The 71,516-nt window shown below is 38.1% G+C and overlaps 6 protein-coding genes and 1 long non-coding RNA gene across 22 annotated transcripts; 3 read left to right on the top strand and 4 right to left on the bottom strand.

Annotated features, from left to right (window-relative positions):
* Positions 1-24,181: 24,181 nt before the first annotated feature.
* LOC103988503 (IAA-amino acid hydrolase ILR1-like 3) lies at positions 24,182-27,779 on the top strand. The gene is made up of 5 exons (XM_009407037.3): positions 24,182-24,582; positions 25,888-26,013; positions 26,087-26,401; positions 26,913-27,041; positions 27,202-27,779. The coding sequence occupies exons 1-5, from the start codon at positions 24,208-24,210 to the stop codon at positions 27,577-27,579; spliced, it is 1,323 nt and encodes a 440-aa protein (XP_009405312.3). The 5' UTR covers positions 24,182-24,207; the 3' UTR covers positions 27,580-27,779.
* Positions 27,780-28,958: 1,179 nt separating this feature from the next.
* On the top strand, positions 28,959-32,590 carry LOC135639805 (uncharacterized). Its single transcript, XM_065153722.1, has 2 exons — positions 28,959-29,163; positions 31,598-32,590. Exons 1-2 carry the CDS (start codon positions 29,010-29,012, stop codon positions 32,302-32,304), a joined length of 861 nt encoding a protein of 286 aa, XP_065009794.1. The 5' UTR covers positions 28,959-29,009; the 3' UTR covers positions 32,305-32,590.
* Positions 32,591-33,569: 979 nt separating this feature from the next.
* LOC135639806 (transcription factor DIVARICATA-like) lies at positions 33,570-34,489 on the bottom strand. The gene is made up of 2 exons (XM_065153723.1): positions 34,036-34,489; positions 33,570-33,825 (listed from the first exon to the last, which is right to left on the bottom strand). Exons 1-2 carry the CDS (start codon positions 34,425-34,427, stop codon positions 33,630-33,632), a joined length of 588 nt encoding a protein of 195 aa, XP_065009795.1. The 5' UTR covers positions 34,428-34,489; the 3' UTR covers positions 33,570-33,629.
* A 2,536-nt stretch (positions 34,490-37,025) lies between these two features.
* On the bottom strand, positions 37,026-38,201 carry LOC103988601 (NAC domain-containing protein 90-like). The gene is made up of 3 exons (XM_009407185.3): positions 37,916-38,201; positions 37,498-37,793; positions 37,026-37,434 (listed from the first exon to the last, which is right to left on the bottom strand). Exons 1-3 carry the CDS (start codon positions 38,067-38,069, stop codon positions 37,147-37,149), a joined length of 738 nt encoding a protein of 245 aa, XP_009405460.2. The 5' UTR covers positions 38,070-38,201; the 3' UTR covers positions 37,026-37,146.
* An 855-nt stretch (positions 38,202-39,056) lies between these two features.
* On the top strand, positions 39,057-39,980 carry LOC135639569 (uncharacterized). Its single transcript, XR_010496985.1, has 2 exons — positions 39,057-39,457; positions 39,529-39,980. It is a non-coding gene; the product is annotated as an uncharacterized LOC135639569 (long non-coding RNA).
* Positions 39,981-41,811: 1,831 nt separating this feature from the next.
* Positions 41,812-45,350, bottom strand: LOC103988499 (N-carbamoylputrescine amidase). The gene is made up of 9 exons (XM_009407033.3): positions 45,199-45,350; positions 44,307-44,355; positions 43,417-43,508; positions 43,180-43,331; positions 42,994-43,040; positions 42,829-42,862; positions 42,504-42,670; positions 42,294-42,390; positions 41,812-42,189 (listed from the first exon to the last, which is right to left on the bottom strand). The coding sequence occupies exons 1-9, from the start codon at positions 45,267-45,269 to the stop codon at positions 42,023-42,025; spliced, it is 876 nt and encodes a 291-aa protein (XP_009405308.3). The 5' UTR covers positions 45,270-45,350; the 3' UTR covers positions 41,812-42,022.
* Positions 45,351-56,034: 10,684 nt separating this feature from the next.
* On the bottom strand, positions 56,035-66,104 carry LOC103988497 (uncharacterized). Of its 16 annotated transcripts, XM_065155130.1 has the most exons (9): positions 65,618-66,101; positions 62,843-63,554; positions 61,683-62,052; positions 60,417-60,960; positions 60,092-60,161; positions 59,831-59,940; positions 57,359-57,478; positions 56,436-56,705; positions 56,035-56,361 (listed from the first exon to the last, which is right to left on the bottom strand). In XM_065155130.1, the coding sequence occupies exons 1-4, from the start codon at positions 65,901-65,903 to the stop codon at positions 60,910-60,912; spliced, it is 1,419 nt and encodes a 472-aa protein (XP_065011202.1). In that variant the 5' UTR covers positions 65,904-66,101; the 3' UTR covers positions 56,035-56,361; positions 56,436-56,705; positions 57,359-57,478; positions 59,831-59,940; positions 60,092-60,161; positions 60,417-60,909. The 16 variants fall into 16 exon arrangements, with proteins under 16 accessions (XP_065011202.1, XP_065011192.1, XP_065011196.1 ...); XM_065155120.1 differs by having other exon boundaries at positions 56,436-57,478; positions 65,597-66,104; XM_065155124.1 differs by lacking the exon at positions 57,359-57,478 and having other exon boundaries at positions 65,597-66,104.
* Between the last annotated feature and the right edge of the window lie 5,412 nt (positions 66,105-71,516).

Here is a 71,516-nt window from a genome sequence, read left to right as displayed (position 1 = left end):
TCTGAATTTCTCAAAGGCCTCGGACTTGTACTTCATTAAGTACACATATCCATACCTTGAGAAATCATCAGTAAATGTAATGAAGTAGGAGTAACCTCCAATGGCATGAGTTGACATGGGTCCACATACATCACTATGTATGAGTTCCAACAACTTAGTGGCTCTCTCTCCAGTTCTACTAAATGGAGATTTGGTCAGTTTTCCACGAATGCAAGGCTCACAAGTTGCATATGACACATAGTCGAATGGATCTAGATATCCATCATTTAGCAACTTTTGAATCCTTCTTTCATGGATGTGACCTAGCCTACAATGCCACAGGTATGCACTGTTCAACTCATCTCGTTTCCTTTTGGACACATTTACATTCATGATATGTGGAGTGGTGTCTAACATAAATAAACCATTATGCAATGTTCCTTTCGTGATGATCTTATCATCTAATAATATCGAACAACCATTGTTCTCAAAAATAAATTTATATCCACTAACTGTTAAACATGAAATGGAGATAATGTTTTTGATAATAGAAGGAACAAAATAACATGCATTTAATGCAATAAAAGCTCCACTAGGCAGATGTAGGGCGACCTCGCCAACAGCTAATACAGCAACTTTTGCTCCATTACCCATCTTGAGGTCCATCTCGCCTCTCTCTAGTCTCCTAGGCCTTGCTAGAACCTGCAACGAATTGCATATATGATAAGCACTACCGGTATCCAATACCCATGTGTTATCATAAGAGTCTGACAAAAATAGAGACTGATCATGAATGTACCTGAAGCTTCATCAAGCTTTTGTTTCGCCCTTTCTGCAAGGTACTCTTTGCAGTTTCTCTTCCAGTGCCCATCTTTACCACAGTGGAAGCACTAGCCTTTGTCCTTTGTTGGGTCTTTCTTAGCAACATTTGCTTTACCTTGTTTGCCCTTGCCCTTTCCCTTCTTAAGGGACCTTTTTGCTTACCTTTTCTTTCTGGTCTCACCAGTGTAGAGAAATGGCTTCTCTTTCTTAATAGTACTCTCTGCCTCCCTCAACATATTGAGGAGCTCTGGGAGAGTCACCTCAAGCTTGTTCATATTAAAATTCATTATGAACTGTGAAAAGGAATCTGGTAGGGACTGAAGCACAATGTCCACACACAAGTTATCCTCTAGGACCATTCCTAGACCTATGAGTTTCTCTATCCACTCAATCATCTTTAGGACATGGTTCTGAACCGGTGTCCCCTCAGTCATCCTAGCGCGGAAAAGGCTCTTGGATATCTCATATCGTTGAGTCCTTCCCTGTTCCTCAAACAATTTGCGGACATGTAGGAGAATGGATCTGACATCCATCTTTTCATGTTGTCTCTGTAACTCTGGAGTCATAGAGCCCAACATATAGCACTGAGCAAGAGTGGAGTCATCAATGTACTTCACGTAGCGAGCGATCTCATCCTCGCTTGCCCCTTCTTCGGGCGTAGGCATCACTGTATCAAGGACGTACACAATTTTCTCCGCTGTGAGAACAATTCTCAAGTTACGGAGCCAATCCGTATAATTTAGACCAGTGAGGCTGTTGACATCAAGTATGCCACGTAAGGGATTTGAAAGCGACATTTTCTGAAAATAAAGATGTAGCAGAAATGAATAACATGCAGATTTTGCAAGAAATAAACTATCAAGATATGGACTTCTATCTTAATATGCTCCCACTATTTTACTAACGAGTCACGCGACACCCTCAGCACGTGAAACGGAAGTCTCCGACAGACTTCTAGTGGGGATCAGGATCCAATCAGCGTCTTAGTGTAACCTCGAGGGACTCGACCAATCACACTAAGCCTAAAAGGTAGGCAACTCTTGCTGATCACAACTCCTTGTGATTCCCGTCCTGTTCGGCCTCCGAATCACCATGGCCTCGAGGGACTCGACCAACCATGATGCTCGGTTAAGTCAACACCTTCGTTACAAGATGAGTCTGATTTGATGATATACCCTCGAGGGACTCGACCAAGCATACCATGTCCTCAGGTCACCGGTGACATCTCTATGTCGTAAGCAAGATAGCGAATCGCGATATAGGTGAGTCTCGAGGGACTCGACCAACTCAACCTACACCGGGAATCGGTTCCTACTCATAACGATGGAAGGCCACGTGGGTCAATCTAATTGCCTCACGTTTACCGACTTAATATTATCGAGAGATGTTTCTATAATTTGGTCTCCTAATATGACATGTCACACATATACATATTTAATATATATCTACATCGCATGCAAATATATATACATATCTAGTATGTGTATAAGCAATCACACCAGATGATCATGGACCACAACCTAATATGATTAGGCCCGAGCTAGTAGGCCTAATCACTCACATCAAGATCTATGTGTGCAACGGTGCATCTCCATGCCCTGTGATCGTCCATCTCGTCCTCGTCGGTTTCGTCGACATCTTGATGCATCTCCATGCATCACGATCGTCCGTCTCGTGGGTCCCGCTATCGCATCCACGCTCCCGCTGCACCTCCTCTGATTACAACTTAATCATAGGCACGCAGGCCCGACAATAAACGAGAAATATAATGGAGGTTCGCAGACCTCAATAATAATAATCACAAGTACACACATCACACGGTCCATGATCATTCGTCCACACATCATACATCACATGTATAAATAATCATCATCATGTAGGACTACTAGATAATAATAAAAATAATAATCAACTAAACCTTTTAATTAATTAATATTTTCTGAATTCAGAGATATGTAGGGAATTTCTCAATTCCTAAGGGTATTTTCGTAATTTGGACAAAAGACAGAAACTAAAATTTCTCAAATTCCGAGGGGCAAAACTATCTTTTGCCCAGAAACCCTAATACCCTTTCCCCTTTTCGCTGCTGCCGCCGCCGCCACCCTGCCGGCGGCGGCCTGTGCGGTGGGGCGAGGGCACTGCCCTCGCCTGCAGGCGGCACGTTCGCTATCGGCGATGCCGCTGCGGGTGGGCGCCCCCTTCGGGCGCCGCTGCCTCTGCAGGCGGTGCTGTCCCGCCGGGTGGCCGCCCCTGTGGGGGGGTTTTCGCCCGCGGGAGCAGCGGCGGCAGGCGCCGCTGCCTTGCGGCGCCTCTGCCCGTGGGCTGCCAGCCCCGCCAGCAGCAAGCCTGCTACAAGCAGACCGCCGGCCGGCTACTGCAGGCACAGCGCTTGCGCATGCGCCGGCGTTGTGCTGCCTGCCTTCGGCTGCGCTGCACGCACGCAGATCGAGGGCAGCAACTATTGCTGCCCTTTCTCGCTAAACACAATACACGTAGTTCAAAACCAATCATTCGCACGAACAACCTGGCTCTGATACCACTGTTGGGAAATCATTGGGGCGACATCATATGCGCAGCGGAAGAACAAGAAAACAAAAATCCCCGATTCCCAAAAAGATGTTCGTCGTCGTGCGAAGATTGGTGCGTAAAAAATTCGCAAAACACAAAACTGCGTATAGAGATTGTGTTACCTAGGGAGATCGTATATCCCTGTTTCCTTGCAGATCCTTAGGAGAGGGTGAAGGAGGTCAAGCGTCCTCCTCTCTAGCGGTGATCCACACAGTAAGGTTACGACGACGCTCCTCAAATCTCCAGGCCTACTCTAAGGTGGAGAGGGAGAGGAGAATAGGAAAGGCAAGCAAAGACTCTAGCCTATGAGGCTGTGAATCCCTCCTATTTATAGAGATCCCGTGTCAAACCCTAATGGGTCCTTCCCTAGTGGGTATTGGATCTGCATCCAATAAGACAAGGGCTCCGTCGGATATCTCATATCCGAACCTCTACTCATCGCAATGCCTACCATATGTGTGTGACCCTCTAGGCCCAATATCGAGCTGGTCGTGAGTCATACCTGTCAGAACTCCTTCTAACTGAGTGAATTATTATCTCTGTAATAATTCACTCGACTCATCGACTACGGACGTACTAGGCCACTATGCCATAGTCCCCAGACGATACAGGGGAATCCAATCCATTGGACCTGTCTGTCCTCAGTTACCATGTACCTATAGTCCCTCATCCATCTAATATCCCAGAGACCGTATATCGAGCATGGTGCTGTCAGACCCATACGGTTTCTACTCGAGTCTTGCTCTAATCGGATTCTCCCGGAGAACTCTTTCTCTCTCAACCCGAATGACCCTGGCCAGGGATTTGTCTGAGCAAGAACACATAGGATATTCCTCTCATGACGCCGAGAGTGGATGATCCTCTATTGACACTCAATAGCCCTCGTAAGGTCGATTACCACTCCCAATGACCAGTTGTACTAGATCTGGGGACAGCCAAACCTATAAGTCTGGTATCAAAGAGTGGAACACTCATATAGGACATCCTTGGTGTCTCAAGTCTAAGGACCAGATACACCACTAGGACTACGGAATCGCTGTCTGACAATAAGGCATCATCAACCATCCAGCATTCCGTAAGCGGATCAATCAGTGAACTCATTCTCCAATGAGCACCTGTACTGTATCCCTAGTGTCCCTACACGAGCAGCTATGAGACCAGCTGCATCCATCATATGGACGGGTATACAGCACACCAGTCTATCCGGTTATCACGATGTCCCTCTCGAGTAACCTATGACCGGGATTATTTATGATATGTGTTTAAAGGTGAATCGATCTCATTATCGTGATCTCATCACGATCCGATTCCCATTGCACAAATCCAAGGACATCACAATATATGTATGCATTTATGCAATAGTTATAAAGTGATATACGCCAAAATATAATAAGCAAAAAGATTATGTATCAAGTCACACGTGCCATCACTCACGTGATTGGCTTGCTGGGCACCTATGACTAGCATTGTGGTCAAGTCAGCAATAGAATCTTGCTTGAACTCTTCCAATATATTGCTCCTCCATTCAGAGTGAACACATACCCTGAATTAGACTTGTTATCATCGATATCGGATTGGAAACTCTAGTCTATGTAGCCTTCAACCCTAGGGCTACTATCTCCATATACTAGTAATAGATCTTTAGTCATTCTCAAGTATTTAAGGAGACACTTTACTACTTTTTAGTGCTCCAACCCTGGATCCACATGATATCTGCTCGTGACACTTAGAGTAAGTGCTATATCAGGCCTGATATATAGCATGACATATATGATAAACCTTATCACTAAGGCATAGAGTATCCTATCTATGTTTGCCCTTTCTTCAAGAGTCTTTGGGGACTTACTCTTAGAAAGTCATATCCCATGTCTCATCGGTAAGAGACACCATTGAGCTGTAGTGTATAGGGAGGTATCCATTGGGATAAAATCCTATGGTCCTTAAGGAACTAGGTGAACTATATACTTAAGTACTCACCTCCTCGATCTGATCGAAGAGTCTTGATACTCTTTTTAGTCTGGTTCTCCACTTTATTCTTATACTCTCTGAATTTCTTAAAGGCCTCGAACTTGTACGTCATTAAGTACACATGTCCATACCTTGATAAATCGTCTGTAAAAGTAATAAAGTAGAAGTAACCACCTAGGGCATGTGTTGACATGGGTCCACATACATCACTATGTATGAGTTCCAACAGCTCAGTGGCTCTCTCTCCAGTTTCATTAATAGGAGAGTTAGTCAGTTTTCCACGAAGGCAAGACTCGCAAGTTATATATGACTCATAGTCGAATGGATATAGATATCTATCCTTTAGCAGCTTTTAAATTCTTCTCTCATGGATGTGACCTAGCTTACAATGCCACAAGTATGCATTATTCATCTCATCTCGTTTTCTCTTGGATACACTTACATTTATGATATATGGAGCAATGTCTTGCATAAACAAACTATTATGTAATGTTCCTCCTATAATGATCTCACCATCTAATAATACTAGACAACCATTATTCTCAAAAATTAATTTATATCCACTAACTATCAAACATGAAATGGAAATAATATTTTTAATAATAGAAGGAACAAAATAGCATGCATCCAATGCACTAATTGCTCCACCAAGCAAATGTACGGTGACCTCACCAACAGCTACTATAGTAACTTTTGCTCAATTTCTCATCTTGATGTCTATCTCGCCTCTTTCCAATCTCCTAGGTCTTGCTAAAACCTACAACGAATTACAAATATGATAAGCACAACTAGTATCTAATACTCATGCGTTATCATAAGAGTTTGATAAATGGAGACTGATGATGAATGTACTTGAAGCTTCTATTTTACCCTCTCTGCAAGGTACTCTTTGTAGTTCCTCTTCTAGTGCCCATCTTTGCTGTAGTGGAAGCATTGACCTTTGTCCTTTGTCGGGTCTTTTTTAGTAACTTTTGCTTTACCCGGTCTGCCCTTGCCCTTGCCCTTCTTAAGGAACTTTTTTATCTTTTTTTTTCTTTCTAGTCTCACTAGTATAGTGAACTGGTTTCTCTTTCTTGATAGTACTCTCTATCTCCCTCAACATATTGAGGAGCTTAAGGAGAGTCACCTCAAGCTTGCTCATATTAAAATTTATTATGAACTATAAAAATAAATTTAGTAGGGACTAAAGCATAAGATCCACATATAGGTTATTTTCTAGGATCATTTATAGACCTATGAGTTTCTCTTTCCACTCAATCATCTTTAGGATATAGTTCTGAACTGGTGTCCCCTCAGTAATCCTAGCACAAAAAAGGCTCTTTAATATCTCATATCACTAAGTCTTTCCCTATTCCTCAAACAGTTTGTGGAGATATAGGAGAATAAATATGACATCCATCTTTTTATATTGTCTCTATAACTCAGGAGTCATAGAGTCTAACATGTAACACTAAGTAAAAGTGGAGTCATCTATGTACTTCATGTAATGAGTGATCTCATCCTTGCTTACCCCTTCCTCGGGCGTAGGCATTATAATATCAAGGATGTACACGATTTTCTCCTTCGTGAGACCAATTCTTGGGTTGCGGAGCTAATCCGTATAATTCGGACCAATGAGATGGTTGACATCAAGTATGCCACGTAAGGGATTTGAAAGCGACATTTTCTTAAAATAAAGATATAGCAGAAATAAATAACATACAGATTTTGTAGAAAAATAAATAATCAAGATATGAACTTCTATCTTAATCTACTCCTACTATTTTCTCGTGAAACACATAACTGTTAGGAACGAGTCGGCACTAAGATGGGGGGGGGGGGAGGGGTGAATTAGTGCAGTAGTAAAAACATCGATTTGAAAAATCTTCATATGATTAAAACCGATCGAAAATATGTTTAACTTAAAAACACTTACGTAATCATGTAATGAGGAAGTAGAGCAATGAGAGTAAATAAGGGCAGTTTGTAGTAAATGTAAATTGTAAGAAGTAAATGCAAACCGAGTTATAGTGATTCAGTCATCATGACTTACATCCACTCCATCGATTCCTCTTCCATCAAGGCCACCGGCATCCATTAATGATCTTCCTTTAATAGGTAAAGATCAACCTTCTTCTTACAACTCTATTCTCCTTTTGCAAGCTCAGGAGAAAACATTTACACCCCTTTTTACAAAGCTTCCCTCACACTCTCCCTTATAATGGTCTCTAAACTTTAGGATGAGGGACTCTATACTTTACAAGGGTTTTCAACTCTAGAAACATAGAGTTTTTGTTCACTTTTCTTGCTACTCCATGTAGGAATAGCTGGTATATTTATAGATCCCAAATGACTTCAAAACTTGTAGCCAAAATTTAAATTCCTGAAATTTCAGGGTACGAGCGATACCACCGCCTGCAGCCTAACATTAGGTGGTACCACCGCCCAATCTAGTGGTACCACCACCTAGAAGATTGTGTTTAGGCGATCCCACCGCCCAGACTAGCGGTACCATCGCCTGACATAGTCTCGGAGACTGTGCCACAATGATTTCACTTGTTTGGTCACTGTTTGGGCCTTTCTCTTGACCAAACACAGCCCAAACTTAGGCCCAACTATCCCCTAATTGGGTTGGCCCAATTATAATCATAATTATATGATAACTATGAAATTTAAGATATATACTAAGCAAATCTGGTCCGGTTAGTCTAGGTTTCTTCAAGCGAGATTCTAGTAATATTCCGGCGAACTTCCGACAATCTCTCGGTAATGTTCCAGCAGACTTTCGACAAGCTCCCGGATTTCTCGATCAATTTCGGTAGAACTTCCAATGAACATTCGGACTTCCGACGAACTCTTGAACTCCCAAAGAAATTGCGTTCTTGACTTCGGGACTTCATTTTGCTTTATGTCTTGCTATTGTAGTTAATCCTGCACATATAAAAACCTATTTGATCTAGACAATTATTACAAAGCTTTGAATAATGTTGTCTGGTATATCATTGGGTCATCGACGCTTCATCCAATTCTTCGGTGCATTATCCTCTCTTACGACCTATTGCCCAATCGGCCAATTGACTTCCGCAACTCTGATTTACTTGGCGTAATTTTCACTCATCTTAGCTTGATGCCCAAACCCATGGACCGAAGCTTTCTGCTGATATGTCGACCAATCCTTCAGCTCGATGTCCAATCTTCTGACATATTTTTCTTTATCCCAACATGATTCTTCCTGCTTTAATTATTTCTCCCTAATCGAAGCTTCCTATGTCACTCAAAACGCAGATCAAATCATAAACACTCCCATTTTTTATGATGATAGCCAATTAATGATGGAGTTTAAACAAACTCCCCCTATCAATATGGCATATTGATAGAACCTTGAATTCAAGTTGAATTCAAGTCAAAGTAATCATGTGATCATAAAATCAAGCATAACATCATCATACTTCTCCCCCTTTATCATCAACAAAAAGGATAAGTGCATCTATTAAGTGTTTGGACATATAAGTTCAAATTATTGTATAATAAACATAATCTCCAGTTTTATCATTCAATCTAGCATATATTTTTTGTTCTCTTTTGCAATGTGCAAGCTAACAATTTTATTTTTTTCTTTTGCAATAATGATTCAAACATATCATGCGATATACAAATCATAAATATTTAAAATCATGATGGTATCAAAAAGTCAAATTATATTACATCCTACCATGCATGATCATAACTTCTCATTTGTATGCATCAAAATAATATCATAAGTATTTCATACATTTATATCATCACATGAAAAATATAAAGAAGAACTTAGTGATGAGATATACTTCATGAATACATTTATATAATAAAACTCAAGTCATAAACCTTAAAAGATGTCAAATAGCATATCATGATTTATTAGAATAAGTCTTCTTTTTAGTGAGCAGCAAAAAGAATAATAGGAGAATAAGATCTCAATTCATGCATATCAATAGATATAATTCACTTTGACAAATCTCTTTTTTAGTAAATAATAAAAAGAAACATGGGAGTTCAAAAATAAGATCTTGATTCATGTATAATATCTCTCAATTCATTATAAATCATAAAAATTATAATTCTAAAAAATTATGAGTCATTTGGGTAGTAGATAGCAAAAAGAAACATCGAGGATAAAAGATCTCGATTCATATAGGGTTAAATCTCAAGTTATAAATCTCGAAAAATCGAGATAAGCTCATTCAAACTCAAATCGTCAAATCAAAATCATTTTTAAGAGATTCACAAAAGCATAATATACATGGATTCATTAACCTTTTATCAAAAAATCAATAAGACAGAGATGGAAAATGTATTTCTTTTTTTTTTTTTGTCTCATTTAAAGTTTTTTGTTTCATACAAGCATGCCTTTGTTTTTTTATACCAAATAAAAACATGCATCAACGTTTAGGATCGAAAAGTAAATTTCATCATAAAAACCATCAAGACCAAAAAAGTATAATACATTAAACAAGGCTTCTTTAAACAAGCGATTTGATTTATCATTCTAATTCTAATGATAATATATTTTCCTTTTTATGTGTTTCATTTTACCTGATTGATTTCATATAAGTATTCTTAGGTTTTTCGTATGAAAACGATACATCGTAGTTTAAAATCGAAAGAGAAAATCTCATAGAAATCAAGATCAATAAATCACAAAAATCATCATGTATAACTTCAAAATCTCATTCATAGAATAAAGTCATCAATCATGGTATTAGGATATTTAATATTTTTATTACATCATTATGCATCATTAAATCATCAAGCATGATTTCATTAAACATGAAGTATTTTTAATCATAATTGGAAATCATCAATTTAGATACACATTATTTTTTCTTAAAAACATATATAGGATTAATCTTACTAGGTGTGTAAGCATTAGATAAATATTTTATTGTATTTTCATAAAACATGTAATTGCCATTATCATTTTTAAAATTACTAACATGATCCCAATTTTTTTTAATATTTTCATTACATCATTAAACATGCAATTTGAAAAAAAAATTTATATATAATTTTTTTAAACTAATTTAAAAATAACTCATGAAAAACATCAAGTAATTTCAAAGTAAATTGAGGGGATTTTGATTACCTCGTCATCGAAAGCCGTTAAGGCGTAGTTTACCACCTCACCTTTGTTGGTTTGTTCTTCATTGGCTTCCTCCTTGTCATTAGATGAGCTTGATTCATTCCAAAATGCTTCTCTCTTCTTGCGTTCATAGCAAGTAGTTGCGTTCTTTTTGTTCTTTAATTTTTGTTTCATGAACATTTTAAATTTCATAGTGAGGAGTTCAAGTTCACCATCACTTGAGCTTATGCTCGAGTGGTCTTCAATTGTTCTAAGTCTGAAATCCTTCCTATTCTTTGGAAGGTTGTCCTCAAGTTCGTTCTGTGCCACACTAGTCATTTCGTAGGTCATTAAAGACCCGATAAGTTTTTCGAGTGAAAACTTGTTTAAGTCTTTTGCCTCTTATATGGTAGTTACTTTTAAATCCCAGTTCTTATTAAGAGAACGTAAAATTTTATTTATAAGTTCAAAATATGAAAAACTTTTACCAAGTGCTTTTAAACCATTGACGATATTCGTAAAACGGGTGTACATGTCTCCAATGGTTTCGCTTAGTTTCATATGAAAAAGTTCAAAATCATGCATTAAAATATTAACTTTAAAATATTTTACTCTTCTCATGCCTTCATGTGTGATTTTGAGAGTGTGCTATATATCGAAAGTCATTTTGCACATAGAAATTTGATTGAATTCTTTTTTGTTTAAGACTCAAAATAGAGCATTCATAGCTCTAGCATTTAAAGAAAAATCATTCTTCTCCAAATCATTCCAATGGTTCATTGGAATAGAAGACATTTGAAAACTATTTTCAATAATATTCCATAAATCAAGATTCAAGGAAAGCAAGAAAACTCTGATTCGAGTTTTCCAATATGTGTAGTCCGACCCATTGAACATGGGAGGACGAATGAGAGAGTAACCCTCTTGAAAACTGAAAAGAGCCATTTCTCTTTGGGTGTTAAACCAAATGAGAAAACGAATGTGGCTTTGATACCAACTGTTAGGAATGAGTCGGCACTAAGAGGGAGGGGGGGGGGCTGAATTAGTACAACGATAAAAACATTAGTTCGAAAAATCTTCGTACGATTAAAACCGATCGAAAATATGTTTAACTTAAAAACTGGGGTATTTATAGATTTTTTGTTCACTTTTCTTGCTACTCCATGTAGGAATAGCTGGGGTATTTATAGACCCCAAATGGCTTCAAAACTTGGAGCCAAAATTCAAATCCCTGAAATTTCAAGGTACGGGTAGTACCACCGCCTGTAGCGTAACACTGGATGGTACCACCACCCAGTCTGGTGGTACCATCACCTACAATACTGTGTTTGGGCGGTACCATCACCTTGGAGACTGTGCTACGACGGTTTCACATGTTTGGTCATTGTTTGGGCCTTTCTCTTGGCCCAACATAGCCAAAACTTGGGTCCAATTGTCCCCTAATTGGGTTGGCCCAATTCTAATCATAATTATATGCTAACTATGAAATTTAAGGCATACACTAAGCAAATCTGATCCGATTAGTTGAGGTTTCTTCAGGCGAGCTTCCGGCGATCTTCTGGTGACATCCGACGATCTCTCGGTAATGTTCCAATGGACTATTGGTAAGCTCCTAGACTTCATCACGATCTTTTTAGTGAGTTCCGATAAGCTTCTTTGGCAAGCTCCTGGACTTCTTGGTCAATTCCGGTAGAACTTCCGATGAACATCCGGACTTCCGACGAACTCTCGAACTCCCAACGAAATCGCGTTCTTGACTTCGGGACTTCATTTTGCTTTATGCCTTGCTATTGTAGTTAATCCTATATACATAAAAATCTACTTCGATCTAGACAATTATTACAATGCTTTAAATCATGTTGTCCGGCATGTCATTAGGTCATCGACGCTTCGTCTGATTCTTCAGTGCATCATCCTCTCTTGTTGCCTATTGCCCAATCGGCCAATAGACCTCCGTAACTCAAATTTACTTAGCGTAATTTTCGCTCTTCTTGGCCCGATGCCCGAACCCATGGATTGAAGCCTTCTACCGATATATCGATCGATCCTTCAGCTCGATGTCCAATCTTCTAACATGTTTTTCTCCGGCCCAACATGATTCTTCCTGCTTTAATTATCTCTCCCTGATCGAAGCTTCCTACATCACTCAAAACGCAGATCAAATCATAAACACTTATCAATTAGTTTCATCATCAAAATCTGAGATTCAACAATAACTCCCTCTGATATGTGAATCAAAGACCCTTGGCGAATCTCTAGTGGGGATTGAAATCCAATCAGTGTCTTAACATAATCTCGAGGGACTCGACCAATCACGTTCAGTTCGTAAAGGTATGCAACTCTTGCCGATCACAACTTCTTGTGATTCCCGTCCTATTCGACCTCCGAACCACCATGGTCTCGAGAGACTTGACTAACCACGATGTTTGGTTAAGTCAATACCATCATTATAAGATGAGTTTGATTCAATAATATATCTTCGAGGGACTCGACCAAGCATATCATATCCTTAGGTCACTAGTAATATCTCTATGTCGTATGCAAGATAACGAATCACAATATAGGTGAACCTTGAGAGACTCAACTAATTCAACATATGTCGAAAATCGATCCCTACTTATAACGATGGAAGGTCACATGCTCACTTATGACTATCTCTCTAATACAAGAGGGTATCCTTGTTGCGTGGTGGTCAACATGTTACTACTACAATTGGTCATGATGAATATATTAAATAATTATGTGTTTAAATAAATATTTATTTCTTAAAATAATTTAATTTGGAATCAAACTAGTCTATGAAATTAATCAAAATTTTCCAATTTAAGTTAATTGAATACGACATAATTATGTACCGGGACTTAAATTAACTAAATGAAACATGTATATATACACATACAATTTGAAGACATTAAAAATAGAACTTTTAAATTTTTAAGAAAGTTAAGAGACCTACCTCTCGATAGTGAGATTCCTCTCGTTATATCTCCCACTACCTTGCAATTGGTGAGCAACGAGGAAGAATAACCCTCTTTAAATAGGAGGAGATTAGACCTCTACAAAATGATAGGAATTAATTTAATTTTATATTTAAATAATGATTGAAAACATTTGATGAGTCTTGGATATTATTTTTATAATTTTCAGGCTCCTTAGATATATTTTTATTCTATATTTATTTTTAAAATAAACTACTGTCGGTTCTAAGAGTCAAATTTTATTATTACAAATAAAATAGATATTATCTTTTTTTTTTTTTTGGTCATTAATCAGTACTACCATTTGTTAGAGGTTCCGTTCCTCTCAGATGGGGGCAGGAAGAGATCTCTGCACCCTTCAATATGCTTTTAGTTAACATCATTCTTCCTTTTGACATCTCTTATCACCTCAACGATGGAAGGGCGTAGATAAGAGAGAGAGGCCAGTGACAGAAATGGACGGGAAAGAGGGAGGAGTCTCACCGTACCGGTCCCCGTCCTATTAAATCTACCTCGTTCGTCGAGGATCGGACGGTCCTTTTACTTCCGTTGGGACCCGCAACGACCCTCCTCGTAAATCCCACCCTCTTTGCACATTTCTTTTTCCTTTGTCTTTTCTTTCTTTTCCTATTTCTTTTTGGATTCCACCGACAAAGACACAGAAGGACGTTATATATATATATATATATATATATATATATATATATATATATATATATATATATATATATATATATATATATATATATATAATCATATTTTTATTGGATATTTAATGTGCTGTTTTTGGTTTGGCGTAGTTGAAAGCTGGGAAAGGGAACTTTATCAGTATCCGTTTCAACGCAGTCATTAGTTGATAATGAATTGATACGCATTACAAGTCTGTCTTCTGACAGTTCCATTGGAGCAACTTATCTGGAATGCAATGTTGCACTCATGAATGGTTAACCATCCGTTTTCTTCTTCTCTGTGCTGGAGATAACACCGGTGCATCTTCCGACCTGGCATTTTGTAGAGATGAACAGCAGTTGGTGTTTCACCTGTTCTCATTTGACCATCTCATTCGGAGCATTTATTACTTTCTTAGCTCCCTTAGCTACAAGGAAAGTAACAAAGGGTATCGATTTCCCGAATAAAAGAAGTCGACCCACTGTCCCACTGGCAAAATGAACTCACCATTTTGTCCGGTCTCATACTTTGTGTGTCCTTGTGGAAGGATGTTCAAAGGAGAGGGCAGCATCTCACGTTGTCACCCCCTCCGTTGATTCCAACTGTACCCAATTACTCTTTGCATTTATTTGATTTTGTTGGATTTCAATCCAAAATTGTCTTTTCTTTCAATGCATTCAACCTTCCAACTCCCACACAATCACACCTTTTAGTTCCGGCTGGATGAGTGCATTTTCCACCCATTTTAGGCGTATTATACAGCGCACGCAATCATACCTTGCAGTATTTTGTTCTTGAGATGATCAACGAAGTCTTGAGTCCCAAAGTATCATGTATATTAGGTTTCCTTGGGAAGCTTGGGCTAATAGGGTTCACCCATTTACATTGGCTTCAGCAACAGAAGACTCCGATGGAGAGAGAGAGAGAGAGAGAGGGGGGGAGCAGCACCTGAGAGAGAAACTAGGATTGACGAAGAGAGTTCTGATGAGGAGATCGGAAAACATATAATGAAATGCTCGAGGAACCAGTCAACACTAGCAGGCAGGCACCCACCCACCACCAGGAGCTAGCGGCTGGCGGCCACCATCAGCTCTTCCTGTTCTTGCCGGCGCTGGTGTTGCCCCGATGGAAGTCGAGCAGCACCGTGCTGTTGCACTTGGGGCACTTGGGGTCCTTCTCGGAGAGCATGACGTACATGAGGCACCGGGGGCACCCCGCGAGCACCATGGACGTCGCCTCCGGGCTGCCCAACTTCTGCTCGCCTTCCGACGACACGCACGAGCTGGGCGGAGACCGCGACGACGACGACGAAGACGACGAGTCCTCCTCCTCCTCCTCCTCCTCCTCCTCCACCACCGCCCTCGTCGACGGCCCCCCTCTCGCCCTCATCTGCTTCCCCGTAAAGTTCAACTTGGGGTTCTTCCCATGGTTGCGGCTCATCTCCTGTTCACAACAGTCAGCCCGGTCAAACCTGTGTGTCGCAGTCAAACATAGAGAATTCACGGGTGGAAGAGAAAGAGTGCACCTTCAAGCCAAGAACACCACGGCACAGGCTGATGGAGGAGGCAATCTTCTAAGCGTGGGACACGGGGACGACAACAGCTCTGTCCTCCAACGTTACCATCATGTTGCTTCTGGTTCCTCGGCTGGTGGTGCACCCTCTCATGTCATGCCATTATATACAACAAAAGGATTCAAGGTTGATGGGTTTTCTTTAATACAACAGCAGATCACTTTATTGTTCTTGTTGTTGAGTGCATGTAGAATCGAGAAAAGGGAAAAGCTGGAGGCTTTAATGGAATTTAAATACAGGCCTGTGCGAGTATTGATTGTTTGAGATAACCACAAATGGTTTTGCTGTGGATAAAACTGCATGCATCTCGAGAGCACAGTTCTCTCCCCCCCCCCCCCCACCTCTCTCTCTCTCTCTCTCTCATGCACACACGCCATGGAAGATGAGCGTAACAGGAGCAGGTTCCCTGTTGGAGTGGGCACATGTACCTTGTGCTTCGAACTGGGTTGGAATGGGCAGCGGCAAATGGGGGTTCCATGCTTGCAGCCGAGGAGTTTGGCCTACCTTTGTAAATGAAGAGAAAGCAAGGGAGCAAGGCATCGTGAAACCCAACATGGTTTGGCATTCGCATAAATACGTTATGTATTTAATGCATGAGATGGAGGACTACGGGTATGTTAGGAGACCACAAGTATATACTTTTCACCTCTGTTCTATGTGGTTAATTGTATTCACCCAATGGTTCGCAGCTAAGCAAGTAAATGGGAGTAAATGGCCACTGTTTATCTTAGTAAAGGGGGACTTTAAATGGGCGCTGCTTCTGAATAAAGAGACTTTATTTCCAATCAATGAAAGTTACGATCCGGTCTGGCTCGCATCTCAAACCCATTTGCTATCTATCAAGACATGACCTGATAACTTCACATTAATTGTCATTCATAATAATATACACCCAATTTTTCTTTCTTTCTTTCTTTCTTTCTTTCTTTCTTTTGCCCTCTCTTACTTACACTTCGACGGAGCTCCAAACAGCTGCTGCAGAAGCAATCAACGTATTCCTCGTTAAGCCGTGTGTTGCTCCTTTCAAGAGGCATCAGAGGAGGGAGGAGAAGTTGGTGATTGCAGGCAGCCGGAGAATTAGATGGTGTTCTTAATATCCCACACCTCCCCCCCTTCGATTTTAATAGGAAGCATTGAAGGATCATAAAATCCACCAATATAAATAAATGGTTCGGACTTGCGAGGCTATCTATCTCATCACTTCAGCAACTTAGACTGGTAGATGTAAGGATGCGATCAATGAAGCAGCAGCTGGCTAATAACTTGTAATTAGTTTGGCGTTCGGCAGAAGCCCAGGCATGTGGGCATCTTTATTTCTGGCCAGGCTCATGAAGGCGCGCTTGAAGCACAGAGCAGGGAGGAAAAAGAGCATTTAGAAAGGCATTGATTGATTGAAAGCTGGAAAGTTTATAGGCTTCATTGCTCTCCAGCTTGGAGAGATTTAGTCTCAGAGCTCTTCAATGTAAAAGATTCTATCTCTGGGCGGTCAAACTCCAAGGAAGTGCTGCGTTTTACACACACATTTGGTCAAGCACTCTCTCAAACACCTACAGATTCTTCATCAACACATCTTTTCCCACAGACATAAGCACCATAGCTGGAGCTACAAGAGGCAAAGATGTTTGCTTGTAGCACTGCTAAATCTCATGAAGAACCTCAACTGAGGTTTTCAGGTCCGCTAGTCTAAACTCGAGTTGTACAACACACCAACTCAGTAACATTCATGTCTTTATACGAGTTGAGACTCCGAGCTGGTTTACACCTAGGATTACTGGTTTCATTGCACACCCCTCCACTGTCTTCTATCAACTTGGCAACCATGGCTTCTGACAGTATCTTCCTTCATTGAGGAAGAATCACAAAGCCGATGTGGTGCCATCATCAGCTTGTTGCTACAGTAGAAAAAGATATCAGAATCTGCAGAAAGAAAGTAGCTCAGGACATTGCTACAGTCTCAGTAACTTCTTCCATGCAGGAGGAACCATTAAGTTAAGGTGTTAACCTCCAGCCTGTGCCAATTGATTTCCCATAATGAAGTCCTATCTCAATTCATCCACTTGCCAGTCCCAGGTAATTGCTGACAACAGTAGTAACCTAAATGGCTTCCACCACTGGAAGTGCTATAATTCCCAACACTCTCCGACGTGTACTAATCAAGCTTTCACAGAAGAATTAAGTGAGAAGATGAGCTTGCAACAGCTTGCTTGATGCATCCAAGCTTGTATCTGCTAAACCCCCAACTCAAAACTATTGAGATTATATATTCTGTGGGCCTTCAGCTTCTCTCAAAAATAGCTCATCTCTGCTCACACAAGGAAAAGAGGCCATTGTACTGGTGAGTGCTAACAAGCGATTTTAATGAAAGCCGAAGGAGAAACGTAGTGCCAGCCCATGCACAGTGTGCATTAACTGCACACTTCCCAGAAAGAAAGCAACATGTAGAAGAAAGCCAGTATTCTGATTAGGGTTCTAATGCCAATTTTGTTAGCTGTGCTGTGCAAACCAAAGAAAAAGGAATAATAAATCAAGAAATATCTGATGAAGAATCCATTAATTAAATCTACCTCCAATTTTTTTTTCTGAATAGGTTTTACTGATTAGATAAAAACCGAGTTAACGAAAATAGGAGATCTACCAACGAGGATTAGTTTATGAGCTACACAATTGAGCTCTCTCAGAGGGTGAAGAATGTTAGTGATGAAGTGGAACTTCGATTAACATAATAGAATTACGACTCCATGAAATAGTTTTATTAAATATATTCATCCTTTTGAGAAAAAATAATGAACCTGAAGCGGGCCGCAATGAGGTCCGACTGAATCGGGCCGATTGAGGTTGGGTTAGGATCGTAATTGAGCCCAAGTGATTGGAATCTTGAATATTGTTTGAGTCGTTATCATCCCCCAACTAAATAGTTCTTTTAGTGATTTTTGAACTTGGGATATAACAATTATAGTAATAAAGAGAAAAAGAGTTTTATTATTTTATAGTCATCATTGAGCATTCCGGCTCCGAAGGAATGATTCGTCCTCATAAATAATTTTTTTATTTGGACTAGGTCTGAAAATTTTCTCTATTATGATCTTGTAGTTTTAGACTCCCCCAAAAAAAAAAAAAATCCCAACTTGATCCCAATTAGGGAGTTAATCTTTTGGATCTTATATTGGACCTTACCTATAATGAATTATCTATTTTGTAATGATCCTATATGCTCTTGCTTTTCAGATTGGAGACGAGGAGCACTTTAGCTCCATAATTATCCGTCTACCATAGATTTTCTTAGGATCAACTTGTGAAAAAAAAGAGAGATCATATGCCATTGCATTTCTTTCTTAAATAATAGTAATAAGATATTATTAGCGTAAGATAAAACCAAATAAAAGAGGAAATTAAGGTGGAAGAAAAATAAAAAACTATATTAAACTTCTCAAAAAAAATATTTATAATATCTTGAACTACCATTTGACTGAGCCTTAAAGGTCTAAACATTTAGAATTAGATGAATCTACACATGTAAATATCAGCTATTTATATGCGTAGCATAATAATTTAAAACAAGATATTATTATTTTTAAAATTCTATCTAATCAACTTATTTGAAGGATTAAAGATAACAATCTAAAATCTTCTGAAAGATATATTTTAAATCTTAATATTCCCACTTAAGATATACTTTTGGAGAAAAGTCTCATCTTTCCTCATATATCTTCAAACAGTAAGAGATGTGATAAAGATAACTATAATATTATGTTTGCTCTTGATCTTCATGATTTCAATAACTCCTTAAAACACATTTTTTTCAGATGAAATGATGTTCAATTTTAGTATGTTTGGTTTTTGCATATCAAATTAGATTTATAGTTAATTTTACGATATTTTGATTATCACATTACTAAATAGCTAATTTTTTTAATTTGATAGCAAATACTCTCAATTAAACATCTTAACCATATACATTTAGATTGAGGGTAAAAAAGAACCTTACTATCATTACAACCTAACTATATATTTGCATGTAGAAACCTTCTTACTTTTGTTAATTACAAATCTTTCAATAATTTTCTTTGTATAGATTGTTTAAGAAATAAATATACTTTCATTTATATTGATCACAAAAATATTAGATTCTCTCAAGACTTTTATTTCAAACTGAAGAAAAAGATCATCATAAAGCTTTGAAATTTTTATTTATTATTATCGATGATGACCATATCATTAATATATAGAAGAACAGGTTTCCTTGTTTTTTAATAAATAAGCCAGGATTTGAATAAGAAGAAAAATAACATAAAAATATAAGTATTAAGTAATTTTTTCATATATGATAGCTTGCTTTAACCGACAGAGGGTTTTTTTGAGCTTGTAAATATACTCTAACAATTGCTCCATATAAATGTCCTAGTCAATTTCACTATATAGAAAGACATTTTTCACATCAAGTTACTAAGACTTTCATCTTATGATTAGTTGCTAGAATAATCACTGTCTTAATAGATGTTATCTTGACCACTAGACTAAAGATTTTCTTATAATCTTTTTCATATTTTTGAGAAAATCCTATTCCAATATGTCTTATCTTATCACGATCTATACTTTCATCTAACTTACATTTCATCTTGTTGACCTATTTATAAGTAATTAGATATATATTTATAGGCTTTGTCATAAGATTTCAAGTTTTATTTTTATAAAAAGCTTCATTTCTTTATCTATGGCATTCTCCCACTCCTTAATACCTTTAACTTTATCAAAACAAGTAATCTCAAGATCATCAATGATTTAGAAAAGAAACAACGACATACGATTATATTATCTCTATATATGTAATGTGTTGGTTTGTCAATTTTTTTTTAATCTTCTCAATATTAAAATTTTTTTATGAATATTATTACTCCTCCTATCACTTTTCTCCACTATTAGTGACAAAAAAAATAATAGAAATGAATATAGATAATAAAGAAGATAAGCTAAAACCCATAAAAGTACTAGATGATAAAGAAAACTCAAATCACAAATTTTAAACATACATTACTTTCACTATTGTGATTAATATTTAAAAAATAACTATGTATAAACAATAATAAGAAGAAACTTCATCAAGTATAACATCTCAACATACTACACACCTATATGTTTATGGATCCATATATTTTTAACATTTTTTCCTTTCATCATAGCTAATAAAGATATATTTCTTGGCCTTAGTAGCAAGTTTGCTTCTGTATAAGTATGGTATGTGAACATAACATGAAAAACTAAATACTTTAAAATGTTTAATATTTAACATTTAATTTCTCACCAAACATGAGTTCGTATAGAAACTTCATATTGATTAGGCTAAGAGGAGTTTGATTAATAACATAAGTCGTATATATCATACCTTCTACGTATAAGGTTTTGAGTAAATTCTTTACATGAAGCCGACACTTGTAAATCTCTACGAAATATCAAATATTTCATTCTGTCATACCACTTTGTTGTGGTATATTTGTACATGTGAGTTCATCCTTGATACCATACTACTTATGAAAAGAGAAGAATTTATTCTTGAAAAAACTTAAATAAGATAAAGTTTAAGTAGAACCCATTAGATTGTTGTGAATAAGTTTTAAAAGAAATTTACAAATTGAAATGATCTATCAAAGGTTTACTTATGTGTCTTGCCATATTGATAACTTTCACAACTTCATTACTACTAAAAATAATAAGATTGGAAAGATTATTAACTAGACTTTTCTATATTATAATCTTTAATTTAAAAATTGATCACAACTTTCACAACTTCATCCCAAATTGATATACCAATACTCATCCAATCCACATAAGAGTTAGATATTGAAAAAATATATAAATCTTTGACTCTTTTACTAGTATGTATTACATCTATATTTAATTATTTTATTTTATAAAAAAATTTGACTTCATTAGGATAAAAATGAATATAATTCCTAGCATCAACTACATTTGCAATTGAAAAAAGATTTTTCTTCGTACCAAGAACATGATATATACTCTTCAATGTACAATAATCATTATCTTTATTTAATATTATAATTATACCTTCCTTCTCAATATTATCTATAATTATATTATTACTTTTATATTGATAAAAGATTAATGAATTTGGTACCATCACCAGTTAGACATCATGACTTGAGCAATTTTAGTCATAAAACATTTGCACCAATCTTCATTAGAATAATCTATTTTATTTATAACGTGTCCTTCTAATTTATCATGATATTTTTTTTTAATATAGCCTAACTTGCTATACCTATAACACTTGATTTTCTTTTGATTTATACCATTATTTGGAGAAGACTATTGCTTACTATACCATTATTTTTATTATTTGTAGAAACTTTCAGTATTTGATGAGCTAAGGATTCTTGATAAGTAAAAATTTTTAAGTTCATGAATAATATAACATTTCATTTGTGTATAAAAGATAGACTCATCTAGATCTAAGAGTAATAACTTTGAACATAAATTTTTCATTTTTAAAAAATAAAAAATTAAAATATTACTTTGAATAGTATTTGATAAATCATTCTTTAAATGCTTAACTAGAACCATATTTATTTTATTGAATAATACATCAAAAGTGATCCAAATCTCTAAGGTTGATTTGCAACCACTAATATGTTCAAAAATTCATCAACAAAATCTTGTGATGTTGTTGTATTGATACGAATCACATCCATAGATCTTCCTATGTGAGATAAAATTCCAAACAAATCTTTTAGATCTTATAGTCATAATTGAGAAGTGTTCAATACTAAATGCACCAACTCTTGATCCTTGAAAAGTGTTATTTTCTTCACCAAAAAGATCTTGAAATATGGATTATCACCCTTATGGCTCTAATACAATGTAAGAAAAGAAGAGATCATATGCAAGTATAATTCTTTCTTAAATAGTAATAACAAGTGACTACTAGCCCAAGATTAAATCAAATAGTAGAAAAAGAATCTGAACTTCCTAAAAAGAAATATTTATAAGATCTTAAATACTCTTTGATTTGAGCCCTATAGGCTTAATCACTTAGATTTGGATGGATCTGTAGATATCATCTATCTATTTATATGTATAAAATAGTAATTTAAACCAAAAAATCCTTATCTTTGTATTATATCAACTTATTTAAAAGATAAAAGATAATAATACAAAATCTTACAAAAAATATATTTTAAATATTAACACAACTAAGTATAATATTTTAAAAAATATTTTTAACTATAGAAAATATCCTTTAGCACAATCTTGTTCTTTCATGATGGATGCATAATTTTACCTTGATCGGGAAGTAACACCACTTTGGATCTCACGTTTGGACTTTGTCTACAAGAAATTATTATTTTATTATAAGCTTCATAAAATTTTGCTCCATAATGAATTTACTAGGATGAATTTAAAAGAGCGATTTATCTATAAAAAAAATCTTCATTTTGGATTTTTTTCAAATAAAACCCTCTTTTTTTACTTTTTAAACAGTGTACCTAATTTTAAAAATATCTAAAATATTTCTTGATAATTTTTCTCATCAATTTTGAACTGTTTTTTTATTATTTTTGACTCATTTAATGTGTTTTTATTTAGATATATTAAAATTCTATTAAAAGAAATATAAAAAATGATAATGTAGCACTTTATTTGTCATTACTTATAGATCATTATAATATTATATTTTTTAAGTTTATAGTTAGTTTGATTAAGGTTAGAAATCTATTTGGATCATTTATAAATATTTTTAAATAGGTTTTATGTTATTTCTACTATATTGGGCAATACACTGTAATAAACTAATTTTTACTTTTTTTTATTGGTGTAATGTTATTTTTAAACTATTATAAATATATATTTAAATTATAGTATGATATGATTTAATTTAATTCATTTATGGTGTTTTTTAAATAAATTTTATAAAATTTTTATTATGGTGATCAAATTGTAAAAAATAATTTCGAAATTGAAAAGAACTTTAAAAAAAGAAATTATGTTTGGAAAAAAAATTAAAAATAAAGATATTTTCTATAAAAAAAAAAAAAACCATCCAATTAAAAGATATCCTTTTGGAGAAAAGCAGCTGTTGACTCTTCAATTGATTCGTCCAACAACCCACAATGTTTGTACTCGGATGCTTCTCAAATTCCATGGTGACTACTGCATCATATTACGTGAATCTTTTCAGGAAGTGGTCGCCATGATTGCCATATAAACACTAGAAGAAGAAAAGATTTCTTGCCTAAGCAGTACTACGATTTAGTAATTGTTGTTGTAATCCTCCACTTTGTTTTTGCCACCCACCCCCAAGTCTTTGGTTTTGCCGTCCGTCGTTACTATCGTCATTATTTTCTTTATTACAAATATATATTTATTTTCTTTCTTTTTCTATACCTCACAAAGAAATCATTTTAATAAAATTAATCCAAACTCATTTTAATATAATTAAATGTCGGATGTGAATTCACTCACCGTTTCGGGAATGTTGACGGACACATGGGCACATCAAATGCAATGAAATGGTACGTGGACGTATTAACAACGGTTCGATCGCGGTTTGCTGCTCCCAAATGCCTCTCCCGCATCGATCTGTGACCATGGCGTCCTCCCCTTGCCTTCGCTACCTTATCGTCCTCGTCATCGTCATCGTCGGCTCCGTGTCCCCCCCGTCGCTGGCGTCGATCGGCTCGCCTCGGGAGCTCCTGGAATCGGCTCGAGCGCCCGAGTTCTTCGACTGGTTGACGACCATTCGGCGGCGCATCCACCAGCACCCGGAGCTCGCCTTTGAGGAGTACGGGACGAGCGAACTGATCCGGTCGGAGCTCGACGCTCTCGGCGTCGAGTACACTTGGCCGGTCGCCAAGACCGGCATCGTCGCCTCCATCGGATCCGGCGCCGGTCCCGTCTTTGCGCTGAGGGCCGATATGGATGCGCTCCCGTTGCAGGTGCGTGTCAACTCCTTATTCTTCATTTCTTGCTGGGTTTTGAGTTATGTTGCGTATCGCGAAGGATTTGAAAAATCGAGATTTTGATGCCATCTCCGTGAAGAAACATATATCTATTGTTTACGTCGTAGAACCTAATTAAATAGGTTCTGAAGTCCATCATGGTTCTTGTATGGATGGATGGTTTTGATTATTCAGATCATCTCTGACCTCATTTTGATGAAAAGAGGGGTCTCTTTTTTCTTTCCCCCCCTTTTTACTAAAAGATGCAGGTGAAAAATGAGATGAAAAGTGCTGAAAGATTACTACAATTCATGGCTTTGAAGGCCAATTTCTATGGAATCACTCACACCATTGTTTCTCATACAATATGACCGAATTGAGGACTGTTCTGTACTTAGATAAAGATTAGGTTTTGATAAACTATGGAGATGGAAGAAAAGATTGAGCCGATTAGTGAGCTGCGAAAGTCGACTTGTATGCTCAACCAATTCCAATTCTTTAAAAGGGGTAGTTTCTAGACCCCTGGTAAATAATGACATATTTCAAAGCAGACGAGGAGTTTATTCCCAAATGTCAAATCCAGTCCAACAGGATAGAAGCTGGGAATGGAACTTGAGATCAATTGTTAATGTTGGCACTCGTTTTTGTAGCTTTTTATGTTTTTGTCTGCGATTAACTCTATTATTTTCCTGTTATTGGATTCAATTATGTTTGGCCGAATAGATTAAAAGAACCAAGGAGCTAAAGCTCGAATGAGATTCGAAAACCTTCTGATAATTGGTCAAGGTACAAGTTTTTCACTTGAAATTATCCCCTGCAATATGACTGTTTAATGGTTGCATCTTTTTCAACCCTCTTGATACAAACATTTTCAAAGTTCATTAATAACAATATGAATATTGCTTAGTTTGGGTCAAAACTGTCTCATTGCTTAGTAGCTGTATGATTGATCTCATAATGAAAATTAGATACTTGGGGCCTATGTGGTAATGGTTGATCAGCCATTTGAATTCTCACATGGTTTCTATACTATGAGTATAAGAAACTGTCACTGAACTTGAATTTTGATTATTTTCTTTAATTTTACTTGACATGTAAAATTGTTTGATCATATGCAAAATAATCTCTTGCGTATGAAATTTCTTTACTAAATAGACCTCCATAAGATTTTGGTTCGATGAATGTCTTCAGTCAGTGTCAAACCATCTGTTTACTTCAGGTTCCCTGCATGGTTAATTTTTGTCCTTCCAAGTATTATATTGTTACAAGGTAATCACTTGGTTAACCCTTATCCTCTGGAAGGAGCTGGTAAACTGGGAGTACAAAAGCAAAGAGAGCGGGAAAATGCATGCTTGTGGTCATGATGCTCATGTAACAATGCTTCTTGGGGCAGCTAAGTTGCTTCAACATCAGAAGAGTGAGCTGAAGGTACATGTATCACCAGCAAGCTCTTTTGTCATCAGGTTCTTGATCGGTAACTGAAGTTACTTTCTTCTCGAAGGGCACCGTGAAACTTGTTTTCCAACCGGGAGAAGAGGGTTATGCCGGTGCTTATCACATGCTGCAAGAGGGTACTCTGGATGATGTGGAGGCAATCTTTGCTATGCATGTTCAACCTAGTCTTCCGACTGGTCACATTGCTTCGAGAGCTGGTCCTCTTCTTGCAGCATCAGGACGTTTTCATGCAATTATTAAAGGACAAGGTGGACATGCAGCATCCCCACATAGAACAATTGATCCATTAGTTCCTGCATCCTTTGCAATCCTCAGCCTTCAACAGCTTGTATCTAGAGAGTCGGACCCTCTAGAAAGCAGAGTAAGCTCTCTCAATTGATGTGACAAATTGCATAAAATATCTTATGTTAGGAGATGATTGCTGCTGGTATAGTTCCACAATTTGGTATCAGAAATCATGTCAGAAGACTTTATTGTTGGATGATGTATATATTATAATTGATCCACTAGACTCTCAATAATTGGCTTCAATATCTTCTCATGATAGTTGCTAATAATTCATTTCAGTGATTTTGTGGCCTGTCATATCAGATTCATAGTAGAGGCAAGATTATCATGTTTTCCTTATGACGATGAACCAAAGTAATTAAAATCTGAGTTGGTGTCAAGAGCTTCTAGGAATCTTACCTCCTTATCATGTCTTCACGGAGCAGCAAAGTTTTTCTTCTAGGAAATAGTTAGGTTGGTCTCCTTGCATGAGCATTATGGTGGAGAGTTTTTTAGTGCCAGACTAGATATTCCATACTTCCCTAGCATACATACAAGTAGTAATGCTGATTTATCTGCAGCTTAACATTGTATCTTGTCTACAGGTCGTTTCAGTTGGGTTCATAAAGGCTGGAGAAGCCCACAATGTTATCCCAGAGTCTGTGACTTTCGGTGGCACATTTAGGAGCATGACCAGAGAAGGTCTTTCCTACCTTTCAAGAAGGATTAAGGAGGTAACATGCACACTTTTAGAGCAGGACTATGGTGCCAAAAACCTAAAATAGCTTTTGAATACATTATGATGTAATGCATGAACCACATTGTCAAAATTAACTTCCAATGCGTCGATAAAAGGAATCCTGTCACTGATTTGCTTTGCACTTACTTTTACAGATTATAGAGACACAGGCTGCTGTTCACCGTTGCACTGCATCCGTAGATTTCATGGAGGAGAAACTCATACCGTATCCTGCAACTGTGAATGATCATCAGATGTATAGCCATGTTAGGAAGGTGGGAGAGAATCTGGTTGGAGAAGACAATGTCCACGAAAGCCCACCGACCATGGGTGCCGAGGATTTCAGCTTCTTTTCACAGAGGATGCCGAGCTCCATGTTCTGGCTTGGAGTCAGGAATGACGACAGCGTGGGGCCAGTCCATCCATTACATTCCCCCTACTTCTTTCTTAATGAGCAGGCACTTCCAATAGGAGCTGCTTTCCATGCAGCCGTCGCAATGTCTTACCTGGATGAACATTCAGCATCGTCCTAAAAATCTTGCATCTCCGAGTCGCTGTACTATGCAGCCTTTTGTGTTGCTTGGTAAGTGGTGTTGGCACTTTGTTTTCTCTTGGGTACTTTCATCAATGTGGATAACTCGATTGCATAGGTTTTAATTATAATTCAACAACTTTTATTTTTCCAGACAAGTTAAACATGTTTTATTTATTGTTTGCAAGCAATTGTTGTGTATTCCGGGGCTATAAATCATGTGGTTTTCCTTTTCTCAAGAAAAGGTGTTTGCAGGATTTGCTAGTTTCATGATGAACTCGATGGTGGATTGTTTTGCTAGGTGATTTTAGTATCATATGGTTTGCCTTGAGACAGTGTATGCTTGGGATTCTTTTACCTCATGATTGATTAATGAAGAACCTCTATTTCCTGCTGTTTCTTGTTAGAGCTGAACCGATACAATACCAATTGATTATTGTATTGGAGCATGCAATGAGAGAGAGAGAGAGGAAAGAACAAGGAAAAAGAAGATAATAAAACAATTAGTAAATAATAGAAATATGAAATAAGGAAAAGAGAAGAATAAACAGTGAAAATATTCACGAGTATTTAATTTTTTTTTATATTTCTAAGAACTTAAATTAGCTATTATTGATGGCTATGATTAGTAGTAGTTGATGAGAATTTATCTGACAAATGCTAAAAATGACATATGTGAGAGATCTAAATATTTTAAAGGATAAATAAAATATATGACCCAAAACAATTTATGAAATAGCATATTACTATTAATAGAACCATTTCTTGATCTCTGCTTGTTCTTCAGACTGACGGGATTCTCTGAGTCAAATAATTAATAGAAAGTGATTTCAACTCATAAATTTACTCATAATTTTTCAGAAGTATTCACAGAAGAACCTTTTTTTTTTCTCTTTGTAATTTTCTTAAAAAATATCGATTATGTCCTGAAATAAGCATCAAAAGAAAATAAAAAAATATTTTTTAATGAATTTCATTGTAATAAAAAAATAGTGGATTTGAACTTAGGTGATCTATCCATGACCAAAATAAAGTTAAATCAACAATTTTTATTTTCTAAAAAAATAAATATCAAAACATATTTTCTTTTTTTTCACTACATAAAAAAGCATCGCCAACACACATATATATATATATATATATATATATATATATATATATATATATATATATATATATATATATATATATATATATATATATATATATTTGTTGTCACTATCATAAACTAAATGATTATTAGTTGAATCTCTAATTTACATTAATATTTAAAAAAATCGTTATATATATTTATTAATATGTAGGTAAATGAATTATGATCTAAGGTAGTTAAGCTAAGTTAATGCATGTTCACAAGGATATATAAGCGAAGACATCCTCAAAGGTTCGAATTCGAAGCTTGGGGAGAACGAGAGATCCCCCGAGATCGGGATGGAGAACGCGAGAGAGGCTCGCCGGCGGAAGATCCTGGAGCGTGGATCCGACCGCCTCGCCCTTATCACAGGCCAAGGGAGATCTGTTCCCGATTCCTCCCCACCACCTCCTCCTTCTCCTCTTACGAAGGAAGATGATCCGCGGACCTCCAGTAAGATCTCCTCTTCCCTCTTTCCATTTTCCTTCCGATTCTTTCTTCTTCTTCTTTATTGTGTTATCTTGATATCTTTTGGGTGTTTGCTTGGTCGATGTATGTCGTAACATCTTCGTGGAGCATCATAAGATGGAGATGTGTGGAGATCTGTTGCACCGATCGTTTGGTTTATTAGGGCTCGATGCGCGGGTTGAAATTTGGTCCTCGGTTTAGCCATCAATCCAGATCTCAGGCGGTATTCTTGTCTGTCCGTTCTTGGGAATCTCCTCCTTCCTTCGCCTTGGCGAGCGCATCAGAATCTAACATCTTCAAATTACCGTATGAATCCCGTAGATGGTGATTCAATTTCAGCATGGCGATTGTTAGAATGCTTGTTTATGTAGACTTCGACAATCCTTTCCGATTCTTCTTCTTGAATGTGTCATCTTGACCACTCTTGGTTGGTTTCTTCGTCGTTGATGTCGCAACATCTCCGTGGAGCATCATCACATGGAGACGCATGGAAATTTATTCTGTCCGATATTATGGTAGCACGGTTGGAATTTTGGAACTCGGTTTAGCTGTAGATCTAGGGTATGTCCTCCTTCCTTCGTCTCGGTGATGGCATCAAACAGTTGTTCTTACATAATCTAAATAGACAAGAAGATGTAAAGTCATCAATTTGCTCTCTAGGTTTTTTTAATTTCAGCATAGCAATCACATGAGGCGCTTCTTTTCCTTTTATAAGAGTGGTCTGTTGTGAAAGAAATGGTATATGATGGCAATTCTTAGATTGTTTGTTCATGTTGACTTCTCCGTAGAAAGGGCACGATAAAGGGTTTTGAGAAGAACTATGCTTCAATTCAGGAATTTGTGTTCTTCTTTTGGTGATTTGGAAGACATGGAAGCATGAATAGATTCGGTCCTTGCATGGAAGTACCATTGTTCTGTTATCATTTAGTCACCAGTGAAAAAAATTGCTTCCTTTATGGAGAGAGAGAGAATCTCCATTTGATAATAGAGATTGTTACTTTTGTTCTTGGGCTTTGTATGGGAGACCATCATGATAACAGTTCTGAGTTTTATTTTTGTTGCATGCATCTTGGCTACCATGCATCTAAAATCTTTTGTTGTTAATGTTGTGCTAAATTGTGAATTATTTCCTCCAAATAGTAATCCTACGCCGTTTGTAATTGTCTTAGAGATATCTTAGATTTGATGATGTATTTTCTATGAAAAAAGATTTTGTGTTTGTTCCTTAGAAACCTATTTGAGGACCTGCTACAGGTTCTTAGTAACTATTTATTTGTAGTAGGAACCACTACTCACATGAGAGTTATTTCAGGATTTTCCTCTTTATCCACTTCAGATATAAAAGACCTGTTATAACAAGGTGAACAACAAGGTGGGGTAATTGGTATTTGTTCTGTAGCTTAAGTTTGGTAAACAAAAGTTAAAATTTATATGAAAGAATTACTCCCAACACGCAAAAGAATGGTTGTCTTTTTTGCATGATCCCCAGCAGTAATATTTCTCCGAACAGATCATAATTGCAGGAAAAGATCCATGTAACTAATTCTGGACAACTAACTATGATATTATGACTTGATGCCGTGGTGGTGGTTGCCCTTTTAACATGACCTTCAAGAGGTTGACTTTTATCTTTCAAAGTTCATTACTGTGGGATAAAACCAACCTGAATCTGTGCAGCTCATGCTGCGTTGGATATTTGGCCAACTGATTCAGAGGCAGAATAAGAACTTGAAAAGCATTTCTTTCAAGCTGAAAAATATATGCAGCAGTACTGATAAGAAAACTCCAATGAGATCAATCTGACTAACAGAATGTAGTGCATATCATGAGACAGAGTGATTCTGTATTTGTTAGGTTTATGGTGGTGGCTTCTGGATGCCTCAGTTTTGTCTGGAAGATTGGAACCAGAACTTCAATGGTCTTCTCTCTGCTTGATCATCACCCCTGTAGAACATAGATACCTTTCAATTTTCTTGTTGCCTATGTAAAAATTTCTCCATGAATAACTTGTTTGAAAGCTGAAGGTGCCACAATGTTGGGAGCTAAGGGTACAACTGGGACTAGGTGGTTTTTGGGTATCGTTGATTACCTGCTTCTTTCTTATGCTTGGTGTTAGTATATGATGTGATAGGTTGCTAGGTTAGAAGCCATAGTTCCCTAAGTTCTGTTCTAACTATTGCTACCATAATCTGATTTAAATTTCGTGTTGATGAGAGACTTTGCCACTAAAATAAATATTCGAGTGTTAGAAAGTCATCGACAACTGAGACTGTTCCTCGATCCTTGGTTATTTGGACACTACTAATGTAAAAACATATGACTTATCTATGCTGGCTGATCCCTCCTCACAAGGAGCTGGATATTGGCAGTTTGCCTTCAACAATCGCGTATTTGATTATACTAGCCTTTTCTTTTGCAGTTTCTCCTTTCAGTGGGTATGATGCAACTAGTTCTCACTTTTCTAACCAGTATGGAAGCAACAAAGACACCAGTGGAACAGCTGCAGAAATAGCAGGAGGTGAGAGAAGCAATGGAATTTCTAGAACTCGGGCATGCAATGAAATAGTTGGTGGTAAGGAAGATGAGATTAACATATGTGAATCACGGAATGTGGCTGAAGTAAAGGCTCACCAAAAAGATAGGGATTCAAAACTGCTGAACCCGCCTGTGCCCCAGAAGTCATCTGATCAAGTTGTGGACACCGTTGAATCTCAAGCAAGGGAGAAGAAGCAGATCTTATTCTCATCAAAGCAAGTCAGTCGCTCCGTGTCAACTTCTGAAAATACACGTTTGCTCTTTGCGGTTACCGTAGCTCTTATGGTTATCCTGTCAAATCATGGCTATGCTCTTGGTGGTGCGGCTGGCATTATAAATTTTAGACCACTGTTCCTTGTTATGTTAAGTGATATTACCATTGTTCTCGGACTGCTGATGACAACGCAAGCACGAGTGGAGAAGGTAAAGGAAAAAGGGAGCAAGACCGGAAAAGAGGAGTATGGTCCGGCAGCCAATACCAATACGGACGATGCATTGGAGGCATTTTTGATGTTCCAGAAAGTAGCAAGGGCCGTCTTCATGGATTGTAGCATCTGTGCTGCCATCATGATCTCTGGTTTCTGCATCTAAGTTACTTCTCTTGGTTGCTTGGTCCGATAGCCAAGCTCACATAATCAAGCTCATGGTTTCTACCATGGGCATGTGGATGATCTGATCTACAATCGGCAAGGATGGTTAACTATCTGGCCTCTCTACTCGTCATCCATTTTTAGCATTACGTTGTAAAGAGTTGCAGGTACCTTTCTTTCTCATGCTTCATATTTAGCGCTCGTCTTTCTGCTGCTTTTGGATTCATTCCTATATGCTATTATGCTCAATTTCCAATAAAAAACAAAAAACAAAAATCATCGGTGATTGTGCTGGTTTTTGGATAGTTGGAAAGCCTGTCTTGGTCTTTTTAAATCTACCTCATATTTCATGTCTTGTGCATATAAATGTACCACCAGTTTATTTAAATCTACGTCAAGTTGATTTTATCAAATGACAATCTCATAGTGCTCTCAATGGCCTCATGAGATAGTCAACATCACCAAGACGAGATGCTGCTGCTTTATTCCATCAAATCGTTTTATAATGCAAAGGTCACACTTGTAGCCTACTGACTGAATCAACTAAATAGTCAATTGCCACCGTGATTTACATGCCTCGAATAGATTGGTGTTTTCCACAAAATCCAGCAGTCCAGCCAAAGGTTTATTAGGTGTTTTCCACAAAACCCAGCAGTCCAGCCAAAGGTTTACTGCACAACTTTTGCTCCATTTGTTCTTTTCTATGGAAGAATACTATTCACATGTTAATTGAGTCGGAGAAGGACAATATAGTAGGCACCAAGGACCTATTGTGATCAGAACTGGGAAAACCAATCCGAGTAAGTGTATTCGAAAATGGAACCCCGGATGCTTTCCTTCGACAGGAAGGCTCACATTAAAAATGTTTATGCCAGAAACCCATCGAAATATAAATAGCATGTGTCAAAAAAGAAAAAAAAAAGGTTTCTAGGGTAAAGCACCACGTCGTCATCTTGCACGTGTTCGACCCTTGGTCGAAAGGTGATGGATGCACGAATGCACCACCTACGCTTTACGTCAACCGACGCCTTTGGAAGCGCTCGCGTCAGCAAGCCATCAGCACCGCCACAAGGTGCACGCACCCTTCCCGTACGCATGCGCTCGTGTATCCCCAAGCATATTTTCGTACTAATTTGCGATTATTACTGCTTGCTTGCATATTTGATGGGAAAAGTACAAATTTCTCATGCTTCGGTTTCCGTTTGTGAAGTTTTCGTGCCTTGCGGCTAATTTTTTAGGCAAATTTACACCATAAAGCAGTAGAAAAGAAAGAAGAAGCCACTGTTCATGATTTCAGTATGAAGCGTGCACAATCTAATTGATTTTTCATGCTATTTTTGTGATATCATGGATGCTCTTTCTCTTCGTGTCTCTGTTTTTTCCGCCATTGTTCTGGTTCTGTCGGATAAAGAACTTCTGGGCGTGGCTGGCGACTTGCGTCGGCGTTCTCGTCTTCACCGCCCACCGCGAGATGTTCTTCCAATCTCCCTTCCCGTACTTGGCCAACCCTTCCAAAAACAACCTACGGTAACCAAAACAAAACATGGGTGTCAACAAACCAAAGCCAGCAACTATTCTTCCTTTCCTATTCGCCATCTTGTTTTCTTCTTCTTTTTTTTTTCTTAGATTGGCGGAAGCGTGGGAGAACAAAGTTACCGAAAGGACCAGGTCGACTTACCATCCCGTACGTACATTTACCCTTCATACCAACTATTCACTTCGGTCTACTCACCGGTGTTCGTCCTCCGTCCAAGGAACGCCGCGCCTCCGCTCCTCCGCTTTGCCCCTGGTGGTCGGTGGCTGGTGCTGCCGCGGGCGGCCGCCTTCGGACTCGTCCTCGCAACTCGCGCCGTCGTCCGCCTCACCCCAGCAGTCCGGCACCTCCACCATCCCCCGCTCGATCATGTGGCAGTCCTCCACCAGCGCCTGGTACCGCCCCCACGCCTCGACGGTGCTCCGCCCGACCAGCTGCGCTGCGATGGCGGACCACCGGCTAGGCGTGCCCTCCGGGTACACCAACAGTGCCCGCTCGAAGACCTTGTCCTCCTCCCGTGTCCACGGCCTCGGCGCTGCCGCCACCACGAACTGCCTGAAGAACACGGACATCAGCTCCCGCTCGCCCATCTCCCTTCGCTCCTCTGTCACAAAGAAAGCGATGACGCGACGGTTTCTTAGGCATGGATAAGTTGCGTGTGAGGGTATACATAGACGGCAGGGGTCAACAAATGATTGGTCAAGGCGTGAATAAGTTCACCTTCACCATCGGCGCGGCACACAGGTTCACGACGCCGATCACGGTACGCTCGAATCATGACGCCGATCGGACGGATGAGACGACGGGGGAAAGGGAACCAGGATGTCGACGTGGGGTGCCGATGGTTGTGGCGCACTGGCCGTTTAATTTAATTGATGGATGGAGCGGTCGGCCGGCGTGCGAGTCCAGCTATTGCCACGTTTCCGCCGTCAATTCCGAAGGGGCAGGCGAAGTCCACGACGGATCTGACGTGGCGCGAAGTAGCGTTGCGGTAACTGATACGCCGTCACCCGTCTCCTCAGATGGCGCGGCCGACACGTGGGGAAGACGTGTGCTCGGAGGAGTGACAATGACGTGGCGATCTGTGGGTATCGACGCGCCAGCCAAAATGAAAAACGGCACGACAAAAAGATACTCGGGCCCGTTTCACCCGTGCGATGATTGGAGAGCATAACTGTGGGGTCCACTATGGTCGTAAAGCAACGGACGCTGGGAAGATGTGGGACCAACCGGGTCCATGATTGAATCAGTTAGCCGTTGGTACCTGGCTTTGCCGTGCTCGTTATTGGACCGCCACAGAGCTATATATATATATATATATATATATATATATATATATATAAAAGAGCTAAAAACCAATAAAAAAGTATAGATCTTTTTTTCTCTGAAATTAAAGTCTATCGGCCTATTATTTCCTGTCATTCGGCAACCAATAAATTAATTGTAGAGGGTAGTCTAAGTCAATTTAGTTAAAGTTACGATATCTAACATCTTTTAATCTATAGCAATATGAAATTACTCGCAAACAATATCTAACATCATTTTATTTTTCTTACTAGCACAAATTTAGTTGTTTTCATCTGAATCCATCGTGTGATCTCTCAAATGATTTTGATTCAAATCGATAATTCATTATACTTCATATTAATAGGAGTACATTTATGGTTTTGCTTCATGTAAATGATTCTCTTTTAGTTTTTCGAATAATATCAAGCATTATTATCATCTTGTATTTGTAATTTTGGATTTTTAGCTCCAATCGATGAATGTCCAAAGAAGCTCCTTGGTTATAAATTAGGTGTAGAAGCCATGGTATTATAACATTTTACCTAAATGATAATAAATTATAACATTTTACCTAAATAATACACATAGTGATAAATAAAAGAATTATATATTCAAACCCTAAAACTACTCAATTCTAATTAATATAAGGTACTTATTAGATTTAACTGGAATAGATAATTTTGCTCGGAAAGGGTTGGTAGATGTACCCACAAAAGGAAACAAATTAATTAAACTACAAGGATAAAAATTAATCGATCAATATTGTACCAATAAATATGATAGATTAGCCGAAACACTCGTGCAAGCTCATAAATTCTGAGATGTTAATGCTATAATGAGGTAATATCAACATTTAAATATTTTCAAATAATAATTCACATTTAAAATATGTATCGAACCATCAATATATATTTCTAAGTACACCCTTAAAACAAGATCGTAATCATCAGTGCATTGAGTTTTCCTCTCATATTTCAAATATATTTCTAAATACACCCTTAAAACAGCGCCACCGATAAGCTTTTACAGGAAAGATCGTAATCATCAGGGAATGCAGTTTTCCTCGCAAGAGGAAGGGCTTGACATTGACAACACTTCCTTCTACCCGTTGGATGCTCCCAACCAAATTGAGACCACATTCACACCATATCCTTCACCACCAACAACCGAGTCCACAAGTAGCACAAAATATCCATTGCAATAGGAGGAAAATATAGTAAGATCTCACTTTCGTTGGAGACATTTAGAATCAAATTATTTTGGAGTGATGTGATGTGACAAAATATAATATTTCATACGTTTCAAACATTTAGTTTGATGGTATGTATCTGTATTCTTATTCTTATATGTATACATATACATAAACATATACACATACATGTATATACATGTATATAGATATATGTATACATATATATCCATTGTTATATAAAAAGTATGAATAAAAAAAATGAAAACCCTTCACAACCCTAATGAAGATCAAATTGATTGGCTTAATTAATCAAGATTTTTTATTTTGCTTCATTGTGAAACATACTATTTAGAAATAATCTAAATTTTGTGAAAACATTAGTAGAAAGTTTATGGGATGAGGATTTGAATTCTTGACTAATAATAGATAAAATTTCCAACCCTCAATGTGACTTCCGTCAGATAAATTATTTGCCCTATCACACAGGCAATCTCATATATGTCGGATTTGAAAGGTTAACCTGAGTTTACCTCACAAGCACCAGATGTATAATAATGCTTGATATGCAGTGTAATTTGGTGGTAGATTCTCTTCCTCCTCCAAACACTCGAAGAGTGGTTGTTGAATTCAACTGAAAACTACGATGAGAAAAAGTTTCTTCTGATAATCCAATAGAAAATAAGTGTTAAAGCCAGGTGAAGTCGCTGTCTCCCCACAGTGTTGCTCGTCTCTCTCTCTCTCTTCTTGGATATTAATATTCTAAATAAAGTAAGCTAAGGCTGCTTAATCCACAGTGCTATGATTCATGAAGAACATTTAGCTGTGAATCTTCAGAACCAGTCCTGCAACGAGTAGCATTCGTCGTCGGTGATCAACCACAGGTCATCCTCTCCTCGTTGACCCTCGGAACGGCGAGAGCTATCGCCATAAGATGGAGGCCTGTTTGCTGAAGCAGGAACACAAAGAGATGGCAGCACCTCGGGCGTTCTTTGTGCATCGATATTAGTTGCAGCAGCAGCAGCAGCAGAAGAAGAAGAAGAAGAAGAAGGACGTCGATCGAATGATCTTATGCACCCTGATTTGGTGTACACGCGACACAAGCTATACTCGCTGCGAGGCTGCGAAAGAAGCGTAAGAGAAGGATATATGCAGATGCTTAGTGTGTGCTACGTGACAAGTACCTGTGGAGCCAAACTTGCAATAATGCTGCTCCCACCTTCCTCCACCGCTCTATACTCGTTCATCTTCCACTTAGTCTTGGTTCCCACGGGAGCTCTCCCTTGGTGGAACACCATGGTCCTCTTCACGCCCATGACTCGGTTGGCGGACGAGTACACGAGGCTCGGGGACCCCGTCGCCTTCCAGTATCCCGACGGCGTGGTGCGCGTCGGCCGCCCTCCCCGCGCCTCTCGCTCCTGCCTCGGACAGAAGAAGAACCATTGCTCTCCGTCTCCTCTGCACGGCTCTCCTGACATCGCTGTTCGTATCCGTATATGTCAACGACGACCGATCGAGCCGTTCTTAGAACGGAGCTACATGTAAACGAAAGAGAGAGACAGAGAGAGAGAGAGAGAGAGAGAGAGAGAGAGATGTGCTCACGAGGAAGCTGCCATGGATCGAAACAATACATATCAGCCACAGGAATGACCTGCTCCATGTCCTCTCTTCTGTTCTCCAGCTTGTTCTGGAGATAGAAGCCAATCAATTCTTCTTCGGTTGGGTAGAAACGATACCCCGGCGGGACAGTGGTCATCTCTCTCTGGGTTTCCTTTTTGCACTTGGATGCTTGCAGATCCACCTTCAGGAACTCGGACGTCTACATACGTTGCAGGATTTGGTTGTTGGGAAAAGCAAACACTAGTCGTGGTGGTGCAAGTGATGTGGAATTCAGATAGTATGAGCTTAAAGAGTGATGAGAACAAAGACCGAGCCTATCTTCTCCAGGAGGAATGCCTGTCTCTTACAGCTGCAAATGTAGAATTCCTCAACTCCTTAGCATTATTAGGAGAATTGTTTGCCTGTTATGTGTCTTTTTGTAGAATCTTAATTTGGCACCTGAATTTAGACTAGCTTACGTCAATTCCAATAAATCTGGACCAGTACATCAAATTCTATCGACGATTGCCAATTCCTTGTGGTTTGCTAACCATTTGACTCATTCCGATGCTACAAGTGTTAGCATTAAACACACTTTTTTAATGTTATGATATACTTACACACTTTTAGACTACTTAATATTATAAACTCTCTCTACGATACAGAATTCATGCCCAATTAATGCTTCTAATAAATAGCTTAAGATTTATCTTTCATTCTAATTAAATGTTTACAATGGCTAAGTAATTAATTAAGTATTAATTAAGTTGACTTGACTTGGCGTTACATTTTGTTGCCGTCCTCTTTCTGGCACAAACATGTGAGGCGCTACCACGCACGAGTACTGCACATCCATCCCCTCCACGCACACCGGAGACGAGAGCCTTCCCTTCGTCCTCTTCCTGTGGCCTCGAGCATGACGTTGGGCTAACGAACAAGTGTGTTTGGGAGAGATGAGGGACGAGGCCCACTGTTTGAACTCGCACATGCCGTTGCCTGCCGGTACGAGGAGCAGTTGGAGACGTTACACGCTCCTCACCGATCTCCGCGTCTTGACGCTTCAAGCCACGACTCAGGGGTCGGCATGCCCGCAAGACGAAGATGCTCGTCGCGCCGCTTCTGGGGTCGTGAGTTGATTGGTGCATGCAAGGCGGTTGCCCTCGTCGTCGTTGGTGCCGAGCGGCGCTTTCCCACACAAAGGATCTCAGCAACGACCCCACATGTCGTGGCATGCGCGAGAATTGTTATGTTGGGAGGACCAAAACGGGCATCTTTTCGGACGGAGGAATATTCCACGTGGAGTGGGATGATTGGCTGAGCCCCACCCCCAATTGGTGAAAAGGAAGCTCGCAGTGGGAGGAGGAACCTTCTGCGGTCGTCATCTTTTATGCCTTCTTGGGGTATTAGAGGGGGGAAGAGAGAGAGAGATGAACTGTGTTTGGCTTCGGGTGGTGGCAGACATGAAGAGATCTAATCAACTCCTCCTGCTCTTCTTCTTCCTCCTCCTCCTACGTATGGTGCACTCACTCGACACCAGGGGATTAGGTATTCGCCTCCCTTTGTCTCCTATTTCTTTTTGGCACGATTGCTTTGGCGCAACCACAATGCTTTTCCAGCACGCATACAGGAAGCAGCTGCAGCGACCAACACAACAGCAGCAGCAGTAGAAAAAGTGACAGGTGGCGCGTCATCCGGCGGCCGAGGCGGAGGGCACGGCAGTTCGACGGGCGGCACCGACGGTGGGAACACGGACAGCAGCACCAGTTCCGGTTCGGGCTATGGATCAGCGACTCCGAATCTTCAAGGCGCGGCAGATCACCCGAGGAACGATAAACCCCGCAACAGAAACGATGCGAGCAGCTACCGCTTACCACTCCCCGTCATCCTCACAGCTGTTGCGTTCTCGCTGTTGCTGCTCTTACATGATTTATATTATTAGTAGCCGCCTCTCACAATGTATCTCGATCGAAAGTGGCTGGTGAAGAGGAGTGTTATCCGAGTGGTGTTTGATCGTTTGTATGAATAGTATTTGAATTAACATATATTCCACTCGTCCTTCTCAAGTGAATGAGAAGCAAGCTTGGTAAGAATATATTCCAAGAATAAGTTCTATCTAAGCTGCAGATTCTAACACTAAGCAAATGTCGATCGAGAGAGAGAGAGAGAGAATAATTATGTTTTCGATAGATCAGAATGACGTGGAAAAGGCATATTATTCTTAATTTATATTTTTCCTAAATTATAGAGGATCGAGGGGACGTGCAAGGCCGTTGCCAGGGTGAGAAGTTGTCATCGAAGAATCCTTTACCAACCTTCCTTTTTAATCGACACCACCCTCTCTTTTCTTGCCCCTCTTTGTCTTCGGCCACACGACATCGAATGGATCCGTGGGCTGAACTGAGGCAGATCTTAGAACAGCCATTGCCGCAAGGACTGATGCTGAGGCGATCCTTGTCATGGGATGGGATGAGATCCGCAGACTCCATGTCGCCCGCCATCAAGCTGTTGGGCGAAATTCCACTCGGAGAAAGACCCCGACCGTCCACCGCCAGCCTGCTTCCTTGGACTTCGTCGCCCCATGATGGCAACCATGGACGACCCGGAGACGATGATGGCCTGTCTGCTAAGATCTCCGAGGCCCTCCGCGCCGAGGGAGACGGCGTTGGGATGTCGCGTGATGTCGAGGAGGCCAGCAAAGGAAGTCGGAGATGGAAGAAGCAGAATAGGGAGATGGTGACACGATCACGCACGCATAATGGGCAGAAACTGTACACGAGAAGCCATTCAGATATAGGGTTCACAAGCAGAGAAGGATTCCCGCCACCGATATCTACCATTGGGAGAGGAGGGGTGAAGCCCTGGGTCTACCTTAAATCGTTCAAGGAAGACGGAAGGCTTGTCCTCAAAAAGATCAAACTGCCCACATGCTTGCAAGCCACCAGGGAAAATGGCCGGCTTTTGCTGCAGTTAGCCCATCCAAATAATAAAGACGTGGCCGAGCAACAAAAAGAAGAAGAAGATAAATTAGTAGAGGGAGGGGAGAGAACAGAGGAGACCCACTCTGGCAAAGGAAAAAGGGATTAGTCACTTGTTATGAGAATTCTGATGCTCCTATGACACTATAGGTTGATATGAGTTCTGGGTTTCTTCGCCCCATTGAAAGATTACTTTGTTCTAAACGTTCATAAATCTTGTGCGATTTGGTCAGAAAGGGGGTGAAACAGTTATAAGTGTTTGGTCTTCTCCCTCATGCTAAGCTCATATGTTCCTTTCTGTGTAGTGTTTCCGGTATCAAATGACAGGAGACTAACAAATGTCAGGTTGCAATGGATTTAGTGTTGAGAATGCCAGTAAAATAAAATCCTCGGTTCAAACACATTGCAAATGTAAGAAGATTATGCAGTCTGGAAAGCAAACATGTCCTACTTTTGATTAGGTTAAATACTTCATTACTGAAGACCCAACGTAGAGATAGGTAATATGGCAGGGACGACAAGAAGAGCATATTGATTAGGTTCAATACTTCATATAACCCAAGACACAATGTAGAGATAGGTAATAGAACAGGGAAGCCAACAAAGTGCATTTGAGGATGAAATAAATAGCACACAAGCAAAAAGCAAGGAAAAAGATGGGGGTACTTGGCTCAAAAATGAACTAAAAAGACAGTCACCAGTCCGGTGAAAGAAAAAGAATAAAAATGTTAAATCTAACATTATTGATGAATTCAAAGCAAGTTTCATCATACTACAACATACCATTCAGTATGGATGATATATACCGATCCAATATAAGACCGATATGGACGATATATACTGGTCTGTCGATACATCCCACTATATCATGTGTCGATACCAATAATCGATCGGTATCTTGATACGGACTAGTAAGACAAATCATGCTTTGAAGTCCTTATCAATATTCCCAATATATCATCGTTGATTATTAGATCTCTAAGCACAAGCAAGAGAAGTGAGTTGAATGAGAAGTATTTGATACAACACATGACTTGGTCATTTTTGTAATGAGGATTTATGGCAGTGATACATTAACCTCTGTAACAAGCAATCCACGGAAAACTCGATTTGGAAAATCTTCTAGTCATGGATATCATTTGGCACCATCGAGGGTTAACAATACCTTGTACAGGTCTGGACGCCGATCTCGAAAAATCCCCCAGCTGAGCCTCTGAGCTTTAATTTTATCCAAGTCAAACTCTGCAACCAAAATCTCCTCATCCTTGTCATTTGCAAGTGCCACCAGTTCTCCAGTTGGTCCTGTTTTCACAACAATCATTATGTTTAGTGCTGTGACAACAAAACATCATACCATTAGCATGAAAAGGCTTAACACTCAAGAGAGCATCTAGTAGGCTTGGTACCTGCTATGAAAGAATTGCCATAAAATGTGATCGTGCTGTTTCCATGTTCTGTTTCGATCGTCTCCTTTCCGATTCGGTTAGAAGCTACAAGTGGGACCTGCATCATCAAAATTACATTACGGTAATGACTAGCAGAGGAAAAATATCTCTGATGATTCTGCATTGAAGTTCCTATTAAAAAGTCAATCAAGATCTATGATATCATGTTACCAAATTAGCACCAGCATGTCCTTGCATTACTCGTTTCCAGTGTTCACGAGAGTCAAGCCCTTCATCTTGGGGTTCTGATCCGATAGCAGTAGGGTAAAATAATATTTCAGCTCCCTGAAGTGCCATAGCTCTAGCAGCTTCAGGAAACCACTGATCCCAGCAAATTGCTGCCAAGACAAGGAATGAATTCTCTAAATTGAGGACACTTGAGAAACATTTGTCAGGCTAGCTAATGTAACAACTATCATGCTTGACACAAAGATGCAAAGATATGCATATCCAACAACACAAACCACTTGTGGTTATTGATGAGCAATTTACTTACCAACTCCAATCCTTGCAAACTTGGTTGTGAATACCTAATTCCAGACACACCAAAGAAAAGGTCAATTTGTCAAGTATCCATACGAGTTACACAGAGAAATTATGCATCACATTTGCTAACATCCAACAAATTTTTTTTGCACAAACCTAAGAACTTATGTCATACCTTGAAGCCAGTGTCTCCTGGGTTGAAATAAAATTTTTCTTGGTAGCCTAAACAAAAATTAAAAATTCATTATTAAGAAAAGATGAAAAGTAGGTTGGTCCAATATAGTGATATTGATAATTATTTATTAAAAATTCATTATTCTCAAGTCAAAAATTAAAAATTCATCAATAAGATAATTCATGCCTGGTCCATCTGGAATATGTGATTTCCTGTATAAACCAAGGTCCGTCCCATCTGCATCAATAATTGCTACTGAATTATAATGAGCATTATTTGCCTCTTCAAAGAAACTCACAGGTATTACAACACCTAACTCCTTAGCAAGTTTCTGCATCCTGCAAAATATTATATTGCAATTCTTTTCATTTGTCCACATGTCAATGCAAGAGGCTTGAGTTTCCTGATAGAGTTTGCGGTCACCTTAAAATTGTAGGATGCTCTTTGTATGGCTTAGCATGTTGAAAGAAATCTGCTCGTTGGGCTTGACAGAAATAATAACCCTCAAATAGTTCCTGAAAAATGTAACCGGGTAGAAGAAAACCAAATTAGATACAAACCACCTGTAGGAACCTTAACAAACACAGAAAATACTGTAGTAAGTGCTGCTGTAAATGTGAAAGTCAGCAGTATATATATATATATGCTAGAATCTCTCTCATGGGCACATCAAATGAATTATGACTCTTCTAGAATCAGTGAGTATCATGGGAAGCATAACTGTGCAGGTAAGTAGAGAATATAATTCTAAAAAGGGAGGCTTCACCCTCCAATTAATAATTTTAGTGAGAATTCTTACTTTATTAACTTATTGGACAATTCTGAGGAACACAATGAGGCATGTCAGATATATTTTTTGGCTCATCCTGTAGTATATGTGCATCCCAATAAGTGATTTTTCATTGTTTCTTGAACAAAGCATGAAAGTGTAGCAGTGAAGATAACACTCATCAAAACAGAAGGGCATAACACCGTATAGTTATTATAATTACCAATGAGTGCTTTATGCCTAGCATCCTCAGTACAAGAAAGATTTTTCTTTCATAGTTGAATTAGTGAAAAAATAAATCCCTTAAGATGGAATGAGCAACAACTTTACACATCAAGAGTTGTAATAAATCATCCACCTTAGAGTTGAGCTAGAATGTCATTAGAATGAAAATTAAGCAATCACACCAAAACAGTCACTAAGCTCCACGCACATGATTACACATTTTGTCTAAATAATTTTGATAAGATAGGAGGCTGTCTCGGTGTTCAATCACCGACTATTTCGACCACCAACTATAAGCGAAATATGTGAGATTGTGTACCTGAATGAGAACAATGTTTGCCCCCTTCTTATGAGCAGCTCTTACTAACCTGCAAAAAAGAAAAGTGTTTAGGAATTTATCATATTGAGTATTACAAGAAATATATAAATCATATAGCAACAACCAAAAAGTCTTTTTCGATGAAAAAGTTCTGGTCCTAACAACTAAGACATAAGCGATCAAAGGTTTTTGCATACAAAAACCAATGGAATGTGTTCAAATTGATGTTTCATATCAATGGCATGCTACCTAAATTATTATTGTCGGGACATCACAGTTTGTTGTGGCTGTTATTCTTGTACTACCAAAACTATTATGAAGGACTCGAGAGCTAGAATCCTATCGATCAAAGCCCAATGACTTCAATATTATTCTTTTGACTCAAAAACTAATATAATAAGAATCTTTCGCTTCAAGTTCTCATCACCAACAGAACCAGAGAATTCAACATCATCAGATTCCGACGGAAGTCAATCTTACAACCACAAGTAACTGCTAGAGCAACAGTCTAATGCTCGCAATATCAACTGACTGTAATGGACTGCAGATGTTTCTATAAATCTTAATTCGACCCACAAGTAATCTGTCTACACTAAGACAAACTAAAGAGAAAGCAAAAATTTCGGAGTCTAATTATGCTTTTTTTCACTAACAACCAACAATTCCTACGTAAGAAGATCACTTCCTGATCACTCCCACCGACTTTGGCATCACAGAGTTTGCGGAGATTAAGAAATCGAATGGGGCAAAACGATTTATTTTCTTTATCTTTCATCAGAAACGAAGGAAAATTTTCTTGCGGTGGATGGATGTGAATAAAAGCAAAAGAAGAGAGAGACGGGATCTGGTTCAAAGAAGGAGCTTGGACAACGTGATTGATTGAAGGGGCTACCTCTCAGCGGTATCGACGTTCTCCGAGACCGAGTCGGAGCAGGCGAACTGGAGAGCAGCGACGACCACCATCTCGCTCTCGAGACCCAAGCACTGGCTTCTCCTCCGCCTCTTTTAAGGGTTTAACCTTACAAGACAAAAGCCAGCCGACTGAAACAAGATGGGGCGGTGCTTCGCCTACTCCTTTGTCCGGGAACCCCGTCTACCCAAGTTTCCACCCGTGTGATAGCTGCAGAGATGAGCGTCACGTTGGACCGTGTGCGGGACCCATTGCTGCCGTAACGAGCGTAGGCCAAAATTACAGATACGGTCAGTTATTCGTTATTTTCATATGCATTCCCCTAATTTTAATTCTTTTATATATATATATATATATATATATATATATATATATATATATATATATATATACTTTAATCATTATTGAGTCTCAATTTAATCAGAATTTTATTAACTGATTTAAATATAATTAGGATACTTCAAAATTTATCAACTCATTCACCTTTCATCCATAAAGCGTTTCTAGTTATAATTATTTTTCTTTGGAGCTATACTTGTTCTAAATGCATTTTTACTCTAGGAAGCAGTTTGGTTGCTGGTTGAAATGATCGTGCATTTCATATTATGAAGCCTGTCCAGCAGTTATAATACTGAAGAAACAAGCTAGCAAATCTTGTTCTTGAAATGCTTAGCAAGTTCTCTCGTATTCATCTTACGCGAGGCTTCCTGGTTTTTGAGAACTAAAAGGTTGAGACTCGAGAGGCTTGACTTGATGTATAAATTTTAACGTCGCACTGTTATTAGTTGCTGGGACATAACTATTGACAATGGCCACCGTATTCTGGATTTCCGTATGGTTTTGTTGTCTTATACTGCGGGATAAATAAAGGGAATGTAGCTGCTAATTTACCCTTCTCAGCCAACCTTACCATCCATCATCTAAAAGACAAAATTTATATGAATTATCAATGCAAATCCAGAAACAATATTCAAGCCCATATTCATGTACTTGCTGTTTGTTTTGTCTTCTTACATATTTAGCTGCTGCCCATATTCATGTACTTGCTGTTTGCTTTGTCTTCTTACATATTTAGTGTCTATCTCAAAATGCATCAACCCTGAAGATATCCAACCGCTTCAGGGCGTCTGCTACGGCAGTCTACGAGGTGGAGCTCATTGACCCGGAGGCGAAGGAACATGAACTTGATGCTCCAGACGACACCTACATTCCCGATGCAGCCGAGACTGCCGGAGTAGATCTGCCGTACTCCTGCCGAGCTGGGGCATGATCTACCTATGCTGCTCAGATGGTGCCCGGTGATGTTGATCAGTCCCCCGACGGATCCTTCCTTGATGAAACACAGATGGCTGTGTCTCCTATCCAAGATCAGATTGCATCATCCACACTCATAAAGAAGATGAACTACATCGACCGTGCGTCGATCGACTACTGCATCGATCGCATCAGCATCGTTTCCTTGGATACGCTTGAAATGGATCACAGTTAGCGCCTTGTCGCCACCAAGACGGATTCTTGCACTTGTTTTCGTAATCTCAGGACTGTTGCTGATGTTGCAGTGTTCTGTGTTCCCGTGAAAGTTTTCATGCAATTTATATTTACTTGTTGAGCAATATCTTTAGACATTTTGTGCTTTCAATTCTCGAGTTATATTGGTAACGGCTGAATTATATTTCAGCAATCGAAAAAGGATGAATCCAATTCACAGTATACATGGAGAAATAACATTGATGCGAAGGTGTTGTTATCGTTCATAACCGATATATTCCGTAACGGAAATAGTGGTATGTTCCGACTCGGTGGGCTACTTTGTCACGGGGTTCTATAAATAGAACCCGATTTGCTGTTACGTCATCTCGCCAATATGGTTTATAACGGATAGACTGCACGGAGATCGCCGCGTCTCAAATAAGCTCTTCGCCGTTGGGATCGTAACAGCCCCGCTCGCAACCGTAGCTATAAAAGGCCCGCTTTCTCGCTCTCGCTCACCAATCCCATCCCCGACGGTTTCGGGCGATGGCATTCCTCCTCCTCCTCCTCCTCTTCCTCCTCCACTTGTGTAGATTAGGGCTTGTTCTTTGCTCGCTTTCGGCTTTCCGCCCTCGATCGCTCAGAATCCTTCTACGTCTCTCAGCCATCCGCTCAGGCATCCTCGTTCTTGAACGATCAATTGCACCACGGAGCAATCTCGGCGACGTTTCTGCTCGGTATTCGATCCATCGATTCTCTAACCCCAACTGTTATGTTGCCTTCTTGTTCATTCTTTTCTTCATAGTTTCTCTGGATCTTGTCCTGGGTTTCTTGGATTTGGGTATCGGTAAAGCTTCTGCTCTGTCTTCGATCCGTCGATTCTCTAATCCGAGTTTTCTTTTGCGTTGGTGCTTTGTCAGGCTCTTTGCTTATGTAGGATCATTTACCTGCCCAATCTCGCGTCACTTACATTTTTAACAATTCAAGTCTCTTCGCATGGACTAAACTTGCGGTGTTGTGGCTTCAAGCTACGATGTGCATTTAGTCTTGGATGAATAGCCCTTTTCGACTTAGTTTGGATGTGCATTTATTCTTTCAGTTTGGTTGTTGATAAAATATTAAATTTATTTATAAAGGTCTAATGGGTATGGTATCGCTAACCCAAATTTAAATATTTTGATCTAGTAGTTTAGGCTCAATAAACCTAATGAATCAGATCCAATCATCAAAGGATATGTTAATCTATCATTTTAAATATTTTGATAACGAAGTTAATGATTAAATCATCCCATCAGAGATGACTATTATGGGACTAAACTAAGGTAACTTATATATAATTGTAATGAAATCAACTTGATGAGATAATTGACTCATTTACTTGATAGATCTAGAATCACATGAGCAAAACGGCTTGAGCCCAAATTGATTGTATACTATCAAGCCCCTATAAACCAATTAAAGTATCCTCCCACTTTTGATATGAGATTAAACTAGCGTGACGCACTTCATCTCTTGTTGTCCACATCTCTTCCTTCCCCGTCACCATCTGCTTGAGAGGGAAGGATAGTAGGATATTTTCTTCCTTAAAATTCCAATCCTTATTTAATCATAAGTTCTTAATTTAAGTGAATTAAGTCTCTTCTCTTTATCTTTAGTTTGATCCTACTTCTGTATCATATACTGACTGTATCAGTTTTGTCAGAAGAGCTTTTGGTAGCAATCTGAAATCTTGTTCAGATGTTGAATCCTATCTGCGGTATTACCTAACTGAATCACGAGAAACTAGCTTCTCCGTGTTCATATTTTCAGTCATTTGCTCTGCCTTTTCTTTTTGTGTTTGATATAGAAGAATAGAACAAGTCAATGGATTAGTTTTCAAAAATTTAGCGCAAATTAATATGGTAATTTTTTTTTAATCTCAATGTGATGCTAAACGCTGTGAATAATTTTAGTAAGCTGAAAAATTAATAACAACACATCCAATAAGTTGATACAGTAGGCCAGATAATGCGCAAGAGTCTTGAATACAGGATCGACAAATCTTGATGTTTCTGCAGCAGTTTAAATGTGTTGCTGACATTGATTCAGGTATTCAAGTGATTCTAAGTTTATTCAGTTGAGAGTGGTGTTGGGTGTCAATCTTCTAACTTTCACTTCCTTTTTTTTGTTCTTTGTCATACTTCCTGATAACATTTTCATTTATTTTTGGCGCAAGGAAAAATAGTTGCATTGTTATTTATGAGTTCAACTTTACCTAAACATTTCAAGACGTTACTTGGTTAAGCTTGCCATAGAAAAATTTAGATTCAGGATTGCTGTATCATGCAACACATCCGTACGTCTCCTTAGAGACACTGAAGTTTCTGTCTTTTCCCTTATAAACCCTGATTTTTATTTTTCATATATTTTGATATTATTATATTCATAATTTATTTTAAATATATTTTTAATTAAATCTTACGGATTTAGTTAGTTTTGTTTAAGTTGTACAATATCCTTACGTGTTCATCCGTAAAGGGTTAGTCTCCCTGAAACCTTTTATGATCCCATAAAGACATTCAAAATAGAAACAAATTAGAAGAAATGTTTAACTCACGATTTCACAAGCACACATTTTAGCAAAATACTTGATAGATAATATAAATTATAAATATAAACTTCGTAAGCTCTGAATGATCGCACGGCACAAGGTCCAAGATGGTTCGCTGAGATCAAAAGTCCTTATAAGTGCTCACATGATGCTACTACAACATAAGATAGTGAACAACTCTAGATAATACCCCAATGGTCTATCTAATCATGTGTCACATGGTAGCTCTAGTGTATTGTACTAGTTAATACTTTGCACCACTCTACGGAGTTAGAAAACCTCCAAAATGATTATTTGGATAATCTAGTTTTGGGTAATTTTACATCTACGTGATGATTTCATATAACTTGCATTGTACTAGTTATTTGGATGATTTTATAGGATAAAATGGTCACAAAAGCCAATTAAAATGGGGTTACTAAGCCTACTATAAGCCGTTGAACAAAATCGAAATTTACGAATATACACAAATATTATATCAAACATCTTATGTATATATTTGTCCATGACATTCTTCTTCACTTATTCTTTCAGTGTTCTTGTCGAAGTCTTTGTAGATGTTGCATCTCTTTGTCTTTGTTGAATCTTTAATCTTCTACTTTAGTTGCGAGGGAAAACATCGTTAGCCAATCATTATTCGACACGTAGCCTCCACGTGGTATCTAAACTAGAATAAGAAGATGAAGGCTACCCTCCATTTGTTTGCCCACGTGGACAAGGGTCCAAGGCAGGTGGTTGTAGGCTATCCTCCCTTGTCACCCATGTGGATAAAATGTCAAGAGAAGATTGGTAGAGGTGGTTAGAGGCTACATTCCCATACAATATGTCCTAGACTATTATGTCCCTTTACAACCAGGTATAAAAGCTTATTTTCAACATAATAAAATGGGGACATCACTCTTTAATCACTCGCGTCTACGGTCACCTATCTTATATCACTGACTTGGGTGTCAAAGGGATCGAGTCAAGAAATCTCTCTCGATTTCGATCTTTGTATATGTGGCACCTCAAGAGCATGACGTTTTCACCCTAAAGCCATCTTGGACAACCTTACGCATATGGGTCTGGACCACATCAAGCTAACCAAGACGTTAATGACATCTTATCGTAATAGCTATAATGCATCTCTCTTGGCTTTCAATTGCTCTCCATTATCATTGTAGGGTCAAATTTTAATCCACCAACATTGCTTCAACTTGTTAGTAACTCAGACTCTGGTGTGGGGTCAATCAAATTGTGTTGTTTTTTATTTGTTCCTACATATCCCTTAGATGAAGGAAAAGACCTTCATTGTTATGCATCAATCTCTCAAGCATCTCATGTCGCTTGAGCTAGGTGGATGCCTATTAGAGCTTTAACTAGCATCGCCTTGTAAAATTTATTGATTGATTTTTCTTTTGCTTAGTTGTCACATCAAGTAGGTTAGCATTACTTCTGCTTTCGATTAGTATTTTATTGGGAAATTAAATAGACAATCGACTCTCAATAGATATAATCACCATTGGTGAAGATTTGACAATTATTATCTTCCACAAGTCTCTATGAAGGGTCTTTGAATATGTGTAAAGCTTCCTTGTTAGATAAATAAGTTAATTGAGATATTTGATGTTTACCCATTCTTATAAGAGTTAAGAAGACAAAGGTTACTTGACTTCACTCACCTTCTCGAGGGTTATACTTCATGCATCAAGCTAATTACTAACTTTGCTTATCTTTTGCTCATATTTCTAAAGCACCCAAGGTATTTATATTCCTTGCATTGTGTTAACTACTATGATTCACCTCCTTATTGCCATTGAACTTTTAAAATATAAGAAGTTTTGCCCGAAAAGAGTAAAATTTTACCCCGGCTTAAAGAAAATCTCCTATTGTTTTGGTCATCTCTAGGATTATATCATCTTCTCTATCATTTCTATCACTTACTCTGATTAGAAAATGTACAAGATCACATACTATTTATTCCATTCTTTAGTCAAGTAATATTGTATCAACCAAAAGTTCCTCATTTTTAGTTATTTTGATGAGAAGCTTGTCAATATTGGTCTTATGAAGTTCCATAACCTTTGCCCTTCTATCCTGTCGGTACTTAAAGTTTTTACCTCCTTAGCCCTCTTTTACAATCATGCGCTCTCCTTCCATGAGAGCAAAGGATCAATGACTCCACGAAAGTCCTACCTTTACGATATCATGATGCTGTTATGCTCATGGCTTTACTATCTGTCACCTCGTATTTGTATCCCTTTCTTCGTGATTGGTAGATCTGTTTTTGTGGCACTATGATACTCTTCCAAGTCCCCCTTTATCTAATTAACGCTTGGTTTTGGGTAGCTAAGTCCCTTTGGACTCGTCATTGCCTCCTTGCCCTTTTCGACTACTTGTTTCAACATCTTTGTGTTCTTTGAGTAGTTCCCCTTGGATGATAAAATAATAGACTATAACTCTCATGCATAACCTCTGTATCATGTTGTAGGGCTTGCGTCGATTCTATTCTCCTTTGCATCATTGGTAGTAATATTCATTCGCTCAGCCATTTCCTTTGACTTGTTGGGCTCTCTAGCGAATATGAGCTTTAGAGTAGTCCCAACTCTCCAGCCACTCAAATCATACTTCTATGATAACCAAGGCTTTCATCAAATGTAAAATTTAGTACACACATGAAAGACCCGCTTTTACGGTACCATGTCATTCACTTCTTGAATATATGACCCTTCTTGTTGTTATGTTGCTTACTAAAGTGAAGTTCACCTTTATATAATTAAGCCACTCACCGGACTTCTTCTATGTGTATCGTATTGCCTTAAAACTATTCCATCATGATATATTGTATCATGTCGCCTTCTTATGACATCTTTAATGTATTTTGATCTTTGTGGGATGAATTTGGACTATAATCTCTCTATGTGTGACCTCCGTTAGCACATCGCAAAGCCTTTGCCACTTCTGATTCTGTTTGCTCCTTTAACAATCGATCTTCGTCCACTCGCTCTTGGGTCACACATGAACGAAGTGCAACTTTAGGATAGTCTATTACCCAATAACTATCGAATTTCATTGACTTCACTGAAATTGATGTGCCATTATCTAGATCTTGGGCTTTTACCCCTAACATAATCTCTATTGCATATAACTTCTTTTGCAGTAACTCGAATGGTAATGGTAATATTGCAACATATTCTTTAAGAGTACTCGTCTTCACATCCTCTTGCCCCATGCTAAGGTTTTCTGACCCCACCTTTACTTCCGTCCCTTTATCAACTATTTTGTTGAGATAAGATGCATAGGCCTTGAAGCTCCCTTTGACTTTAAAACTATGCAAGATTAGTTCGCTCCATCAGAACAAGGGACCTATGGAACGATATGATCTTGCTCTTGCCTCTATAATAGTTCATATCCTTGACCTCTGACCAAGAAATGCTTTGTGCCTCTACTCAATTTTTTGGTTTTTATGTCGACTCCCTTTATACGTCTTGGACACTTTATCGAGTTTTACCCAAATTATTCCACTCTTCTATTCACATTGAGTTGATGGTGGTCCTCGTGCCCACCATTCCACGAGTCAACCCTTCATTGAATTCGATCTCCATATTAGCTCTAAGTGTGCATTCGTTTAATGTTACCTAAGGAGCGCCTCACTTGATCTCGTAATATATCCACCAACGTATTACCTCATATGAGATCATGTGATGACTCCTCGTCGCTTGCTTAGTTCATTGAGCTTTATGGAACTATCGTCTTAGGGTACCCCACTCAACATCTACGGTCTGTTGCATATGATTCTCCTTTTGGAGAATTGAGACTTATCCCTCTTATATATCTGTCTTGTTGAAGTGACTTTATCTCTAAAAGTTTCAAAGGTCACCATCCTCTTGGACTACTCCACCTTGCTGAACAAACTGTTGACTGTTCTGCCATCGTAAATGCACTTACTAGATTATGACTCTTTGTTAATATAACATTTATTGCCCCCCTTAAGGCCTAACAACTTGTTGAACCTACTACACACTTTAATCTCCTACAGACGTATCATTCCCATATCGAAGAAAAAGTTTTTATGCTCCATGGCATCGAGTTTTGATCACCTTGGGATTGTCATGGACAATCCATTGTCTATATATAAGCTCTTATATGAGTATCAAATTCTTCGATATAGTAGTTTCTTTTGCCTTTATGCGATTTACATAACTCTTTAAGTCACCGAGCAACTCATCCCTCCTTATATGATCTCATCCTTTTCCAAGTGCCCTCGCTTGCCTTTAACACTATTAAGTTTGGTTGCCAACATCGAGTCGTAGCTTGAACTCAACCATTCCAACATTTGTGTTCTATACGTTCTTCCTAAGTTACTTGACCTCATGGTGCCTCTCGTGCAAAGGGTTGACCATTCCTTTGAATGTCAATCACGGATATTCGCTCCTCTAAGCGATTCCTTTACGTATGTCTCTACGCTAGTTTCTTTTAAATGATTGCGTGTGTTGGCCACCCTTAATACAACCTCACTAGGTCCCCTATATTTGCATACCAAGTGTTTTTAAGTATGCATGTCTCACTTTGGTACCAATTGTCATAAACTTAACCATATTTCTTAAGTCGTACGACACCTTTGTGTATTTGTCTACAAATGGATAGTGTCCCGAAAACCTTTTATGATCACATAAGAATCTATAAAGGAAAAGACAGATTAAAAGAATCATTTAACTCGATATCTCACAAGTAGATATTTCAACAAATATTGATACACAATGCAAATTATAAAAATAGACTTGGTAAGCTTTAAACGATCGTATGACAAAATGTTTAAGGTAATTTGTTAGAACCAATAGATCCTACTACTACATAACAAAGCAACTAACCAACTCTAAACAATACCCTAGAGGCCCATCCAATCATGTGCCACCTGCGTAGCTCAAGTGTGTTATATTGAATGACACTTCACACTATTCTACAGAGCTAGAAAATTAAAAGATATTGACATACATAAACATTATATCCATCTACGTTTACATGACTAAAATAGTCACAAAAATTAATCAAAATGAGTTCCACAAGCTTATTAGAAATCCTCTATATGTTATATAAAGCATGAGTAAAACTGACACAACATATTTTGTATACAGATTTATTTATAATAATATAATAAGTTAATTATTCATGACAATAGTGGTGACCAAATTAAGATTGAATTGTTATTTCCATTAATAAACTATGATAGAATGACTAAAACAAAGAGAAGATTGTGACCATCAAAAAGTTGCCGATAATCATAAACGAAAAGTATAAACAAACAAAGAATGATGATTTTTTTCCCCTTTTTTTTCTTCTTTCATTTTGCCTTTTCCTCTTATTTCCTCTTTATCTTTCTTGTCATGCAAAAGCAGCCCAGGTTGCAAATGCAATCCAAACTTGTTCCCTTTCTTTTTGATTTTTTATTCCCTGATCTTGATTATACACATCTGTATGACATGTAGTTTGAATCATTACTTGGAGGTGGTGATAACCATCAAGTAAAAGTAATCAAAGAACAGAGTGATGATTTTTTTTTCTTTTTTTTTTCCCCTGCCTACTCTTATTTATTTTCTCTTATCCTTCTTGTCTTGCAAAAGCAGCCCAGGCTGTATAGGCAATCCAAACTTTTTTTTTCCTTTTCTTGTCTGGATCTTGATTATGCACTGTCCTACTATCAAAGTTTTATCTAATTTACGATTTTTTTTTTTTTTTATCTTCGTCTAAACTATGATTTGTTAGAGGAACACGGAGGAACAGTTCAGACAAATTCCTTTGTATTAGTATCATTATTATTATTTAGGTTTTGTTCAAGATCTATTTACTTGTCCAGACAGTGGTGAAGTGAGAGATTAGCAACCTAGCATGGCATGGGATCATATTACTTGTCAAAGTGGCGTCGAGAAAAGACTATACCCCAAGATACATGTGGACCAATGAACTTAGACCAGCATCTTACTGTATGCCTGTCTCACTAGTTGGTGTTCCTGTAGAGTCATCAAAGCTGTGGATAAGGAGAATTTTTTGTGTTTGCCTTCGCCTTTGCCACTCCCGTCCTCCTATATAGTCTTAATTGAATTCCTGAGGGAGGTGACGAGAGGACCATGGGGAGTGAGTGCATCATATATACTTGGCATCTCGATTTAAAGTACCAGCCAGGCGACTGCTGCTGGTTCTTTGGCAAAGGCGAAGTGGAGAAATTCAAGGATCGCAGCTCAAGAGTTCCACAAAAACCCCACGGGGTCGAGGTTTATTTTTGAACCTGTGAATGAGTCCACGTTTGCTATTTTGTGCTTTGCTTATGGCCGTCAACCCTCATTTAGTATTTTACTTATGTTACATGGCTACGCCGAAAGGCTCAAAAAAATCAGATAATATAACGTTAAGTACCTGTTGGTTCCTCGGTGGTTGATGCGCCTGGCCTCTTGTATCCCCATGCCACCACCTGATGGTGGTGCTGTCTTTTTCTTTTCTTTTGGGTCCTCTGTCTTTGAAGTCCAAATTAATAGCGACGTTTTCACGGGGTACGGGGCAGCTGTTATGAGAAAATAGAAGGACCGGGAAACTGCAACTTTGCCAAACAATTGGATGAAGAAGCCTGGCCTTGGAATACATGGAACCATATTTGCTTTACAAAACTCATTGACCAGCGCATTTGCCGTAGCATCAACAGTTAAGAAAGAGTGGCTCACACATCCCACACCACTATATAATTAGACGAGTGTGTGAAATCTTGGCTAAGTTCATATTGTCTCCAATTAATAGAATTAAATTCACCATCTACTTCGGATTAAAGAAAGCACAATCTGTGACAGCGACAGTAAAGCACTAGAACAGCTCATTACGATACTAACACAAGACAACGGTGGGAATATCAGCTAAGTTCTGCTGATGTCAATCTAAGAATTACATGCACCATCTACAAAGGGGGAACATGTTGATGCTTGAACGCATTAGTAAGACGTTGACATGGATCGCATCATAGTAAAAGGCCCCACACCCATTGCTATGGATCAGCTTAGGGTGTGATAATTCTGCAATTGATGATCTTGGGAGCTGTGGACAACTTGCCTCATCCGAAGTCACTATCACATAATCAATGTCAAGGTCAATGCTCTCGAATCGCTACGAAAATAACAAACAAAATCAACTGACTCACCCCATGGGCACAGCAGGTCCTCACAGAGAAAAGGGCATTTGGTGTAAACATCATCTGCACCATGGGAACACAAGATTTGGCTAGCATGACCCATGCAATTGAGTGGACCTCCCTCTGTGGCGGGAAATTGGCAAGCCCCTCAGAAGCAATTATCAGCTCACCATCTGCAAATCTCATCCAACCAAAGAGAACAACGTTGTGGGCAAAAATGGATGTGGACAAGTAACAATGGAACCTTGTGCTTATGTTCTACTTCCGAGAAAGGTACAACTGCAAGCAATGATGAGGCAAAACAAAGGTAAGATGCATTCAGAAATGCTTCTCAAACAAATCTATCAACAAAAAACCACCAGATATAGAAACTTGTAAACCTCAGGAAACATGAGAACCCAAGGAGACAACATTTTATGATTGCACAAGTAAATACTCCAGTGTTATCAATTTATCATTTAACCAAAGTCTAGTTTCCACCAAACACAATGATGGAGAATATATTCAAATCATAAAATAACATTACAGCAGCTAAAATGACATAAATGTCCTTATATAATTTATTCAATCGGTATATACCTAATTAAGATGCATCAGGCAGCCAAGAGGGCCAGGTAACCTCTTTTCTTAATGGCCATCCACTTCAATAGTTCCAAACTACCAGCAAGTTCCAAACTATCTAACATTTAGGTCAGGGTAATCTCTCCACTGCCGGCTCTATCATAAGACAGAATACAAACCCTAACTCTTTTGTTAGGTTCTGCAGAAGGCATGCAATGTCAAGAAAGGCACTGACATTGAGAGACATGGAATAAAGGAAGCATATGAGAAGCAGTTGCTGCCTGTGAACTTGGGAACACATCATATTTGCGAGAATCAAAGTCCTGAATGAAAAATGATGATATGACTAGTCTTTTCCATCGGGACCTCACTTTGTGTAAGCCAAATGTCTGCTATCCTCGAGCTCATTTGGAGATCCAGATGTCACTGGTGGCCCATTTGGAGATCCAGATTGCTTAATGTTGGAGGTTTAATTGCCTGATAGGACCATCCTATTAAACCCAGAAACAAAAGTACTGAGAATTTTTTTAAGAACTGAAAGGTAGAAAGCACCAAAAGAAATACTGAACAAAAAGAAAGAAAAATAAAAAAGATGCCTGCAACAGTTAAGGTTTCTTAATGATAAATTCCAGAAAGATTCAGAAGTAACTAGTAAACCACAAATCAAATGAGAAGCATTTCGACTGCCCTTTATGTAGGAAAGTGAGTTAAAAGGACTGATTATTATATGCACTAAATTTGTATGAATGCCTGTAATAAAAATACAAGCAATGTCTGAATTAAGCAAAAATACAAAATCACTAAACAGCACAGTTATTTAAGAAACACTCGGGTATTAGTCAGTAGTGACAACCACATATGAATGAGATTGACCAATGGACACTTTTTTATATAATCAAGGAAATATGTAAAAGCAATTGCCAAAGAGCTGAGGAACTCTGTTCAGATTCATCAATTGGCTTCTTGACAAAATCTATGCTCTAATAAGGCACATTTTTTTTAATTTTAGAAAACCACTGATTATTACCATACATATACTACCCAATGTCAAGAGCTGACAGACAACTCCTTTTGCAGAAATCCGTTGTCTGTATAATTAGAAATCCGTTGACAGACAACAGCATACCATGCAACTATAGGCCAACATGATGAAAGTTTGAGACTGATCTAAAAAGCCAAAATAGGCCAATTAACATGGTTATGAACTTCTAATGACTGAACTCTGACCAAAAACTTTTGAAGTACAAAAAAAAATTATCAAACTCTTTTTCTAAGTCTTCTACAAAAAATAATACTAGACCGAAACATAAAATGAATCTAAAGAGATCACGTGACTAGAAGAAGACTAAGAAGATGCTAAAAGAACAAGATATAGATAGATATCCATCTCAAACTTCCTTTTTCCTTCTATTTTTGTGGTTCTGCACTCTTCCTGTAACTTCCATATAATTGATGTGCAATGATACACATCTTTAACATCCACCGAGCCAATAATAACGTGGCCAAATCAAAACTCATCCTCTATAATTGAGCTTAGCCTACTATAATAGCTAATTAACTTGTAAATTTGCAGAAGTTTTGTGAGACATGCTTTTGTCCTCCGAGTATGTAACAATCAAATATAAGAGGATATACAAGGGAATATCTCTTATATCAACTTGTAGGAACTAGGATGAACATACCATGCACTAACCCCATTAGCCAGGTGCAACAGAATGACTTAATCCATAAATATGGATTTTACCATTTTACCTATTTGAACTTGCCTACTTGAGAACATACGACCCACTAATAATGATCATCAAATACTACCAGAAGCAAGGATTGCTGTACTGCCTGAAACGGTATGGTTTGGATGGTACATACCTGTCCAGGCATGGACAGATGTGCGGACCAACCCGTTTCGGGCAATTTGCATTAAAATAATAAAAAATAAAAAGTAGTGGACCCCAATCCATTTCAGCTTTAAAAAAACATATTAGAGCTCTTCTCGCGTACGAAGCCAAGGCACTGTGTATTCACCGCTGTGATGCTGCAGCGTGCGCTGCCTCTTCGCCACTTCGCCGTTGCAGCAGCGCTGCCTCTTCGTCGCTTCGCTGCTGCAACGCTGCAACAGTGCTACCTCTTCACCATTGAGATGCTGCAGCAGCACCGCCTCTGTGCCATTGTGATGCTACTGCTTCCCTTCGACGCTGTCACTGCTTCCCACGTATCGCTGCACTTCTCCTTTTCTTTCTTCCTCTTCCTTTCCCCTTCTTCCTCCTCTATTCATCCACTGGACCTTCCTCTTCAACCTCTTTCTTCCTCATCGAAACATTGGTACACACTGATGTACCATGTGTCGGTACACCGGTACGGAGCAGCACAGGCCGTGCTGTCGGCCAGTCGACATACCGGCTCGAACCGGTAAGTCAAACCTTGACCACAAGTACCCAATAACTGAACTCTGATGGAAGAAAGCACAGTAACTGTGGTTCTCTTTGCCACATCTAGCAAGGTTCCAGTAAAATGCAGCAGTGTGTGTGTATATATATATTGCTCAATATCTATCAAATATTCCTAGAAGAACAAAATTTTTGTGCTTTTTTTAATCTCCAGATTAGCTTTTCTGGTTTCTTCCTTTAAAAGATCACTTTTTTATAGCTTTTATCTTCAATATTAGTTCCTTTGATCTTCCTTCTAAAAAGCAGATCAACACAATATCCAACATGCTACAATTCTTTTTCAAAGAACTCCTAAATAAGAAAACTGTTTCAGAAAAAACCTCAAAGTCCTACACAATTGCAAACTAAATCTTCAGAATAACCACCGGAATTGAGAAAACAATGGAAAGAATGGCTGACCTTGAGGAAGAGGAAATGAAGTGGATTTTGCTGCTTTCTGGTTTCTGGTGTGAGCTCTCACAGATGCAACAAAGACCTTTCTGGTTGAGGCAGCCATCTCGATTTGATTCCTGCACAAAAGATCACATAATTAGCAAGCCCATGAAAATAGACAGTTCCAAAGAGTACTGAAATTTGAGAACTTCTCCAATATCATGTCACATAAACATCATACATTTACTCGAATACATTAGTAAATGTACATCTAGAAAGGTTACTTACATACATTATCCTCTAGATGGAATATCCACATGAGAAGGCTATTTCTGTCTACAACTTATCAGTACATATTCTGGCAGCAAAGGAAAAAAAAGCATGTTTGAAGTATTCAGCACAGCATCCGTAAAAACATCCACAATAGCATCAAATTACTGGAGAAAAGAAAACCGTATCCTTCCCAGTGCTGTTGATATAAATCAATAACAATAGAAGGAAACAACTCACAATGACAACATCAGACAAACAATATAACCAAGATATACAATAAAATATTTGACAGAACAAATACTGGGTTAAAATGGTAAAACTTGGTCATCAAACACCATACCTTGATAAGCAGAACACTGTGTTGTGTCTACTTTGAATTGACTTAATTTCACTACATGAAGAGCATCCTTCCTCCAAAAGTAAGGATTGTCTAAGGGAGATGCCAGTCATGGTACTTCTGCAGAAAAAATTCATGACGATCATCTTAGAGATCTGGTTGACATCAAACCCTCATCCTAACGAGCTAATTACATCCCATATGATTGCTTTCCGTTCAGTTTCAGTGCCATCAAATCGGATTGTCTGTAGCCTGCGCAAGAGTAGAGAACATCGGAAACTACATGCTTTTTCATCATCTGACATGCAGAAAGCATCAACAAATCCGAGCAAGCCAGAAACTGCTAAGTTTGACTTATGACACACTGTCCTGGCCATCCTCGGTCCATTTTGCCTGCTATTTTCCTGCCAGCAAATCACTGATGCCAGGAACTGTGGCATCATCACATTATCGAACTCAAAGCTCCTGCTGGCAGGTGCAGGCATGCCCAGGCCCCTCAACGGGGCCGGGCTAATCCAAAACTCGTGTCAGGTAGCTGCTGGTGAGTCTGCAAAAAAGAAACGCAGCATTAGACAAAAGAAACATGAAATCTACATAGAAGGGATTCCAGATGACAAAGAGCTTGGGAAAAAGAAAACAAATAACTTAGCTTGGCATCCAAAAGCAGCTACAACGTTCAAGCAAATGTCTTAGCAGTCTTTTCATTAGAGGGAAAGAAACCGACTGATTTTTAAATTTAATTTTTTTAATGAAAAAATTCAGAATAAAATCAGACACCATACTCTTGACTAAAGAATAGCCAAGATTAACTACATCATCCACCGAGAACCTAATGTCTGCACGTCTGGGATATAACAAATTGAGACCACATGATGACCAAAACACATCAATCTTTCATTGTAATCTTAAAACATCCACCTTTAATGAGATAGAGCTCTTTATCTAAGACATTCTCTCTTTTTTTTTTTGCTGGATCAATTATTCTAAAATAAAGTTACCAATGTATTGAGTATCAATATCATTATGTATCACAATAACAGAACACTAATATTAAAAGATATAATAACAGCTTATGTGGCATGTGTAGGGAACACATGCCCTAACTACATTGTATTAAAAAAATTGCACAAGCAGGATAGAGAGAATAATTTCACATCATCAGAGGCCATGCATTGATAAAAACAAATATGTAAATTATCAATTAAATTGCATAAAATTGAAAATAATGAGGTGTGGAAGAAATGACAAAGATGGAAAGAGGAAGAGAACCTGCACAAAAGATTGAATGTGTCCATTAGGATGAGCAAAAGACATTCCAGGATATGGAGGCACAGAATATTGAGACGAGTGCATGTAAACTGATGTCGTGGAATGAGCATGAACATGATTGGAATTATATGTTGGCATCATGCCTGCTGGAGGACCATAGTTGATCACATTAGGTGCTGAAGGCGATAACCAAGGTCCATGCAGATGCTGAGGAATAGGCTGAGGTTGGTGGTCAACAGGAAATTGAGCACCATGACCTGATCCAAGTTGTGGGAATTCAGTATTGTAATTAACAGCAGGGGAATATAGTGGCTGTATGGTGCCCGGTCCACTGTTGAATCCAAACCCAGGTTCAAATCTTTGCATGTACCTGAAAGTAGATACAGTAAACCAAATGATCAGCGGATACAAGAATATGCAACATGAATATAGAGCTCACAAATTAAAGCTTTATCTGGAATATTAGCAAGTCATTTTGTGATTGGATAAACAACCCAGTATTGGATAAAGTACATTATCATAACCAAGGTTTTTAAAATGCCTATTTGACTGCGGTTCTTGACAAACTGTTGGACCGGTACAACATTAGTATATATGATGCTATAATGACATACACAGCCTTATATCACCAAACAATAATAATATAAAGCAAATATTAATCAGTACCAAGTTATATGGTCCAGTAACTATCCATTATTGGACCAATAAACGCCTGTTGGTACATACTAATCCGAGCTTTATTTGAAATGATTATTATTACTGATAAAATTGTCTTTAAAAAGTTACAATTATGTTCTACCAAGCTGCTGCTAGAATTTAAAGTTTAGGGGGAAAAGTAAAGCTATCTGGTAATCAAGTTTTAAACAATTCTTGCAATTTGGTATAACAATGTCAAATTAGAAGAATTACCATATTTCTTTGTTAAAAGAACTAGATTCAAAGATAGCAACCACATAAAATACTACACCCAAGAAAAAAAGGCACATGGAATCCATCTGACAAACTGTTTCTTCAATAAAACAGCAAGTTATAATTTTGAGAACCTGAAAATTTCTTAAAAATCCTCTTTTCTCGATGACAATATGCAGTATAGACAATGACTTTCTTGGTTATTGAGAGGAATGATGAAAGGTGAGAGGAATGATGAAAGGTGAACACACCTGTCATAACTTCTGTCATAGTCAGGATCCTTGCTATCCACCTCGCGGTCCCGAAAAATGGCTACTCTATTGTTTGTTTTGTGTCTGCTAACAATGGGCTCTTTCTCTATCTTAGTTCTATTTAATATGCTACTACCTGAAGAAGAATCGCTAAAACTCCTCCCAAGATTTTTTTCAGATCCTTCTATTGCAGTTTTTTCATCTGACCTCGCAGATATAGAGCAGTCTTGTAGGATATCTGGCAATTTTACTTCATCCTTTGAATATGAAATTGTGCTACTCATATCATTGCTGTTGAATATGCGTGCACGTGCCCTGTTATACTCTTCTTTTCTTTCTTCTACGCTTTTTTGACGATTAGTCTTATAGGACTGAGTATTTGCATTGCTCATAATTTGTGAGTGCTTCTGAGGCCTTTGCTTGATTGCAACCTTCGGGATGGCATTATTATCTTCTTGCGGAAAATTGACAGGAATATCTGCAAGACGAACTGGAGGTCTTCGACAACTAAATGAAGTTTTCTGCATCAAAATCCGAGAACCAGATACATCTGGCATACTATTATCTTGTATGGCAACTGACTGGAGGTAATAATGCTGTGCAATGCGGTGTGCTGCTAATCTTAGGTAGGAATTTGGAATGGCCTGAAATTCTAGTTGCTGTTGAGTAGGATCACAAATGAACTTCACAATGTCTTGCTCCATCCTCAAAACTGAACAAGAGGCTATTGTCTTAGTCAAATGCAATAACAATTGTAAAAAAAAAAGTACTGTAATAAATTAACCAAAAATGACAGTTAATGAAATACATTCAGGCAAGCATGAATATAAGGCTAAAATAAATCAACGAAAACACTTCAATTGTCCGGTGAAAGAACATGTTTGTTCAAGTTCAAGAAGCAAGTTTAGGAATCACATGTAATACATAACAAGTTAATTAGCAAGACCCTGTCAAACATGTAGCACTAACTGATTTCAGTTCTCCACATTGCATAACTCAAGTTCATGACAGAAACAAAATTCCAGCAAGATATGGCAGCAGCAAGGTCATTTTTATAAGCCTAGGGTAACAACTTAGATAATTATCTTCATTATTTTCTAAAATCCGCATGCATGCCGCTCTTGTAAGATGTGTATAGTTTGGGATTAAAATAGCTATTTAGATAATCATAACTCAATTAGCTAATATTAACCCACTTTTAAATTGTAATCTAGCTATTAGCAAGAAAAAACAAGGGGATAATTTTGAATAATCCTTTATGTGGGTTATATTATGATTGGTTATTTAAGAACTTCTTTGACAGGTTAAAATAGTAATTCTCTAAAACTAACTGTAAGCATAAACATAGATAAAAGAGCAAGAATAGACAATGAATAGTGTGTAGCAAAGAAAGAAGTACAATTGTACGTGCATTCGACCTTTCTGATACAAGGATCTATTTTCAACGAAATTTGATGATTAATCTAAAACAGTTATCATCAAGGTAGTGTTTGGTTACAGTAAGGGAGGTTAAACCAGTGGTGGTTGATTTAACCTATCAAATGGTCTAGAATTAAGAGGTGTTAAATTAACTTAGTTGAAGGATTCTAATCTCAGTAAACAAGGATAAAGTAATCCACCTAAAGCATGGGGTTAAAACATACTTCCTTCGTTTTCTTTGCTAGCACACAAATAACCCAATTCATCAGGTTAGTAACCAAACAAAAAGAGAGGATTGAAGTTAATTGGACAGGTTAAGATAATTTAATTATTTTGAACCTGAGCCAAACACAGCCAAAAGGATGACTACAAAGAAGATAGCATAACTTGGACTTGCTAAATATATGCACAAGAGATGGTGATCTCGTATTCTCATTTGTTAAACGTATGTAGACACCAATTTGTAAATAACCCTCAAAGTCTACAAGTGTTGGTTCAGTTGTCCTACTCCAAATCAAAATATGCCCAAGCACAAGTTCTTAAATAACAACAACAGGCTTCCATATAACCTACTACTAGGTTAATCATAAGCTGCTTCATCATCATAGAGCAATCGATAGATAAGATATCATTGTGCCCCATATGAAGTAACCAAAATCTTCTAGAACATTGTAAAAGGCTTTCCTTTGACTAGACACTGTACAGGTTTGAATGTTCACTCCATTGACTGTACTCATACATAACAAAGATGCTATATGGCTATCCATATTTATCACCATGCCAAGGTTCCTCTTAAGCTAATCCTCTCTCTTTTTCCAAATGTTTTCCCTCAATCAACTCATAGATTGCTGATGTATCTTCTCATATTATGGCATTATTTAGTCTTTACTATTTGACAAACATGTATCTTCTCATATTATGGTATTCTTTAGTCTTTACTATTTGACGAACGAAACTTTTTCTTTCCACTCCACAAGCCTAGTCTTCATAAATTCCTTGCTTAAAGATCTATATAGTACCACAAAAATTCAAGTACATACAAAATCCACTATAACTTCTATCTAAAAATATCAGATAAAACCCTATTTGCAAGTACTTAATTATCTAGTGTCGTTTAAAGAAGAAAACCCAGGTTTGCAACTGAGATTATACTTCTCTGCCTACTTTTCCCCAATATTCAACCCAAAGAAGCGTCTCAAGAACCCGTAATACCTCAATCAAAATTGTATTCCTTACAATAGGAAAGGAATGACTAAGCTAAGGAGATAATGTCCGATAAATAAAGCTAACACCGCAAACCCTAAACCAGCATATTCAATAACGACAACCACATGCCAGCGAGATACGGAAAATTACTCGCCAACCGCTCTCGCGGCTTCTCCAAAGCCTCCCGGAGGAACTGGTCCACCTGGCCGACGGCATCCATCGGGACGCCTTCGGCACCATCGACGGAGGCCAGCGAAGCCCGAGTCGTATCCAAAGCCGCCGCCGCCTCCTCCTCCTCCTCATCCTCCTCGGCCTCCAGCGATGGCGACAAGGCGGAGCCGTTCTTGGAGGAGAGCAGCAGCCGGCTCATACTAGCGTCAAGATCCGCCATCTCCCACGAGTTCGGGGCTCCGGGGTCGCCCGCCGAGCCCTCCATGGCGGGGGAAGGAGGACACAGCCGCTCTTCGCTAGGGTTTGGGGAGATCGAGCAGAAGCCCAACCCTAGTCGCCGTGAACTCCATGGAGAAGAGGGAGGAAGGGGGGGAAAAGGATCGACGAGAAAAGAATCGCCGAGAAGGGGAAAGAGATGGATTGGCGACGAAGGAATCCAATGGCGTAGAATAACTGTTGTGTTTCGACAGGAAGAAAGATATCGCGGTGGAATTCGATTGGCCAACAATAATATAATACTTAACAACATAAGGGGCTTCTTTGTAATAGTCGCATATGGGTGGATATCGTAACATTTCACATAAAGGTCCCCAAGTATTTTATATTGATTTATGTAGGACCCACCGCACCCACGGGGCATATAGGTAGATATTTTGTTTCTCGTGTTGTTGATTTACTTTTGTAGTATTTTATGTTGTCATTCCTTGGTGATTAATTATATCCACAGGATCACAAGGGGATAAGGATCCAAAAGCATATGTCCACAAGAAATCCATCAATTTTGAAGGAAGAGTTTGAATAAATATGTTGGGAAAATAATCATGAATTCAAATAATATTAAATTATATTATGTACTTCATATAATCAAAAATCGAAAACCAGAAAAAAATATGCTGCATGATTAAAAACTTTCAATCTTAAGCTCTATATATTTTCGGATGATCGTAAACGATTCAATGGAAGATATTTTACACTCGTGAGACCTATCGAATATTAAAAAAAAATTAATATTTTAAATAATTAAACTTTTAATATATATCTCTATAATTATCAATATTTTTAAAAAAATATTAAAAATTAGCTGTATTTGATACTTCTTTTATATTTGGGAGGATAAATATGAAAAGAAAATACCACATATATAACGTTTTTGAAAAGGCGTTGCTTTAAATTGAAATTTTAAAGTCGTGATCTTGAGTAATTACAATGGCATATTTGCAAGGATTGAAGTTTTTATGGGAACATATGTGGTTCACATAAATTTAAAGGGATAAATATGAAGATCACTCATTTTAAAGCTATATATATATTTTTGTCAACAAGTAAAGGCAGACGAATTAGAAGTCTCCCAAGTGGACAAGAAGTTGGGGTATCTTTTATGATGACAGCTTTTCTTAATCAAATTTTGCTACTAGTGAGACTATTTAGTTACCTTAAGATAATCAATTAGGGTTGTCGTGCCAACATAGATTAATAATATTAGTATTGTTCATCTAACTTAACTAAATCAATAATAATATTATTATTAAAAGTGTTAAACTAATTTAGTTGGTAAAGATTTTAATAATATTTTAAGTTTCTATGCTCCAATCTCACTTTAATTATTTATATTTAAAAAAATATAAATTATTTATATTATTCAGTTTAAATAAATAATTGAATAAGTTTTTATTCTTTGAAGTAGTAACAATCGAGTAGTGAATTCATAGCCTTGTTGTTGGAAAATAACATCTACTTGTAAAGGAAATGCTTCTCCTTATTTATCTCTATCTAATTCATACAAATCATTAATTCATGTAGAAATATAGAAAAAAATAATTACATTATAGGGTATCAATGTTCCTAGTATTCCCTAAATCTTGATTTTGTGAGTTATACAAGGCATAATAATAATAATAATAATAATATTATTATTATTATTATTATTTTTTTTTTTTTTTTTTTTTTTAAGTGAAGGAGAGTATATTACTTCAATGCACGAGTACAACTCAAAAACCTAACACATGCGATCTCAAAAAGAACAAAAAGTAGGGACAATTGGCTCTCCATACATTATTATAATTTATTATTATTATTATTATTTAACAAAGATAGATAATGATGATCAGATTTAAACTCAGAACTTTACGATAAGCTATCAAGCTAACTGATACTTATTAATATTATTGTTATTATTGTATAATTAGCCGGCACACACTTATTGTATTCCATATGTATCAATATATATGTGAGACTTTTGCTACTATAAATTTATTTAACTAAGAAAATAAGTTTTATTATTGTTAGTAAGAGACATGAGGTGTCTCCTCGCTAATTAAGAGACATAAGATAATAAAAAATAAAATTTGAAAGATTGATAGTTGAATTTATTGAAAATATTATTAGAATAAAGATAAAATGGATTAACCAAGTTTAAAATCATAAAACGATACAAAAACTATTAGTTACATGTGCTCTGCAAGTCAATCACATGAGTGATGACACTCGTGATATATTGAGATGATCTCTTTACTTATTATTATTGATATTTTATCATCTATTATCTATATATATTATGATGTCCTTGGATTTATGCAATAAAAATCGAATCATGATGAGATCACGATAATAAGACCGATTCGTCTTTAAACGCATAACCTAAATCATTCTGGTTATAGTTTACTTGAGAAAGACATTAAGATAACCGGATAGAGTGGTACATTATATACTCATTCATATGATAGAGATAATTGGTCTTATAGTCGTGAAGATACTAGAGGTAAAGTGCAGGTGTTCATTGGAGAATGAGTTCATTAATTGATCCGCTTATGGAATTATAGATGATTAATGATATATGACGTTAGACACCAAAGATGCCTTATATGAGTACATCTTTCTTTGATGTCGAACTTATAGATTTGGAAGTTCTAAATCTAGTATAACTGATTCTCGAGAATGATAGCCAACTTTACAAAGGTAATTGAGTGTCAACAAAGGATCATCCACTCTCGATATCATAAGAGGAATATCCTGTGTGTGCTCGTTCAGACAAAATCCCTAGCCATGGTTGTTCGGATTAAGAAAAAAAGAGTTCTCCGGAAGAATCCAATTAGAGCGAGACTCAGACAAGATCTCGTATGGTCCTGACATTACCATGCCCAATATATGGTCTCTAAGATATTAGATGGATATGGAACTATATACACATGGTAATTGAGGATAGTTAAGTCTGATGAATTAGATCCCCTTTACCATCTAGGGATTATGACATAGTGGCCTAGTACATCCATAGTCGATGAGTTGAATGAATTATTATAGAGATAATAATTTACTATATCAAAAAAAGTTCTGACATGATCGACCCACAACCAACTCGGTATCGGGCCTAGAGGGTCACACATATGGTAGATATTATGATAAGTAAAGGCACATATATGAGATATCTATGGAGCCCCTAGTTTGGATCCTGTGGATACGATCCAATTGGATAATTGAATGAGATTCAATTAGATAATTAGATAGAGATCCAATGAGGATAGGATCCATTAAGGGTTAAGCTGCTTGCACCTCTTATAAATAGGAGGAACCTCACAGTTCATAAGCTAGAACTTATGGTGGTTGCCCCTCCTATTCTCCTCAGCCTCTTCTCCTCCTCCTAGGCTCTAGTAGCCTTGCGGTGTATACGGAGAGGTAGATCCCGTAGCAATATGAAGAGCATCATCACTATGTCCATGGATCATCGCTAGAAAGGAGTATGCGAGTTCTCCTTCATCCATTTTATCAGATTTAAAAATTTTGAGGATATACGATCTCCCCAGATAACACTACTAACATGATACGTGTAGTTTTTTCGGTTTTGTGATTTTCTTACGCACCAATCGACACACAATGACCAAATACTTGACTTTGAGAAATTTGATTTTGTTTTTATTTTTTGCTGCGCATAAGATATCGACCCACGATTTTTCAATAATGGTATCAAAGCCAGGTTCGTCGTGCGATGATTGGCTTATAAACTACATGTGTTATGTTTAATCGTGTATAATTGTTTTACGTGTTCTTACTATATTTGACATAGTTTTTGTTAGGAAATCGTAGCTCTGCATCTTATGTGCAGTGGAAAACAAAAACAAAATTAGATTTCCCAAAGTTATGTACTTGGTTGTGCGACGATTGGTGCGCGAGAAAATCGTAAAACCGAAAAACCACATGTATCGTTTTAAAAGTGTTACTTGGGGAGATCGTATATCCCCAAAATTTTCAGATCTAATGGAGTGGATGAAGGAGAACTCGTATACTCCTCTCTAGCGGTGATCCACATAGTGGACACAGTAATGACGCTCCTCATATTGTTGTGGGATCTTCCTCTCCATGTGTACCGCAAGGCTATCGGAGCCGAGGAGGAGAGGAGGCTGATGAGAATAGGAGGGGTGACCACTAACAGTTCTAGCCTATAAACCATAAGGCTCCTCCTATTTATAAAGGTGCAAGTAGCTTAACCCTTAATGGATCATATCCTCATTGGATCTCTATCAAATTATCCAATTGAATCTCTATCTAATTATCAAATTGGATCTTATCCACCGGATCCAAATTGGGGCTCCGTGGATATCTTATATCGAGACCTCTACTCGTCGCAACATCCATCATTTGTATATGACCCTCTAAGCCTAATACCGAGCTGGCTATGAGTCGATCCTATCATAACTCCTTCTGATATAGTGAATTAGTATCTCCATAATAATTCACTTGACTCATCGACTATGAAGGTACTAGGCCACTACACTATAATCCTTAGACGGTACAGAGAGATCTAATCCATCGAACCTATTTATTCATAGTTACAATGTGTCTATAGTCCCTCTCATTCTATCTCATAGATCATATATTGGGTATGGTAATGTCAGACAGATATATAATCCTGTTCGAGTCTCGCTCTAATCAGATTCTCCCGGAGAACTCCTTCTCTCTCAATTCGAATGACCCTAATGATTTTGTCTGAGTAAGCACACATGGGATGTTCCTCTACAATACCAATAGTAGATAATCCTCTGTTAACACTCAATTTCCTTCGTAAGATTGGATGTTATTCCCGAGAACCGGTTATACCAGATATTGAACTTCCAAACCTGTAAGTCCAGTATCAAAGAATGAAGTACTTATACAAGGTATCTTTGCTGCATCAAATCTAAGGACCAAGCACACAATTGAGACTACAGAATTGCTATCTGACATTATATATCGTTAATCATCCAGCATTCTATAAGTGGATCAATCAGTTAACTCATTCTCCAATGAGTAGCTATAATATACCTCTAGCGTCTCCACATGAGCGACTATGAGACCAACCGCCTCCATCATATAGATGAGTATATAGCACACTAGTTTATTTGCTTATCTCAATGTTCTTCTCGAGTAACCTATGACCGGGATAATTTAGGGTGTATTTAAAGGTGAATCGATCTCATTATCGTGATCTCATCACGATCCGATTCTTATTGCATAGATCCAAGGATATCATAATATACATCCAGATAATATATGATAAAATATTAGTAATAATAAGTAAAGAGATCATCGCAGCATGTCACAAGTGCTATCACTCACGTAATTAGTTTGTAGGGCACCTATAACTAACAATCTACCACTTGACTTAAAGCCAATCACCCACGTGTCTGATCCCCATTAGACCTCTCTGACACTTAAATACAATCTGAGTCAATGGTTTCATATCTACTACTATATTTCCATGGGCTACGATCTCTCTGATTAGGTGGAACCTCCTTAGAATGTGCTTAGACTTCTGATGAGACCTGAGTTCCTTTGGTTGAGCGATCGCTCTATTATTATCGTAATATATGGGAATCGATTCTGCGTTGCTCGATACAACTCCTAAATC

The sequence above is a fragment of the Musa acuminata genome, chromosome BXJ3-6, assembly GCF_036884655.1.
Source record: "Musa acuminata AAA Group cultivar baxijiao chromosome BXJ3-6, Cavendish_Baxijiao_AAA, whole genome shotgun sequence".
In the NCBI taxonomy this organism is placed as follows: domain Eukaryota; kingdom Viridiplantae; phylum Streptophyta; class Magnoliopsida; order Zingiberales; family Musaceae; genus Musa; species Musa acuminata.
This window is presented reverse-complemented; position numbering and strand designations above follow the sequence as displayed.

Excerpts from the sequence above, each read along its gene's own strand:
- LOC103988503 (XM_009407037.3), top strand. The coding sequence starts at position 24,208 with ATGCCTCTCCCGCATCGATCTGTGACCATGGCGTCCTCCCCTTGCCTT. Across the intron at positions 24,583-25,887 it reads TGGATGCGCTCCCGTTGCAG|GAGCTGGTAAACTGGGAGTA; the intron begins GTGCGTGTCAAC and ends ATCCTCTGGAAG. Across the intron at positions 26,014-26,086 it reads ATCAGAAGAGTGAGCTGAAG|GGCACCGTGAAACTTGTTTT; the intron begins GTACATGTATCA and ends TTCTTCTCGAAG.
- LOC135639805 (XM_065153722.1), top strand. The coding sequence starts at position 29,010 with ATGGAGAACGCGAGAGAGGCTCGCCGGCGGAAGATCCTGGAGCGTGGA. Across the intron at positions 29,164-31,597 it reads AGATGATCCGCGGACCTCCA|TTTCTCCTTTCAGTGGGTAT; the intron begins GTAAGATCTCCT and ends TTTCTTTTGCAG.
- LOC135639806 (XM_065153723.1), bottom strand. The coding sequence starts at position 34,427 with ATGGGCGAGCGGGAGCTGATGTCCGTGTTCTTCAGGCAGTTCGTGGTG. Across the intron at positions 33,826-34,035 it reads TGGACGGAGGACGAACACCG|GTTGTTTTTGGAAGGGTTGG; the intron begins GTGAGTAGACCG and ends TGGTTACCGTAG.
- LOC103988601 (XM_009407185.3), bottom strand. The coding sequence starts at position 38,069 with ATGACCACTGTCCCGCCGGGGTATCGTTTCTACCCAACCGAAGAAGAA. Across the intron at positions 37,794-37,915 it reads CGATCCATGGCAGCTTCCTC|CGATGTCAGGAGAGCCGTGC; the intron begins GTGAGCACATCT and ends GGATACGAACAG. Across the intron at positions 37,435-37,497 it reads TTGCAAGTTTGGCTCCACAG|CCTCGCAGCGAGTATAGCTT; the intron begins GTACTTGTCACG and ends CTTCTTTCGCAG.
- LOC103988499 (XM_009407033.3), bottom strand. The coding sequence starts at position 45,269 with ATGGTGGTCGTCGCTGCTCTCCAGTTCGCCTGCTCCGACTCGGTCTCG. Across the intron at positions 42,863-42,993 it reads CAGGAGACACTGGCTTCAAG|GTATTCACAACCAAGTTTGC; the intron begins GTATGACATAAG and ends GTCTGGAATTAG. Across the intron at positions 42,671-42,828 it reads GTTTGCAAGGATTGGAGTTG|CAATTTGCTGGGATCAGTGG; the intron begins GTAAGTAAATTG and ends TTGTCTTGGCAG.
- LOC103988497 (XM_065155120.1), bottom strand. The coding sequence starts at position 65,903 with ATGGAGGGCTCGGCGGGCGACCCCGGAGCCCCGAACTCGTGGGAGATG. Across the intron at positions 63,555-65,596 it reads TAATTTTCCGTATCTCGCTG|TTTTGAGGATGGAGCAAGAC; the intron begins GCATGTGGTTGT and ends CCTCTTGTTCAG. Across the intron at positions 60,961-61,682 it reads ACATTCAATCTTTTGTGCAG|ACTCACCAGCAGCTACCTGA; the intron begins GTTCTCTTCCTC and ends TCTTTTTTGCAG.